At 36.0% G+C, this 71,688-nt stretch overlaps 3 protein-coding genes, 1 long non-coding RNA gene and 1 pseudogene across 4 annotated transcripts; 3 read left to right on the top strand and 2 right to left on the bottom strand.

The window, feature by feature from the left end:
• The first annotated feature begins 6,792 nt into the window (after positions 1-6,792).
• On the top strand, positions 6,793-8,576 carry LOC112092716. The gene is made up of 3 exons (XR_002902718.1): positions 6,793-6,895; positions 8,224-8,362; positions 8,519-8,576. It is a non-coding gene; the product is annotated as an uncharacterized LOC112092716 (long non-coding RNA).
• Positions 8,577-11,563: 2,987 nt separating this feature from the next.
• LOC21401017 lies at positions 11,564-42,623 on the top strand (annotated as a pseudogene).
• A 2,270-nt stretch (positions 42,624-44,893) lies between these two features.
• On the bottom strand, positions 44,894-55,968 carry LOC21401013 (protein STRUBBELIG-RECEPTOR FAMILY 2). The gene is made up of 16 exons (XM_024169590.1): positions 55,872-55,968; positions 54,409-54,538; positions 54,241-54,312; positions 54,104-54,169; positions 53,933-54,004; positions 53,768-53,839; positions 53,096-53,167; positions 52,933-52,998; positions 52,769-52,834; positions 52,337-52,662; positions 46,609-46,880; positions 46,251-46,516; positions 45,997-46,144; positions 45,653-45,792; positions 45,415-45,571; positions 44,894-45,276 (listed from the first exon to the last, which is right to left on the bottom strand). Exons 1-16 carry the CDS (start codon positions 55,966-55,968, stop codon positions 45,082-45,084), a joined length of 2,217 nt encoding a protein of 738 aa, XP_024025358.1. The 3' UTR covers positions 44,894-45,081.
• Positions 55,969-56,570: 602 nt separating this feature from the next.
• LOC21401012 (G patch domain-containing protein 11) lies at positions 56,571-58,648 on the top strand. Its single transcript, XM_024169580.1, has 4 exons — positions 56,571-56,804; positions 56,924-57,502; positions 58,053-58,115; positions 58,239-58,648. The coding sequence occupies exons 1-4, from the start codon at positions 56,676-56,678 to the stop codon at positions 58,296-58,298; spliced, it is 831 nt and encodes a 276-aa protein (XP_024025348.1). The 5' UTR covers positions 56,571-56,675; the 3' UTR covers positions 58,299-58,648.
• Positions 58,649-59,707: 1,059 nt separating this feature from the next.
• On the bottom strand, positions 59,708-63,276 carry LOC21401011 (squamosa promoter-binding-like protein 14). Its single transcript, XM_010104258.2, has 3 exons — positions 62,550-63,276; positions 60,745-60,860; positions 59,708-60,596 (listed from the first exon to the last, which is right to left on the bottom strand). The coding sequence occupies exons 1-3, from the start codon at positions 62,897-62,899 to the stop codon at positions 59,953-59,955; spliced, it is 1,110 nt and encodes a 369-aa protein (XP_010102560.1). The 5' UTR covers positions 62,900-63,276; the 3' UTR covers positions 59,708-59,952.
• Between the last annotated feature and the right edge of the window lie 8,412 nt (positions 63,277-71,688).

Below are 71,688 nucleotides of genomic sequence, written 5' to 3'. Positions count from 1 at the left end.
AAAAAAGGAAAGAAATGTAACAAATTCTAGCTTCTTCTTTGAATCTGCAATCTTTGAATATGTTGGGCATATCTTTGAATCTACAATCAGTAGAGCTTGGCGGTTGGGTGGTTACAACTAAGTAGAAAAAAAAAAGGAAAGAAATGTAACAAATTCTAGCTTCTTCTTTGAATCTGCAATCTTTGAATATGTTGGGCATATCTTTGAATCTACAATCAGTAGAGCTTGGCGGTTGGGTGGTTACAACTAAGTAGAAAAATAAAGAGTAAGAATTAGGAAAACGACAATGAATAACTAAAACAATTTTTCCAACAAAAAAAAAAAAAAAAAACCTAATCTAGATGCCGTCGACGGTCAGGAGAAACGTCGGCCATGCTCCTTCGATCTCCCTTCTCTCTATCTTCCCTCTTTCTCTCTCTCCATCTACTCCCTCTCTCTCATCAGGACAAACGGCGGCCATGCTCCCTCGCGAACGCCGATCGACGAAGCTCTGGTCTCTCGCCTCCAGTCTTCTCCAAGGCGGCGCGAGCAACAATGGCCCCCTTGAACCAAAGCTGCCTCTCAAAGGGGGCAAATCCTCTTCACCTCCACCGACAAGAGCTCATCAGCAATGGAGAACACAACATCGCCATCGGATTTTTTTTAGAAATGTTGAATCTGGCATTGAAATCTTCCGCGAGAGGTTTCGGGGTTGTTCATTATATTTTGTTGAGTCAGGTGACTTGACTTTCAAATCTTAATTTTGAGTATGGTTTAATTCTGATTTTAATTTGAGTTTGTATTTAGATATGTAAATTTTAAATTAAAAATTTATTTAAATTTATATTTAAATGAGTTAAAATTTAAATTTAAATTTTAATAATATTTTAATAAAAATTTAATAATGATGAAAAATTTTAATATGGTATATAGATGAATTTTTATTCGTCTTTTTGTTGTGAATGTATAGAAAAAAAATCATCTCAATTAGAATTAAAACGAAAAGATTATGACGTTTTTAAGAATATAAAAAATACTACTCAAGGTGTGTTTCGCTGCCCAAAAAACTCAAAAAAAGGCAATTCGAGTTCTAACTTTATTCAAGTTCATGTTCTTTTAAGTTTGAACTCGAGTTTGGGACTAAAACTCAAGTTCAAGTGTCCCCTTCAACTTGAGTTCAGAAACTCGAACTCAAATTAATGAACAGTATTTTTTCTATTCTTAAAAATGCTATAACTTTTTCGTTTTAATCTTGATTGAGATGATTTTTTTTCTATACATTCACAACAAAAAGACGAATAAAAATTCATCTATATACCATATTAAAATTTTTCATCACCATTGAGTTTTTATTAAAATACTATCTAAATACAAATTTAAGTTTTGACTCACTCAAACACAAACTCAAAAAAAGATTTTTATCTCAAACCATAACTCAAATGTACACAGCCAAACACAAACTCAAGTTATAACTTCAACTCAAGTTATAACTCAAATTCAACTCAAAAACTACACTCAAGTCATACTCCAAAAGAACAAGCTCTCAGTAACTTGAGTTTGAATTTAAGAACTTGAGTTGAAAAGGGAACTTGAACTCAGATTTTAGCCTCAAATTTAAGTTCAAACTCAAATTTTATAAAAGAACATAAACTTAAATTAAATAAAATTGTAATTCGAGTTTAAACTTTTTAAAATTTTAATGCAAATAAACAAGTCCTTCATATTAATTTGCTACACATTCACCCTCTTTTAAGGTCATCAATATTTCTACCGGTAGGAGAAAGGATATCCCCTGTCATAATCTCCTAGATATAATGAGAAAATAAAAGTCGAGAAAGCTACAATATATATATATATTTGAGAATTGAGTACTTATACATTTGAGAGGAAAATAATATGGACAAAAAGTAAGGAAAAAAAAAACTTAATGGATGAAATGAGTAAACTTTTGATAACTTTTCGTAGTTTCTGAGAGCGATGATACAGCTTTCAAAGTTACAAGTGTACTAAAGTTTTTTTTATGTAAAAAAAAATAATTCTTATCCCTATTTTTAAATAAGAAATATCTTGATTTTATGTGGTTTAATAGTTTAAACATTACATTCAATATTTTTTTTGCTCTGATTTTTGCATTCAATATATTTTTACATTCAATATTTATCCTATGCTTTTTTATATTGAGCAAATCCAAAAAGTATCTCTTAAGGTTTAGCTAAATCCAACAATTGTCCATGTGTTTTTGATAATTCAAAAAATATCTCTTAAATTTTTAAATTATCCTAAAATTATTCCTCACGTTTTTCGAGATAACCATTTAATTGATGAACATTTTATAAATACAAAAAAAAACCTTTATTTTAAACATTAATTATGTAAAACTGTTAAAACATAAGTTTTAAAAAACTTTTAAAACATAAGTTTTAAAACTAAATAAAATTAAGAAAACAAAAAATTCAACGTGTTTAAATGATTCACTGTAGAGTAATATTGAGTGTAGAGACAACCGATTTGACAAGTCCAAATCTACTAGTTGTATATCAATAATGAGGGCACGACATTTTATGTGGAGTTAGACCAATCTAATCGATTAAGTTTTAAATTTTTTTCAAAAATATAGAATTTATTTTATTGAAAATTTACCTTTTATCTTTAAGTTTAGTTTCTTAGTTACTAGTTTTTAAGATAATGTTTAATTATTGAACACTAAGGTTATTTATGTCAGTTTCAACAATTTGATTACTTAAAGGGTTATATTTTACTTCTTTTGAAAAACTTAGGGTAATAAATTTGGGATAATTTAAAAACATAAGGGATATTTTTTGGATTACCAAAAATACAAGGGTAAATGTTGAATTTAACTAAAACTGAGGGGGTACTTTTTGGATTTTCTCTTTTAAAAAAAAACTTTATATCTATAACGATTAATTTTGACCTTGAATCAAGTAAATTCTACCATTTGCAGTATATGAATAAACATGTAACTAAGGGTGCGTTTGGTAGATGGATCCAGAATCATGATTCTGAATCCTGATTGAGAATCAGTGTTCGTTTATAGTAATTCTGAATCATGATTCAGAATTATTTTATTATGTAACTAAAAGTTAATAATTTAAGTAGTAAACAAAATATTAATAAATTATGTATATACTAATTATTTTTTTAATACACTAATTAATTACTTATAATCTAATAAATATGAGTACATTACTATCATAGTAATTATTTATAATTAATTATTAATTACTATTTTTAATTATTTAACATATTAATTTATTATATATGTAATTTAATTATTAATATACTCATTAATGATAATTTATCCATTATTATTAAATGAAGGCTTTACAAAAGCCTCCAATCAAAGATCAAACAGTTAGATTCTGACTTAAAAAACATCATCATCAGGGATAAACCAAACAAAATTTCACTTTCTTATAATACTCAAATTAATCTCTTGAAAAATCACTAAACGTAATTTTAAAATCGGTTCTAAAATAATTTTTAAAATAATCTCATTTTTATTTTTGTACCGAAAATAAAATCATTTTGAAAATAATACTAAACATTAAAAAAAAAAAAATTATTGGCCTTGAATGTCTTCGACCAAAGCTCTCTATTAGAAAATTTTCAGAAAGCCTTTTTTTTTTTGTTTTTTGTTTTTTTTTGTTTTTTTTTGTTTTTTCTCTCTCTCCCGATCGAAATAGACAAATAATAACACCAGTCCCCACCTCCAACGGCTACATTTCCCCTTCTCTCTCGCTCCTGACTTCTCTCCATTTCCAATCCAAAACCCTCTCGATCCCTCTCCTCCGCCTTCTCTCTCTCTCTCTAGATTTCGCAGCCATGAAGCACTTCATGAAGCCAAGAAACGCTATCTTGAGTGAGACGACGATTAGAGTCCGGCATCGCCGAACCCTAGCATAGCCAAGGCCCGGCCGTCGCGGAAAAAGATAGGCTCCAAGGAGAACGCTCCGCCTCTTTGCCTCCGATTCCAAAGCACTCGCCGGCGTTCTCCGCCTCCAAGTTGAAGAGCCTGCTCCCGCCGTCGTCGAACCTTCTCAAGAGGAACCAGACCATGGAGACGGTTCCCGAGAACTCCATCATTGGAATCTGCGAATCCGGTGTCCAGGTATTGTTAGGTGTGGGTTCTGACTGTGGAGTTACTTCTTTTATTTAGCTGCTGAAGGAAAAGGTGAAGTTCATTTTTTATTCTGGAGAGTAAAATTAGGGCTTGATTTGGATTTCATTGAGCCTATAAGAGGGGATTTTTTCCTTTATTCAAATTGTTCGTATAACTTGATTCTTTGAGGTTTCTAATGATTGTTTTGCTTCTGTAATAGTGCTTATCGTAGTGACTTTTATAATTTACTTGATTTCTTTTCCGCAGGGTTCATGGATTCTGCCGCAGCATTTTCTGCTCAGCCGCTTCAATTTGGTTTATGATTGTATTCACCCGGCATACAAGATATCGTAAATGGTGGAAACTGAATAGAGAACCTGATTTCATTAGGAGAGACATGGCTTAAGTTATTAATTGGTTTTATGAATACGGGTTGAGGAATTTGAATAGAAGTTATTGTTAGCAAGGACTTTATATTTATGGTAGTACTTTGCCCAACCACCGTGCTCTCAAAATTTGACTGATTCTCTCAGGGAAAAACTGGTAGAGTGGGTTTTATTTCTTTGATTTTTGTATTCTTATTATTTTGAGACAGATGCTGATGATTTTTCTGCCTTTCTATTCAGCTTCTAGTTGTATACTTGGAATTGATATTGTAGTAAGAACTTCTAGGATTTTGGAAAGACACAAGTGCTAGTTTAGAGGTGGATGTCACTGAATAAGCTTTTTAATGTTGCTGAGATCCAATTGCTAGGCTTCCAATTGCATTGCTTTTTTGGTTCCTTGAGCATACAAGATATTGTAAGCAAATGCTCTTTAATTTTGGTTGTCATTTGCCTTTCATTAATAGGGTTCTAATCCACCTACTTTGTAGTAGTAATTATTAATGTGTTTTCTCTTTTTAAAGGTCAGGTAAGTAGGCAGATAAGGTATGTTGCTTTGATGGTGTGCATAACTAATAAAGAAGATGTGGTCGTGCACGTCCAGATAGTTTTCTGAGTTTTGCAGCCTTTATGTTTTATGTGGATATTTCTAGAATTCTTTTTGTCACGAAGTTGGCAAATCATGGGAACCAAACAGAACATCTAAATTCTAATGGATACGTGTGTGCCTGTGTGAACTTTCTCTAGGTGGGAGCTACTAATATGATTTGCTTCTTACAAGTCAAGTATGTGGATTGTTAAAGAATCTTGCACGATGAAGTACACAACAATGATGTCAGTCGCATGCCAATTATGAACTTTTTAGAAGAATGGAGACAACTTAAGAAGCCTTTTTAAAGTGCTTGAAATTTTTCAGCCACATGTTTTTTTCCTTAATTTTTGTTATGAATATGATATCTATCGAGTGTGATGTATAGAATATATGACAAAGGTGGAGTGTTAGAATATTTCTATTGATTGGTCATGTCATATAGGCCTGAGTCGGACATCCAATTGCTTCGAAAATTATGACAAGCTAGTAAGATTTCAGGGAAGGGTGATATCATAGGAACCATTCCCACCACTAAGTATTAAAACCCTAAGCAGTAGATGTCTCTTACAAAACCATTCGATGGTTTTTTTTTTCCCCCTCCGCTTTCCAACTTTATAAATTCTTAACATAATGTTCAGTTCACATTAGAGAAGAATGTTTATATGCATCTTAGCCATTTTTAATTTGACTAGATTCTCTATTAAGTTTCCACCATTTATAGGAATCCCGATGTTACAAGAAGGCTTTTCAAGATGTTGGAGAGGCTGAATTCTAATCTACATTTTCCGAGATCGAATAGCTAGACAATCAATTGAATGTTCTTGTTTTTGTGTCCTTGCTAGCAAAAAGTTGTCATTAATCACACATACCATGAAAATCAGTCCGAATTGACTAATTCATTTGTATTTTGGTCTTAACAGGTTCAGAGGTATGAAAGGACTGTGATAATGGTTGGTTTGATACGCAACTTCGGGATAAAGTGATGGAACTTTGTTTCTTTCGAGCTTTTTCACCTATATCTCAAATAACGGCAAGTGCTCGAGCATCAATACTTGTGGCTGAAAACACTATATTGAAGCCTCGGGAAGTTTTATTCAATATCCCTTTTTAGCCAAAAGTTTTATCTGCCTTTGTCCCATGTTTTTTCAAAGTAGTTTTGCTTGTTATATAAGGTGAACTAACTGTCGATTAATCACTTCCATGCATTTTGTCGCTCAACGATGCCCTTCAGCTAATTTTTCTTGGTTTTACTTAAAAATTTGATGTGGAAGACCAAATTGTCACACTGATTATCAAAATATGAGAGAATGTCACATTAAGCACTTATTCCGTTGATGCTTTGGGACTAAACTCCTTTTTCTGCATTATCCCGAAAAAATGAGGTTTTTTACTCTATTTTGGATATTGAAAACCGGCGAAGTCATTATGAAAGAGAGATTTTAAAGTCAGTACAGTCCTTTAGTATTGTTAACTGAAGACTTAAATACATTAATATAAATATGTTTTCATCAATAAGCATATAGGCTTGCTTTTGAAAGATTGAGATAGTTGGGGAGTTCTTTACCTGAAGAGTTGCTTGAATTGAGGATTCATATCCTCTTTTTTCTTTGCATCATTTAAGATACATGTTAGTGTATCAATTAACTAGAGTTTTTTTTTTTTAAGTTTTTTGTTTTTTAATTTGTTCATTCAATATACAGAAAAGACAGCAGTAGGATCATGAGGAGAAGGGGGGTTCAAACAAATTCATGGATGCCACGTGGACCAATAGGAGATTGTCATAGAGGTGGTGACACTGCAGCACAAAATCCTTCCAACAAAGTAACATAATTCTAATTTATATTCAATTCCTTTCCTTCTACATCTTCTCAGTAAGAGTTGTTTGTTGTTTGCTTATGCAAATGCAATCAGAACCATAAGTGTAAAATTGATTCCCGTCATAAAATATTCAGTCTCTCTCTCTCTCTCTCTCTCGCTCTCTCTCTGTGCACGTATGTGTGCATGTGTGATTCTGATTTGTTTTTGACCCGTTTCTAATCAACTAATTTTTTTTCCTTTTAATGTGATAGCACTGCTTTTTCACCGACCGTTGTTATGTTGCCACATGTTAGTGTATCAGTTAACTGGAGTTTTTAGGAAATGTGGTCTTTTTGCTAATTATTTGGTGGCTTTTTTTGCTTCTAGATTGTGGTTCAGAGGATGCCCCCAGTCAAAGTAGCCATCATGATACATATTTATGTTTACATATCTTATCATTCAGTACTACAACTTTCTAAAGGTTTCATCTTTTTTTTTTTTTTTTTTTTGCTCAGGAGTTCATATAGATAGTATGTACAGACATTTAAACGCACTTGAAGTACACTATTTTGCCAAACAAATTTTACTCTGTTTATGATCTATTCATCTTCAGCTTCTACTTAGCGTGTGTGCCACACTCAGAGGATAAAAAGATGATTTAAACACCTAAAGTTTTAGTGTTTGGCTTTTACAAGTAATGACAACCACGGCGTTTTCGAGGAATTTTTTGTGCTCCTTTATTTGAATTACAAGGCAATCAAGCTTTTTATATATGAAAAAATAAAAACTAATGAGATTTCTTCAAAATGCTTATTATGGATTTTAGCATCAATATTTCAAAAGTTTTGTTTGTTGTATTTCTTGTTTGTTTAAGGTCCACAACCAAACTCTGGAAAGAGTTGATGGTTTCGCAAAATTTTTTTCCATGGAGGTAGATTTTCAATTGGCAAAAAAGACTAAGCTTCTTTAAAAACAAATTGATTAAGTTTCTGGGAAAAATGAACAAATGATTTAGTTCTATAGTAGAATTTATAGTCTTGCCTTGTTTTTCAAGATCTGATAGGTGAATGATTATTCGTTACTTTCTGAATGTGATCCTCTAGCTATTTTTTTAACTTTTCTAAAATAACAATCCATTTAGCAGTTTATTGCCGGTCATGTCAAGTTCTACTCTTTCAAAAGAATTGCGCAAAACTTTTTTTCCCTGTGCAGAAATCCTAGTGTTGGTTACAGAGTTAATTCTACTTCGGGATTTTTTTTTCTAATTTTTTAGCAACAAGTAACTTTTAGTATATAATTTTTCTTTTTTACCATTGTTCTGCAATTGCATGATTTGGAGTTTATGTGTTCAGTTTGGAGCAGCACAGGAGAATGGACCTCTCAAACAAATGAGCCATTATTAACAAGTACTTATTAGAGATCTTATCGGCGTCATAGACTCGCATATTTTTAAGGCAACCCTTTTCTCCAACAAACTCACCCATTATTTTGGTTAGTATATGTACTTATTAATGTCTTATTAAATTCTATATGTTGTTTACTTCTTGATATTTAAATCTTAATATGTTTAATGTTTATTATTATTATTATTATTATTATTATTATTATTATTATTATTATATTTTGTTTATGTTTATACTTTTTGAGATGAGGGGTTACGAGGAGGCAAACATCATATTCACTTTAAGACGATGACAAGAGGAGGTAATACTAAAAACTGACCTCTAATTTCTTCTTTGGTTTAAATATTTATTCTCAATGTTATTGTCAATTAAAAACTATTTATTTTATTCAAATGCGTTTGAAAGGATTTGTATTTTATCAAATACCCATTGGATTCATTGTGTGCTTACTGGCGTCATATAATTTAGTATCCTATTCATGGTCACTGAGTTAGTTATCAAATTTTGTCTTCTGATTGGAACGACGTGTTCTTTGCTATACAGTTTTTTGAGTAGAGACACTTGCGATTGACACTGTAGTTCATGGAAAATGTTGATTAAGTTGATGGATGAAATTTGGTAAATGATGTAACTTAGTTTGTTTGTTTTTTTGGTAAATGATGTGAAATTTGGTAAATGATGTGACTTAATTTGGTAAATGTTGATAATGTTTATCCATTTGTATTTGACCATTTTACTTAACCTATTTGTCAATGGACATCTTACTAGCATGGAGGTTATAGTCCTCTATTATTCTGTGTTAGTTCTCACTCAACAGTTATTTTTGTTTAGTGTATGTACTTGTGACTTGTCTTTTTTAATATTATCTATTGTTTACTTCTTGATATTCAAATTTTTATTTATTTATCTTATGTTTATGTTTTTACTTTCTAAAATGAGGTGTTATGAAGAGGCAAACATATTCATTATAAGACAATGCCAAGTGGAGGTAATAATATAAAACAAAAATGACCTACTTTTTTCATCTTTGTTTTAAACATTTTTTCGTAATTTAAATGAATTCATTATTATCAATTAAAAACTATTTGTTTTCGTCAAATTCAATTATGCATTTGAGGGTGTGTATAATTTAGTATTCCTTTCTGAATTATTGGAACGTGTTCATTACTGTACAGTTTTTGAGTGAAGACCCAACTCGCTCTCTCAAATCAGATTGTAAAACCCAATCTCCCTCACCCAACTCAGATTGCCCAGACCTAGCCCCAGTCATGTCAAAACTTAAAGATCCAATCCATATTTGGTTGTAATTAGCTCTAATCTTGCTGTAAGTTCGAGGTCCAACCTAAACATCACTGGAATCAGTCTCAATCACATCAGAATCGCAAAACCCAGACCTATGGCAGTCGGAATTTCAGGACCCAACCCTTCACCGGAATCCGCCCAAATCGGGCCAAACTCGCGTGACCCAGTCCAAATTTGGTCAGAATTAGTCTCAGACACACCGGAATCGCGACACACGGTCCAAATCCGGCCGGAATCACCTTTGAACGCACCGGGATCGCGAAACCCAGCCCTATCTATGCTCGATCCCGTCGCGAATCTGTTGCCGTTCACTTTAGATCTAGTTGATCTAGCTCCGGATCGCGAAAAATCGCTCCAAACAGTTCGCATCTCCACCTGTGTCCCACGCCGGCGTGAATCGCCCATCTCAGGTCGCATCTCTGGCGTCGTTTGCCGGCGTTGGATTTGCAGACCAGTTCGCATCAGCCAAGGGTCGTCGTTCTTCTCACATCTGAACGTCTTAGCACCAGATCGAGATAAATGGCTCCAATCTTCGTCAATCTCACGCAATTCCAGATCTGGCCGTCTTCCCTCTGTCGTCACTCGCCGGCGCATTTCGTATGGTCGGCGCCTCTGGTTCTCAAAACCCCACGATTCCAAACTCTTCTCACCTGTTTTTTTGTAATTTTTTTTCCACAGTTTTTTTTTTTTCAAGAATTGATTGCTCTGATACCAAATTTTTAAGAACCTGATTCTCACATCTCAATATTCACACAGAAGAACAAGAATAGAAGGCAATCTGAGTAGTTTTATTGATCATTACCAACACTAGCTCATAGAATTTTACAACCAAACTAGGAAAAACGTAAAGAAAGCTTAGGATAGACTGGAGTATTCGAGGACTCCGGAGAACTCCTAACTTTGATGGTATTCGAGAGACCACTAGCTCTCCCTAATCTCAGTCTCCCAAAACTCTTAAAATCACAGCCCTTTATTTATAGTGCGCTACTAAGCCCTTTATTTATACTAATTCCTACTAACCCTACCAGCCCACTAACCAAACAAGTTCTCAAGTCATTAACGGATCCTAACATTACCCCCGCCTTAAAGAAACACCTTGTCCTCAAGGTGTTAAGTAATCGCAACTGTGTGACTCCACTTCCAATCTTGATGAGCTTGGATCTTGGAACGTCGAACAGAATGATTCGTACAAAACTTGCTTCAATTGTTCTTGTTAACTTTATTTTTTCAACTTCACACTTTTGTTTGGAGTTGAAATTGAGAACCACTTTAAAGGCAGCGAAACCATGAAGCTCAGCCTCAAAATCATCCTTGTAGTAATGGAAGACCTTGTTGGTCAGCTCAAACAATTCATTTATAACAAACACCTTCCTCCCACAAGCGTTATCTTGCTGCGGTGCATGTTCCACCACGCCAGAGAAAGCTGCCTTGTTGTTTGTCAGAACATTAACAATGGAAGGCAGCTGCAAATGTACACTCTCCATTCCTTTGTCAACAGCCCCAGAATTGCTGCAAACAGAATCAAATTCATCTTTTAAAATACAAGAATGGACTCCACTGTTAACTTCTTTCACTGGTGCATTAAACTCCGACTCTATAGTAACATCCTTGGAAAATTTTGATATCATTGACATCTTGTTTCCCATATCTTGAAGCCCTTCATTACTAGCACCAGATTGAAAACCAACTTCATTTTCAATGCCTTGGTCCACCTTGCCATCAAAATTCTTCATAGTCAAGTCTCCTTGAACATCCATTAGATCTGAAACATCTGTTATTTGAGCTGAAAGCAACCTGCTTGAATTGCCTACCACTTGCTCTTTATCGACTTCCAATTTTGTAATGACAACTCTCTCTAAAACCGAATTTGAAATCTCTTTCCTAGGTTTGGCAAGTACCTTAATTGTCATCTATAGTCAGCCATAATATCCTCTTGACCTTTCACCAAGAAACTCTCATGTAAGGCCTCATCGGATGACAATCTAAAATGCTTAAGCAGGTGAGTCTTCAATTAGTCTTCAATTCATTCCAAATGTAGAACGGGCAATGAGCATCCTGCCATCGATACCAAGCCAAAGCATCACCTTTCATAGCCATTTCAGCAACTTGGATTTTCTCACTGTTCGTCATTCTATAGAACAAAAAGTATCGCTCAGCTCTAAACAATGCCTTCTGCCCTAGACGATGCCGAGGATCTTCCTTCTTCTGTAATGGTTGTTTTAGCCATGTAGGTTTCAGGGCAGAAAAGAAAGTATTTCTCATTGATTATTTTTTGTACAAGCGTTACAATATTTATAGGAAAAACTCCCACGGAATAGGGAAAGTAAATTTCTTGATTGAGGGAGATCCTTATCTCAAGGAATCTCTTTAAAAATTGAAAGAATAAACTACTTTCCTAATTTATCTCTATGCCCTTATTAACCAGATCAGTACATATCCGTCCCATGACTTTAGTCTACTTTCCTAATTTCTACACTTTAGGTTATTTAATCCAAACGACAGAAACTTTCAATTGGCAATGTCTTAGTAACTTGTTGATCATGTTAATAAGCTATATCAAAGTAGCGTCTTTTTGCCAGTTAATATCTGATGGTACATGGTAGCAGAAAACTCCTTTTGTTATAGTCCATTTCTTTCACCCTTTAAGAAATCTACAGAGTTTCATTTGTGGCACCCCCAGTGTGGAACTGTCTCTTTATTTTCTTTAGTGACTGTGATCATTCTGATACTCAAGGACAAACTCATTGACTAATAAATATCTAAAATGGAACTCTTTCTACTCTTTTGACGAAGGTTTCAAATTTTTTATCAGATCACAAATAACCTTGAGCAAAGGTGTTACAAGGAATTGAGAATTTTCCATCTGCCAAAATTGTCATTTGCATTTACAGGAAATTGTTGGTCTCTTGCAAGGAGCAAATGTGAGTCAGTACTTTTTTCAATTGTAATTTCTCATTGTTTCATTTTTTGTCCCAGAAATTTGTTACATCATAAGTCACCGTTTCCATTCTTTTTTTTTTGTTTATTTTTCCTCCAGTTATTATTATTATTATTGATTTTAATAAAAGGTCAGTGGGGCAATATATGGTTATTCTAGATTTAGCCTTTTAAATATTTACGCCAGTGAGGCAAGGCGTTGGCCTCATGTTAAAACACTAACAGATTTATAGAACTAAAGATACATAGTACTTCTAGAGTCGTAAATCTAATGGTATCCTAAAATTGAAAAATACACAACAAAATAAGCACAAAGTCTAAAAGAGATCACTGGTCACTCCCAAAAGCTGGAACTGCCTAACACATAGTGGTTACAACATTATTGTTGGTATGCATATTACTGTAACTAATACTATGTATGCAATAGTCAATATCAATTAAAGATTCGTCAATTTTTGTAAAGATTTAGATTATTACGTGTGCATATTAAGTAAAGATCTTTTCTATCTAAGTATTGAGTAAAGATTCGTAAGAGAAGGGGACTTTGTAGAGTTTTCAAGGTTCCACATTTTTCACTATATATATATTGCCATTAGTATGGGAATTGCTATCCTTAAATAATCTTGTAGAAAGAAATCCGACCCTTGTGTATTTAGTTAGGAAGTTATTTATTTTTTCTTTATTTAGAATAGATTCTAGTTCCTTATTTCCCATGTTAGATATTGTAATTTATTTACTTTCCTATTTTGATGGGATTCCTAATTAAAAGGAATTCTGTTTCCTTTTCTGGTGGACTGGTACGCCAGCCACAATAGGCTATATATTAGAATGTAAATTCATTATTCAAATAATGAGAATATTCAGAATTCTTCTCATTGAATTCTTCATGGTATCAGAGCTCTCTGAACCCTAATCCTTCTCAATTCTTCTTTCTCTGGCCGTTCTCTCACCATGACCAAATACGGCATGGCCTCACAATCCTCCTCCTCGGACGTCACCTCTAGAACCGAGTCTAATTCCTCAGCCCCTTCTGTCCCGGATACCTCTTCTCATCTTGTCACAAATCATAAACTTCATGGCCATAATTTTCTTCAATGGTCACAGTCTGTTTTCATGTATATCTGTGGTAGAAGGAAGGATGGACACCTCACAGGTGAAACTTCTGCTCCAGAAACGACAGATCCTAAATACTGATCCTGGAAAACTGATGATCACCTAGTTATGTCATGGCTAATAAATTCCATGACCACGGAGGTTGGAGAAAACTTCCTGCTCTATAAGATAGCCAAGGAAATATGGGATACTGTCCGTGAAACTTATTCCAGCACAGATAATACCTCAGAATTATTTGAGGTTGAGACTAGATTGTATGATCTACGACAAGGAGACTTGAGTGTTACTCAATATTTCAACACTCTAACACGCTCTTGGTTGCAATTGGACTTGTATGAGATCCATTCTTGGAAGTGCCCCGACGACTCTACCTTGTATAAGAAGATTGTTGAGCAAAAACGGACAATCAGATTTCTTCTTGGTCTCAATAAAGACCTAGATGAGGTCAGGGGGAGAATGATGGGAATTAAACCTCTCCTTACCATCCGAGAGGCCTTTGCAGAAGTACGGAGAGAGGAGAGCAGAAAGAAACTGATGATGACGGACAATCACACCACACCTGCAATTGAGGGTTCGGCCTTGTACACGCACAATTCCTCAGAATAACAGGTCCGGCAAAGGACGTCCCTGGTGCGACCATTGTAAGAAACTTGGTCATTTAAAGTCAACATGCTGGAAATTATACGGCAAACCTGCAGATTGGAAGCCGTCCAATGGTCGATATGACAGGGAAAATCGTGCAAATGCCGCTGCCACAACAGACAACAATACATAAGTCAGTTCGTTCACCAAAGAGCAAATTGAGGCACTGCAGAAAATACTTGGTCAAGTCTCTAGTTCCGGACAAGCATTATCGTCCCTATGCTCACGTTGTCCAAAATAACACTTCAAAGCCTTGGATAGTTGACTCAGGAGCCTCGGACCACATGACTGGAGACATCAGCGTCCTCAAGAATTATCGTCCCTACACTAGTCACTCGGAAGTCCAAATTGCTGATGGCTCATTCTCACCAATAGCGGGATCTGGATCAGTTCAATTGACAAAGGATCTTCACCTTTCCTCGGTTCTTTATGTTCCTAAATTAAATTGCAATCTACTCTCCATCAGCCAACTTACACGTGACTTGAAATGTGTAACTAAATTTTATTCCAATCTTTGTGATTTTCAGGCAGTAGATTCGGGGAAGGTGATTGGCAGTGCTAAGATGCATGGTGGCCTATATTTGCTCAAAGAAAATAATCTCCTCAGTAGACAAGTTCACCCGTCAAGTTGTGGTTCTGAGTCTAGTTCAAATTCAGTCAAATTTGCTTCCAATTCTGTGTCTGTTTCCAATTCTGTTTCAGTTGAGAGTCAAGTCATGTATGGCATTATCGCCTTGGTCATCCAAACTTTGCTTATGTTGAAAAGCTATTTCCACATTTGTTCATCAATAAAAAATTCAATTTTTATCAGTGTGAGATTTGCCAACTTGCAAAGCATGCCAGACATGTATATTCTGCTCTACAATACAAGCCTTCACATCCATTTTTTGTGATTCATAGTGACATTTGGGGACCTTAACGAGTAAACAATATTAATGGGGCTCGGTGGTTTGTGACATTCATAGATGACCATACAAGAACAACTTGGACCTTTCTTATGAAGGAAAAATCAGAAACAGCCACCATATTTCAATCTTTTCATTCCATGATCTCTACTCAATTTCGAAGCAACATTCAGGTTCTTAAAACCAACAATACAAAGGATTATTTTAATTCCATACTTCGTCCTTACCTTTCCAAGCATGGTATCATTCATATAAGTTCTTGTGTTGACACTCCTCAACAAAATGGGGTGGCCGACAGAAAAAACCGACATTTACTTGAGGTAGCCCGTGCCACTATGTTTTCTAATAATGTACCTAAACATTTTTGGGGAGAAGCCATACTCACAGCAACATATCTCATCAATAGGATGCCTAGTCGAGTCCTCAAGTTCCAAACTCCTCGTCATGTCCTCATGAATGTCTATTCACATATCCGTTTGTTTTCTTCAGACCTACCACTCAAAATTTTTGGTTGCTCCTCTTTTGTTCACATCCACCAAAATCATCGCACCAAACTCGATCCCAAGTCCCTCAAATGCATCTTCCTCGGTTACTCTTCTAATAAAAAAGGATGTAAGTGTCATTCTCCAATCACTCGAAAAGTATACAACTCCATGGATGTAACCTTCTTTGAGAATCAATCTTACTTTCCCAAATCCGACATTCAGGGGGAGAATTCGAGGGAATACCAGATTTGGGATCTCCTTTAGGACACTCAGGCCATTTTCCCTCAACCAAACTCAGCCACTGAAATAGCCCCTAACTCAGCCACTGAAACAACCCCTGTTCCTGCCACTGAAACAGCAGCCCCGATGGTCTCAAATCCACCACAACTTGACACCAATAATCACGAACTTCGTGTCTATAGAAGGAGAAGACCAGCTGAGCATATAGAGGACACCATGCCGACCCAGGACTGTCAAGAACCGGAACCAAGTCCTCCTGCACCCAATAATCATAATGGTATGGATTCCTCATCTTATGACTCTCTTGTCCCTAAGGTGTTCGAGGGTGCACTGGACATCCAATCGAAAAATATGTAGCATATGGGAAGTTGCTACCTCCGTACAGGGCTTTTGTGTCAAACCTTGATAGAGTGCAGGTGCCAGATTCTATCCAAGAGGCTCTAAAGGTCCCAGCATGGAAACAAGCGGATGAGGAAGAAATTCGGGCTCTAGAAAGTAATGATACTTGGATCCTTACAGAAGTACCTCATGGAAAGAATCTTGTTGGTTGTAAGTGGATTTTCACTGTCAAGTACAAAGCAGATGGAAGTGTCGAGAGATTCAAGGCCAGAGTTGTAGCAAAGGGTTTCACACAGTCATATAGGACTGACTACCAGGAGACTTTCGCACCAGTTGCTAAACTCAACATTGTTCGAGTTCTACTCTCTCTTGCAGTGAATCAAGATTGGCCCTTATACCAACTTGATGTCAAAAATGCCTTCCTGAATGGGGACCTTGAAGAGGAAGTCTACATGACTATACTTCCAGGATTGGAAAACTGTTCAAACAATAGGCTGGTTTGCAAGTTAAAAAAGTCTTTATACGGTTTGAAGCAGTCTCCTCGTGCGTGATTTGATAGGTTTGCTAGGACTGTGATAGCTAACGGATATCATCAGTGTCAAGCTGATCATACACTGTTTGTTAAAGGTAAACCAGGAGGTAAGATTGCTATTCTCATAGTATATGTAGATGATATCATCTTGACAGGAGATGATTCAGAGGAAATTATCAATTTCAAAAAAATGCTGGCAACAGAATTTGAGATCAAGGATCTTGGGACTCTCAGGTATTTTTTAGGAATGGAGGTGGCTCGGTCTAAGGAGGGAATTGTAATTTCCCAAAGAAAGTACATTCTGGACCTGTTAAGTGAAACTGGCTTGCTTGGGTGTAACCTGCGGACACACCTATGGAGCCCAATAAAAGGCCGAGCAGAAGTGAAGAAAGCAGTCCAGTTGACAAGGAAAGATACCAAAGGCTTGTTTGTAAACTCATCTACCTATCACACACAAGACCTAACATTGCATACTCAGTCAGTGTAGTAAGTCAGCACATGAATAATCCGAGTGAAGATCATCTGGAAGCAGTAAACAGGATTTTGAGGTATCTGAAGATGACTCCAGGGCATGGTTTACTGTTTAGAAAATCTGAAAACCGTGAGGTGGAGACCTACACTGATGCTTGTTGGGCAGGAGAGTTAACTGATAGAAGGTCAACTACTGGCTACTGCTCATATGTCTGGGGCAATGTCGTCACTTGGAGAAGCAAAAAGCAGGCTGTTGTTTCACGGAGTAGTGCAGAATCAGAGTATCGTGCTCTTGCACTAGGAATATGCGAAGGGATGTGGCTTCAAAGGCTATTAAGGGAGCTTAAGGTTGAGGCACAGGACTCGGTCAAGATGTTTAGTGACAGTCAAGCAGCTATTAGCATAGCCAAAAATCCTGTGCACCACGACAGAACAAAACATATTGAGATTGATCGACACTTTTTTATCTCAGAAAAGGTTAACAACGAGATTGTTCAGCTTAGCTATGTTCCCACAAAACTCCAAATTGCTGATGTTCTCACCAAAGCGCTTCCAAGGGTCAGTTTTGATGAATTGAACTTCAAGCTTGGTTTGTACAACATATACAACCAAGGGTTAGGAAGTTATTTATTTTTTCTTTATTTAGAATAGATTTTAGTTCCTTATTTCCCGTGTTAGATATTGTAATTTATTTGCTTTCCTATTTTGATGGGATTCCTAATTAAAAGGAATTTTGTTTCCTTTTCTGGTGGACTGGTACGCCAGCCACAATAGGCTATATATTAGAATGTAAATTCATTATTCAAATAATGAGAATATTCAGAATTCTTCTCATTGAATTCTTCAAATCTCCTTATTTTTGTACATTCTCTTAGAATTCTGCCACTCGTAAGTTCATTTATATAGGAAGAAAGTGAGGGTCGAAATCTCTTAATATTTAAGAAGGGGCATAAATCTTTACACTTCGTCATGCCTGTGTAGATTTCCATAAGAAAAGAGTCCCAAAGAACCTTTTAGAAATGGCCGAACTAAGAACTTTTAAAGGGGCCCATAGGAGGAAACTTTGATGCCATGCCTCACTAGCCTTGAGGCGCATCTCAAGGCGTAAGCTTCGCACAATAATACCAGGCTAGAGGTACCTATATGGCCAAATATACTAAGATGATAGATATAGTTGATTCACATGTTGTTTAGTTTGGGCAGATAAAATAATCTGGTTATTTCTTCAGTGCTTAAAGTTTTTGTTTCTTGATTACTGTCACTTTTACTCTTTGGTATCTATAACAACCATTTCCAACCTGCATAGACGGTAGACCATATAAAATTCCTTATTGGAAATATGGTTGTACATCGTTTCATATGCTCACAAGTCAAAAAAGGCATACACTCTTCTATTTTTCAGGCCTCTCTTGGCTAGTAGCTTACTCAGTATCATGCATGCTCTGCTGGAACAAACACGGCAAGATGAAATGAGAATTATAGGTTGTCACACTTTTTGACGTTGTGAATAATCAGGTCAGTCCCTGATTGTTCTTTACAATATAATAAAATTTATTCATATTTTATACGATAACATTAATTTCAGGTTTTCAACCAAGGAAACATTCTGATGTGTTATACTGAATTTTGCAGGCAGACGGGAGTTACATGTTCAACTTAGAAGGCTTTATTCCAAAGCTCTGTCAATTAGCTCAAGAGGTGGGTGGAGATGAACGAGCAGATAATCTGCGTTCAGCTGGGCTGCAAACACTTTCTGCAATGATACTTTTCGTACATGACTGATATTAACTGCAAGATTATACCAACATGTTTTTGGTCCTTAGGAATTTAAGAAACGAATTTAGTTTTGTGAATCATATTTTCTGAATCATATATCTTTCATTGAAGGAAATAAATAAGTGAAAACTCGAGCAAATTAACCACATTAGTTTTAGAGAACTGATGAAGTCCATGCTCCCTTTAAAATGATAACAGATTTTTTTTTTTTTTTTTTTTTTTTTTTTAAATCATACGTTTGGTGTTAATAAGTGATGCATGGAAAAGAACTTGTTCAGTTATTAAATTTTTATGTGAATAATGGATGGAGATCCAACTTATAGTTGTGTATCTTAGTTTGTAATTGGGATATTGTGACACACTAGAATTCTTGACAGAAGAAAACTGCAACTTTGATATGCCCCTCCAGGAGACTGCATAATTAGCTCATATCATCTGATTTATTTGTCAATATCTTCAGTAATCGCTTGAACATCCGTTAGGTTCTTGCCTCTTATTAACATAGAAAAGAACATTTTAGTACTCTAAATATTTACCAGTCATGATTAGAATATTTATTAGTTCACCAGAACCAAATTAAAACATTCGTCTAGCTCTTGAGCATTTAAATTATTTTCTATGGGATTAAGCTTAAGTGGCCTCTTTGCTTTCGCTTTCTCTTTAAAAGCATCAAATTGAATCTAGCTTCTATTAATGAAATTCTTCCAGTTATAACAAAGAGCTTCATATCTTTTTATTTTTTATTTTTGTTCAAGATAACGTTCTTTTTTCCTTTCACTACTTTTAGTTTCCCAGAATATTTTTCATGCATTCCACATGCAATTGAATGGTCTAATATTTTTGTAGGTTTGGTTTATAGGCGAAAATTCTCATATTTTGGTGGAGTTCGATAATGTAGGTATACTCAGACCTTTTGCATTTTTTACTTTAACCACTCCTTAGTTTCCAATAACTTGCATAAAGTTATAAGATGGAAAACAAATTTCAAACCAAAGTTGCTCCTTCACTATAATGTTATTCTTTTCTTTTATGACTTCTATTCGGTAGGCAATTTTATTACATTGCTTTATGATAACCAAGTATTTCTATAATCCTTTTAGCAGGTAACAATTTTGTTTTCTTAATTCCATAACAGGTTGTTTCAGTAGTATTAGAAAATTATGGAGGTCTAAAGGAAAAGACCGAGAATTTTGAAGGTTCACAAAATCGTTGGGTGGAGGAAGTGCTAAAAAATAAGGGACATGTTTCTCCTTCATAAGGGTACCTTCTTGAAGGGCCATTTTTAACAACAAAGGCGAAGTGAATGTGACATCGTAATCTCTCTTGGATCAAAATTCTTTGAGTATTTTTGTGTGTCTGCACATTTGTTGATGTCTATGTCTGGAAACCTATGTGTACTTGGTCTTAAACCATTAGTTAATACTAACTTATTTTCCTGTTCTTCTCATAGGGAAGATGCCAGAAACCCGTACTTTTGGTCCAGGGTTTGCCTCCATAACAATTCGGCGTGTTTTGGAATCTTTGTTCCGTTACTTTGATAATGGAAATTTATGGTCTCCCAATAATGGGCTTGCCTTCCCAGTTCTCAAGGATATACAATTTTTAATGGATAGTTCTGGTAATTTATTTAGAACTTCCTATTCAGCAACTCCAACGTCCTTTCTGTTGTTTTATCCCTAGTTTGATTTGAAAATTTTTTTTTGCCAACTTTATGGTTTGCAGGGCAAAATACGCATGTTTTGCTGTCCATCTTAGTCAAGCATTTAGATCATAAAAATGTTCTTAAGCGGCCCAACATGCAGCTGGATATTGTTCAAGTTACAACCTTCCTTGCTCAACAAGCAAAGGTGGAGCCTTCTGTGGCCATAATTGGTGCAGTAAGTGACATCATGAGACACCTTAGGAAGAGCATACACTGCTCACTTGATGATGAGAATCTGGGAGAGGATGTGATTAAGTGGAATAAAAGCTTTGGAGAAGTGGTGGATAAGTGCCTTGTACAGTTATCATATAAGGTCCAAATGTTGAAATGACTTTGACACCCAGCCACTTAAGCTAGCCTCAAGTGGGGCTTTTACATCTAAAATGTGGATGAGCTTATAATACTAAGCCAAAAGTACTTTGTGCTTCTTCGGAAATTGCTTTCCTGTTTCTAGTACTTCAACAAGTCTATATAAGTTTCTAACTATGCTGCTGAAATTTTTTATAGTTATTAATATATCCACGGTTAAGTATTGATCTGCAATTGGCTGATAGGTTGGAGAAGCAGGCCCAATTCTTGAAGTTATGGCTAAAAAGAAGGAGGATATATCAACTATCACTGTCATAGCTAGAACTACTATATCTGCAGTTTACCGTACTGCTCAAATTGTTGCCTCTTTACCGAATTTATCTTATCAAAACAAGGCAAGAAGTTAACATTGACTTCAGTTATTTTTATTTTCCAGCTACTTTCAGTCTTACAATGATAATGATCACTGACATTCATATTTGACTCAGGCATTTCCTGAGACTTTGTTCCATCAGCTACTTCCAGCTATGGTCCATCCGGACCATGAAACGAGAGTTGGTGCCCACCGTATTTTTTCTGTTGTTCTCGTGCCTTGTTCAGTTTTCCTTCATTCATCCCCATCTATTCTTGAGTCAAAGAAGGGCATGGATCTGCCAAGGACATTATCCAGAACCGTCTCTGTCTTTTCATCTTCAGCTGCACTTTTTGAGAAGCTACGGAAGGAGAAATTTTTGTCACAGGAAAATGTTTTTGAAGATGCTCAAGAAAATTTTTTCAGCTTTGATGAATCGAGAGATACTAATATTATGTCTTTGAAGACACTGAACTCTTCTTACTGTCGGGCGTATATTTTGAAAAATTTGCCTGAGCCTTTGATGACAGAAGAAGAATGTACAACCATTTCAACCAAGGAACCAGTGAGTTTGAACCTCTCTCTCTCTCTCTCTCTCTCTCTCTCTATCCCCATCCCCCGTAGACAAATTTTGGCTGTGTACTTTACCATTGCAGATATCTGTATCACGATCTTTAAACCATAACCCAGTTGGATTTCCAATTTGAAAACCCATTAACTTTGTAAGTTTGACAGGTTTGACATCTTTAAGGCATGATTCTACCTTCAAGTAATAACTAAATAAAGATGTATTAATCACCACTAGTAACAATACTAAAAACTACGACTTTGGCCTCTACATTTTGTGGATTTAACTCAAATGATTTGTCAATTAATCTTCACTATTGCCATGACTTGATAGTTGTATTGTATGGTAAGTTTTTGAGCTTGGATGGAAGAAGACTCATTGCTGGCAGAATCATGCCGCCAAAAATTTAAAGATCCAAGTTTCCGACGCTAAATTTGTAGAAACTGGTTTAATTCTGCGTTATGTTCTCTCTCTCTCTCTCGCTCTCTCTCTCTTAATTTTTTTTTATGCATGTCCAATTTCAGGAGGCTAATTCCTTGAGGCTGAGCAGCCACCAGATAACTCTCTTGCTATCGTCAATTTGGGCACAGTCCATATCTCCCGCAAACATGCCCGAGAACTATGAAGCAATTGCTCATACTTATAGCCTTGTGTTGCTGTTTTCCCGAGCCAAGGTAATTGTTCTTTTTGAAGGCTACACCATAAGGTTTTTCTCATTACATAAGCTGTTGACAATGATGCTTCAATAGTAACGTAGTTCATAATTTACCTTTCTATATTAATCGAGTTATTATTTTTATTTTTGTAGTCTTTTTATCTAATCATATTATATCTGTATAACAGAATTCTAGTCATGAGGTTCTTGTGCGTAGCTTTCAGCTAGCATTTTCCTTGCGGAGTATTTCTCTTAATGATGGAGGTGAGCTTTGAAAAACTCATTTGAACAATGTTGATATTGAGGATTATATATGCTTATTCATTCATTCATTCCTTCATTATTGATGAAATTAGATGAACATTACATAATCGGTCTGTTTACTGCTAAGACACCTAATTCCTAACAAGCTTATAAGCTACACATCTTCTTGTACTTCCAGCCAAGTAAGTTAAGGCAGTTGTTGTCGAGTTAAACACACGGTAGTAAAATAATGGGCAGAAGATGAAGGGCCTATTTTTGGACTAACTATAAACTATAATGCTTAATATGCATTGACACTGTTATGAATCAGTTTGTGTCTTAAGAGAGCTGGTAGTTTTGAATTCGTAGCTAAAGTCAAACTGGAGCTAGGAACCCTTTGTGTCTTTCTATGGAAGCATTTATAGAACTATTATTAAGATGCGATTTGTTTGAGATATAGGACCAGGGTAGTGAAGAAATTCTTGTGTCAGATGCATATTATCAAAATTGGCTATTCCGTGACCAATTTGACACACACACACACACCCACACATGAGGGAAACAAGTAGACCATAGAATTGCTTCATCTTAAATAAAATGAACTTTTGATATTTAATTTTGTATGAGCAATGGTCGAAGAGACTTCATAGTCTAAAGGATAAAACTTTGTCAAAAGAATATTTAGTATAATGAAAAAGTTTCAGGCTGTCAAAGTGCAAGAATACGGGTTTAATTCAGTGGTCATATGAGGGAATGAATTTTATTCCATACATTGGAGCCAAAGAGTACACGATTATATAATGGAGAGGCTAAAAACCTTACTCCACTAATCAAGGAATACAAATGTCAAAGCTACCTAAAATACTCACATAAAATAAGGAAACTAAATAAAAATGAGATTGGATAATTTGCTACCCAAATCTCCTTATTCTAAGGAAATAAAACAGTAAACAAATCAGCTAACACATCTCTGAAAATCAGGGAAATAATCAAAGAATTTCCACACTCCCCCCTCAAGTTGGGCTGTAAATATTGATTAAGCCCAACTTGCTGTTTAGTTCTTCGAAATTGCTTCTTGGTAAGGCTTTAGTGAGAATGTTTGCTGGTTGGAGACATGTTGGTGTGTACAGCAACTTGATTATCCCTTCTTCTATTTTTTCCTTTATGAAATAACAATCTATCTCCACATGCTTTGTTCTGTCGTGGTGCACTGAGTTTTTTGCAATACTAATAGCAGAGCAGACTGGTTGTCACAGAAATCTTCATAGGCTCCTCAGTAGAGATTTTCAGTTCTCTCAACAGTCTCCTCAGCCATATTCCTTCACACATGCCATGTGCCATGGCTCTAAACTCAGCTTCAACGCTACTCCTTGAAACAACAGATTGCCTTTTGCTTTGCCATGTGACTAGATTTCCCCACACATAAGTGCAGTTCCAGAAGTTGATCGTCGATCAGTTACAGATCCAGCCCACTCAGCATCTTAAAGATTTCTATATCTTGACTTGATTGCCCGGTGCAATCTTTAGATATCTTAGAATTCTTTACACTGCCTCCATATGTGTTTCACTTGGATTATTCATGAACGGGCTTACCACACTAATAGAGAAGCCAATTTGAACTTTTAATTATGAAACATCCAATTTGAACTTTTAATTATGAACTTTTAATTATGTGAGAGATATATAAGCTTTCCAACTAGTCTTTGGTATCTTCCTTTGTCAACAAGCACACTCCATTCTTTCGTTCCTAGCTTAGTTGTTGAGTCCATTGGAGTATCTGCAAGCTTGCATCCGAGCATTCATGTTTCCTTGAGATAAGGTCTAGAATATACTTTCGCTGAGCGACTGCCATGCCTTTTCTAGACCTTGCTACTTCCATAGTGAGGAAGTATTTGAGATTTCCCAGATCTTTAATCTCAGATTCTTTGGCTAGAAGCTCTTAAGTTTGCTCACTTCCTCCTCATGATCCCCTATTAGGATGATATCATCTATTTACACAATCGAGATAGTCATTTTTCATTGAGGAGCATGCTTGACAAACAAGGTGTGATCTGTCTGGCACTGAGAATGGAAGGTCTGTGGCCAACATAAAACCATGGAGTATCTATGCTCAAATAGTTGGATAGGTATTGAAGGACTTGCACTAAATCTATGGAATTATCACACTTTAAAAGTGATCGGAGAAGCATGTGGGGGTTTGTTAGAAATAACTAATGAAACGTTGAATCAAACGTTCCTTAGATACACAGATTAAAATCCGAGGTTTTCCTCAAGGGTTTATGGAGCCTATAATAGAACTTCCATACCATGGTGAAATAATTCATTTAGGTATGTTTAATTTGGGGCACAATTCGTAGGGTGGTGGGGCTACAGGTGTCACGACTCCTCACGGACCGTCACAGTTATCTTGACTTTCAAACATTTACTTCTTAAAAAATGCGGAAAATCGTTAAACTTGAAATACTTTACTTTGAACGACTTAAAGAAAAGCCTAGATTTTTTTTTTAAACATACTATCTTTAAATTTTAAACTTCCTCAAAGAAAAATAAAACAACCTTCGGTTCAACTTAGTTATTAAAATCTATAAAGTCTAAAATATTCTTCAAATCAAAACCACCATAAACTGAAGTTTCAAAACAATAAAAGTAAAAACCGAAAACTTTGTTGAACCTTAAACACTTTCATCCCATGATCGTTTCTCCCGTTTTCCTATCATGCATAGCTCGCATCCACTCCAATATTTTTCATGGCTACATCTTACCCTTTAGATTGTCTGCAACATGAAATAACTTATATAAGCAAGGGTTTAGTAAGACACTTAATTCTCACAAATTTAAATGAACATTTTTATTCATCAACAATAAACTTCATCACGAGAATAATTATTTTTGAACATGTTTAAACTATAAAATCCATCATATATTGGGTCCGACGTTGTACCATCATAGCGCGCTAGCCACGGAAAGCATGGGGTAGCAAATCCCATACCAACCGTGGTAATAAGACCGCTCACCGGTCACATCAAGGGTGTACAACGCCATTTAAAAACATAAAAATACATATATACGTTTTTCTTCAAAACGTCATCATAAGAGGATTTATTAAAAACGTCATAATATCATCATAAACATCAAAATCATATACTTCCCAATTCTTCAATTCATGTTGCAGGTGAGAGTGTACTTACTTGAGCGCCTTACTTAGCCTTTTAAAATTTCACAACGGTGACGCGACGAATGAAGTCCTCTGGTGCTTGCCTCTAAAACCATTCATGCCATAAATCATAAATAAGATTTCTAAAAAAGAGCCTTAACATCTCATCAAATACATTAATCACGTTAAAAACAACATTTAATATACTATTCTCACCATTCATTAACATCAAGACATAAAAACCCACTTATTACACAAAACCACCAAACTTAACAAAAACTGGCAGCCTGACCTTTACTCTTTTAAAAACTCATAACAATTCACATAGAACTCCAAATGACCTGAAACCAATTTTAAATTAAAGTAGACATCTAGAGCTTTCCAACGGTATCTAATTTGCTAAAAACGGAGTTTGTTTGCTCCCTTAAACCCTGTTTTAAAATTAGTCATGAAACCTGGAGAATTTTCAGCACTCAAACTAGGACGAAAATTCACCAATAATTCTATAAAATACAAAACCATCATCCTCAACATGTATAAACAGCACTCCATTTATTCTTAACCCTATAACATGTTTCTAATACCTAAAGAAATATAAATACCTGCATCTATAAAATGATTATCAAAAGAATCACATAAGCTAATCATATAAATGATCATAAATAAATCCTTTGCATGTTTCTAGGTTGTACAAGAACCAATAATTCCATTATTAATTTAATTATCAAAATGGCCAACCTCTATAGCATGCTTTCTATGGAGTCACACAACAAAACAATCAAATAATAACTATGACTAACATAGAGTCTAATAGAAATCTACACTCAAAATCATAGAATCAATAATTGAGAATCATACCTTAACAATCTCCAAATTTTATCTCGAGTGATTGATGACTTCAAAAAGGATTAAGAGGAAATGAGTTTGGTGGCTGATAAAACAAAAGTTCTCTTGTGGTGTTCAAAAACGTGAGAAAAGAAGAAATAAGGAGAAGAAGATGAAAAAATGTCTCTAGGAATTACGGCTCTAGAGAGAAAATGATAGAGATATATGAAGGAGAGAGCATAAGCGTGAGAGGGAGAGAGAGTGAGTCAGAGAGATACTATTATTATTATTATTTTGCTTTAAGTACGCTGACTACCCTATTTTCCTTCGACCATGCATATGGTTAATACACATATATGGCAAGGTTGGTTAAACAATGAATCTGCCCATTTTCCTCACATTGTACATTTATGTAGTTGACTTCCTTTCATAAATAGGCCCAAAACGAAAATGAATGAAGCTTGCAATATATAACTCACTAAGAATATTAATTGGCTTGAATTGGGTGATATAATGTCTGTCAAGGAGGGAGAAATCGTGTGAAGCAGTTTTTTTTTTTTTTTTTAACACGATGGTTGACTTCTGTTTAGACCACATATATACGTACATATTAAGCCAACACACTAAATAGAAGATAAACAAATAAATTAATTAAAATAAACAAATTCTTCAAATCATCACATATATAATTTAAAATTTTGGCATGAACTTGTTCCTACACCCCGAGTCCTCGTCGCGATCACCTGTAAAATATAACTCAACGTGATATTAGAATTAACTAATTATAATACTATAATATTATTCAAGTTAATTCCTAACGTTTATTTCTAGGAATTCTGTCAGTTAGAAAAATGGGAGTTACAACAGGTATGATCACTAGAAGCGTAGCGGTGAAGGTTGGAGAAGACGATGATGTGGCTTTGCCTACAGTGGAGCGTCTCAAGTTGCGGAGACACGTGGCAAGCCAGCGGGTGGGACCAGAGAAGATGAAGGTTGCGTTTGGTATGAGGGTTCTAGAACCGAAGTCCATGATTCTGGTTCCAACCTTTGTTTGCAAAAAGTAAAAAATGGTTCTTAAAAGTTAGTGCTTGATTTAGATGGCTCTAGTTCAAGGTTTGGACCTTGATGTGATGTTTTAAACCAAAATCACCCCCTCTTGGTTTTAGATGATTCAAACCCATAGTTCTAATTCTAGTTCCAAAACCATGGTTTTGACCACAAGTTCAAACTAAGAATCATGATTCTGGTTCTAAAATCAAAACCACCTTGATTTGAACCCTTGTACCAAACGCAACCGAAGAGTCTGAGAGTCATAGGATTATCTCGGAACATGTAGGCAAGGGGGCGGAGGAAATAATTAATAATGGAAATCTAGCTTTTTGAAATTCTGGGAGTGGGGAAGGTGAAGACTCGGTGGTGGAATCTTGAGTTAAATGTGTTTCTAGAGAGATTGTGGAGGTGGTTGGTAAAGGTGTAACCAATAAATTTAATCCATTGAATTGGTTGGAGAGTGGCATGGAAGATTCAAAAGATGAAGACGTGGAGTCCTGTGGTAGGGTTGAAAGTGGGCCACAATCCTATCCAAGCTTAGCCCATAAAAGGGTCAACTCAGATGGGGGAAAAGCACTGTGGGCCTAAACTAAGGACCCTATTTGATAATTGCAAATTCAGGCCCAGACCACTGGAAGAATTCTCCAAAGACTGTATTTCAGGTGGCGGGTCTGACAAGGGTAAAACAAGAAGCGGTGGCCCAAGTCTCAATAAGACGTTGTATGAAGAAAGGCAAAATCGACAATCACAGGATGAGCGTACAATTGCTGTGCTGATGCATTATGTGAGAAGAAGGCTTAAGAAAACGAATGGTTACAACCCTAATGCTAGTGAGAAGGAAGATTGTGAAGTATTTGGTGAAGGTATGGATGAAGACTTGGATAATTGGAATTCTGATATTGATTTAGTTGATTCATTTGAAAATTCCTGAAGAGAGCATTCCTGAAGAGAGCATTCTTGAAGGGCAGATTATTCCTAAAGAGAGCATCTCCGCAACCAAGCGTTCAATTTCACCTTTTTGGACATGGGGGTAGCGGTAGGGACGGATGCTTGACCGTATGGCTCCCTCCTTCAGCGCGATGCGGTGGTCCGCCGCTCGATGGGGTGGCAGCCCGGTCGGAGAAGAGAACGCCTCCTTAACGGGTCAAAACTTTGACCAACTCCGGTAGAAATTACAGTTCTAGGATTTCGTCCTCCCCCGCTGCGATTGCAGTCAACTCGAGTAGTATGCCCAATTGCGTCGGACAAAATTGCCGGGACAAGGCTCGAAAACTCACCGGGGAGCAGCTCAGGGACGGGTCGCCCTTCTAACATACCCAGCCGGCCCTGTCAAGGAATTTCATAGTGTACTTAGACCAGTCGGCACGAATCTCACCCAGACGCCGAAGCCAAGTTACCCCCCAAAACCACATCGGTGCTTCTGAGCTCGAAGGGAAAAAAATCTTCCACGACACAAAAGCCTTGCACCCACAAGTGTACCCCCGTGCTGTCATGACTGAGAAATTTATCAGAATTATTGTATAGGATAATCTTTTTTAGAATTCTTTGTATCATTAATATAAATACTTTTATGATAAGTATTTGTTGATATAAGTATGAAATATCAATTTATAAGCTAATGTTCAGAAATTTCTGAACTACGATGCAATTATCGATTTTTGGACTGTATTTAAGAAAGAAGTATGGAATGTTGTGTAAAGCCCACAAGTGGGTAAACACATGAATGATAAGTTTAAGAAATGGAAAAGAATTGAAAGACATCAATTCTAGGGTTTTAGAAACAATCGGAACGAAAAACGGACGAAAAAGGGGTTCGGAAGGCTGAATCGAGAAAATTGGGGTTTCGATTGATTTGAGTTAAGTGAGTCAAAATTTGTTGACCAAGAGTCGACCAAAACGTCGCCCTCGAAAAGTTAGTCAAGCATGGTCAAGGTTGACTAAGTTGACCATCTATCCGAAAAACGCGTATAAAACACGTACCGGATAGGAATTAAACTGAACCAAAATAGGATAATTATTAAATGATCAATGGTTGAGATTAAAAGTAAAAAATTGGATGAAGGCCTGAGATTGAGCCATGTGGCATCTAAAGTGGCCGGCCAAGACTTAATGGAGAAGAAAATAAAAGATATTTTTGGGATATTTTGTGAAATTTTACAAAAAGGTCATTGGAAAAGTCAAAATTGCATTTTTGGCTTTTACTTTATGTATTGGTCGGTTCATTAAAGGCATATTATGTGATAAATGGTCATTTCTCATGCATAAGAACAGAGAGCATCAGCCAAGAGAGAGAGAGGAAAAAAAATCCAAAGTGAAGAAAAATGAGATTTAAGCGGAAATCGACAGAGTTATCAAGGAACAGCATCACCGAAGCTTGTTCTTCACTCTCTAAGGTGATATTTTAAATTTTTCCTCTCATTTCTTCACTATGATTGTACGTGAGATTTTGTAGAAAACATGAGAAAAATTTCACTTAAAAGGAAGATTAGCTTATGATGATTAAGGAACTTAAATATTGATGAATTAAGGATAGATTCTAGGTTAATTGATCTTTGTTTCTATCAATTTTTGGTATGGAGAATTTTTATAGAAATATGAGGAAACCCTAGAATTGTGATGTAATTGAAAGCGAAAGTATGTGAATGCTATTTGATGGTGGAAAACAACGGATAAAACGAGCTAAGGTTAGCTCAGGAAACATGCAGAAATAGGCGGAATTCTGCTGAAATTTAGTTTGAGTATTTTGAACTAAAAACGGATTTCAAGAGGAATAAGAGATTAAAGTGTGAAAAGAAAGGTGATTCGATAATCGGTGATGTATTGAAACCAAACACAATAAGAATTCACAGTTCTTGACCGAAACTGAAAAATTAGGCCCATGACTGAGGAACGTACACGATTTTAATGTAAATTCGTGAGATAGAAAATATTTTGGGATTAAATACCAAACATAAAGATTGTAGACCTTTCCGCATTTAATTTCAATATAATTATTGATCTTAGATTTTGAATCTAATGATCGAAAATTTATGCAATAGGATTGATTAACGATTGAAGTCGGAAAGCGTCAAGTGAGACAAAGACGCATTGTTAGCGAAACTTTGGTAAGTACAATAGTTTTTCTATGGCTATATCACGAACAAGTTTATTTTTCTATGTTGCACAAAAATTGTGCATATGGTAGAATTCTGAATGTTAGATACAATGTGAATGTTAGATATAATGTTCTGCATGTATCTACAGACTTAGTAGCCGTAGAACTTTATTCTGCGAAAAGTATGTATCGATGTTAAGTCGATGTTAAGTCGATGTTAAGTTAAGAGCAAAAGTTAAAACTTTAATAAAAAGTTAATCTCATGATAAATTGCTCAAAAATGCACAGTCATAAGATTTAACTAAAGTTACTGTTTCAATGAGAAAATTAATAAACGGTAAGAGACTAAGGGCTTGTTCTTTTGAAGTTTAACTTGAGTATAATTCTTGAGTTGAATTTGAGTTATAACTTGAGTTGAACTTATAACTTGAGTTTCTGTTTGGTTGTGTACATTTGAGTTATGGTTTGAGATAAGAATCTTTTTGAGTTTGTGTTTGAGTAAGTCAAAACTTGAATTTGTATTTAGATAGTATTTTAATAAAAACTCAATGCTAATGAAAAATTTTAATAGGGTATATGGGTCAGGTTTTATTCGTCTTTTCGTTTTCAACGCATAGAAAAAAAAATCATCTCAATCAGAATTAAAACGAAAAAGTTATAGCATTTTTAAGAATAGAAAAAATACTGTTCATTAATTTGAATTTGAGTTTCTGAACTCGAGTTGAAGGGAAAACTTGAACTCGAGTTTTAGTTCTAAACTCGAGTTTGAACTCGAGTTTAAACTTAAAAGAACATGAACTCGAATAAAGTTATAACTCGAGTTGCTATTTTTTGAGTTTTTCACTCAAAAAGACAAGCCCTAAACATCCTGTTTGTACCAGCCTTCGAAGGAAATGTTATTATGAGACTATGAAAGATATGAAACCGTGACTGAGTTGAATTGGTTAGCTACCCCACTCCTTACTGGTTATGTGCGCCAAGGTACAACAGGACAGGGCCCATAAGAAGTAAAAGACAAGAAAATGAAACACAGATTCCGTTCCATATAAAGATACGGTATCTGTAAAGAAGAATGAAAGGAATGAGAAACACAATGATAGCCGTTCAGAATGTGAAAACACAATGTGACGACTAGAATGAGACGAAAGCAGAACAAAGTATGTAATGAAAGAACATAAGCCATACATGTTTTAGTAGTACATAATGTATTAGGATATAGACATGAATGCATATATGGGTATGCATAATTATTGCATCTGTTATGACCTATTGATACTTGCTGAACGAAAGCTCATTAAGTTCGTTCGTGTTGTAGGAAGCTCGAGTAAGGCACGGCTCCCTGAAACTTGTTGCTAAGCATGCAGAGAGGATGTAGCAGCAGAGTGTGGACAAGTGGGTTGTGGATGCATCACGTGTTTTGAAAATGCTATTGAACTTTATGTGTATAAAGTAAATAATATTTTATGAATATAGATAAGCTATGTAAAGGAAGTTGAGGTTACGAGACAGTGAGGCTATGCATAGCAACCTCTAGTCACAAGGTATGACTAATGTAACAAAATGTTGTCAGAATGCTACAGCATTTTTAGAATGGCTGAAAACAGAATGCTAGCTAAATGCTACAGCATTTTACAAATAGTTGAAAATAGAATGCTAGCTAAATACTACAGCATTTCGACGTACATGAAGACAAATTGGCTTGAATTTTGAAGAGGTTATAACTAATAAGTAGTAGAGGTTAAGTATGAACATAGAATGATGATCAAAAGTTAGGGTCGTCACACGTGCACACCCCCTGTTGCCGAAAATTCATACCATTCCCCACTTGTACCCCGTAGCTCCTTTGCGGTGCAAGGCAAGGCCAGCTCTTCCACCACCTTCGTTGACAGGAAGCTATGGGATGCACCACTGTCAATGAGAACCACCACCTCTCGTGAACCTAGCCACCCAAGGACCTTCATCGTATTGGAGGAAGTGAAGCCCAACAAGGAATTGAGGGATAAATCTGCCGCCTCGTTCAGGAAGCCCAGCCAGTTGCTCCGCCTCCTCTTCCTGTGCCTCCTCCGTCTCTGACTCGTCCCCGGCCACCAAGAGGACTTGTAACTATCGGTTCTTACATCAGTACCTTGGCCCAAACTTCTCGTCACGCCGGAAACAAAGCCCCTTGGCCCGCCGAGCATTGATCTCATTATCCGTAAGCCGTCGGAACCCCGGGTCCCGCTTTGTCGCCGATGCCGAATCTAACTTTGCTCGAGGGAAAGTTCCAGAATCCCTAAAAGCACTGGATTGAAGGTGGCTCTCCGAATGGGAAGAGTTAGCCTTGGGCTAGTCGGTAAATGAGTAGCCTTAGGCCAACCCATCTAGTTTCCACTGTAATGACTAGAAAAATTTTGGTCCAATCCAGACAGTCCGGTATTTGACAGAAATTATTTTCGGAATTGTAAGTAGTGAAATTTTGACTTGATCGAAAGAATGTCGTATAGAAACTTTATGTACAGGACAAAATTTTCCAAAATGTGTAAAGTTATAATACGAATATGTCTTCAGAGGAAATTCGTAAATATTAGTTATGCATAGTGCAATATCAGTTAAAAATTAGCAATTTTAGCAGGTATATTTTAGTTCTGAAAAACTGAAAAATTTGGTATGCGACCAAATGACTTAGAAAAAAAGTAGAAATCTTAGAAGTAAAGAAAATAGCAATAGTTCCTGAAATAAGATTTTCTCGAGCCAGTTAGAGCAAGAAATAGCTCAAAAACTAGTACCGCAAGGGTAAGCGTTTTGAGCGATTTTGGATCAATTAAAATGAAAATTTCAAAAAAAAAATTAACTAAAGAGATCCCCAAAAGAATTGGGTTGAATATGAGAAGTTTGACCCGGAGTACCCTACAGTCTAGAAATAAAGTACATAATCTGTACCGGGGGGGAGATTATCAGTACCGGAAAGAGACTCGTTTCAAGAAACGAAAAGTTAGTCTCGACAAGAAAAATTTGAGGAACTTAGAACCACTCAAATTAGGTATTCAACTTAAGTAGAATTAGTATAATTAAATTATGAGAATTAAACCATTTTCTTTTGTTGGAAAGAAATAGAAAAAAAGAATTAAAGTATTTTTTTTTATTTGGAAAGTAATAGAAAAATTAATAAAAAATTAAATTGTTTCTTAAGAAGGCTTAGGAAGGAAATTAGAAGCCAAAGTGTTCTTCTTTCCTTAGAGTGGTCGAACCTAGAGAAAAAGAGAGAAACCAAAGAGAAATCAAGAGAATCAAGAGTTTTTATCAGAATTTCTTCCATTCAGTTCGGTAGAAACAAAACCTGTGGCCTTCTAGCGGGAAATCTCAACTTATAGAGGTAAGATTTCGGGTTTTTCATAGTGAAATCCTATGGTTTTTTATTTGGATGAATAGTAATCAATCTCGAAAAACTTCCGTTAAAGTAAAAACCGAAACTGAGGTTTTGTAGAGCACCGTGATAGGAGTCTAATGGTGTAGGAATTGAAACGATCAAACGAGATTTTGGTGGATTTTGACTATAAAACTATGAGCCCTAAATAAGAAGGAACTTGTGTTTTTGTTCAATTTTTGAGTTAAAATTTGTGTTGAGAATGATGAATCTTAACTCTAGGAACTGAAATTTGAATTTTGAACGAGCTATTGAAAGCTCGGGTAACAATAAAAACTAGGCGAAATTCTGCCGAAATTTCCTAAACCTAGATAGTAAGTGTTAAGTTATGGTTTCAATTTTCAAGTATGAGTAATAGTTTTAAGATCCAAAAATGAGTAAATTGAGGTTTCAAAAATCGAGACACAAATTGTGGAATTTGCCACTTAAGCTAGAAACTTCGGCTTAGAGGAAAAAGTTCAAAAATGAGTTTGAGATTGGATTTAGAAATATAAGTTTGAGGAATTTTGATGTTGAGAATAGGAAGTTGATACCGATTTCCATGACACAGGTTTTCACACGAAAACCGAAGCAAGAAGGAGGAATTCTCAACAAGCGGGAATACTAGCAAATTATTGGTAAGTGTAGAAATATATGTTTGTTTGTGCTCGAGTAAGCAGTAGGATGAACTTAGAATTACGAAATTGCTTATATTTCTAAGTATTGTGATATGAAGTGTTTGAGGGCTTAATGCTCTAGATTGCAAAAGGGCAACATACGGTCACCCTAATGCTCAGTTTAAGGTATGCTTGAAGCATTATGCATCTCATGTTATGTGCACGTAGAGAAAGCGTTGCATGGCATTCAGTAAAGTTTAAAATACTTTGAAATGTAAATCCAAGGTTCGGTAAAGTTAAAAGACTGACAGGTCGTCGGCCTCCCAAGGGAGGAAATCTCAAAGAGTAAGAGATCCCGGCTAGACCAGGCAGTTAAGCAGGGGCCTAGGCCCACAGTAACAAAAACAGAAAGACAGAAAGTAGTTATTAACGCACGTCTGCAAAGGGAACATATGCATACGTGCATTCCTACATTATGACACATTTTACAGTTTTACTAAGTTGCAACATGTTTGCATGTCTTTACTTGCTGGGCATTCGCTCATCAGCTCATCAGTTTACTCGTGTTGCAGGTAACACAGGTAAACGGCCAGCTATATAGTAGTTCTGTTTAATGAACTGGCGGACGCAAGGTGGTGGATATGTCATGGGTTCACAGAAGTGGTGTCTACTTCGCCCGCGTAGAAAAAATTCCGCTGCAGAAATATTGTAATGTAGAACAAAAGTTTATGTATTAAGTATTAAGAAAGAGATGGTACGGTGATAGTAAAGAGCATCGGACTATAATAAGTTAAGTTTCGGGGATTATTTCCGTATCCGAAATTACAAAGTATTAGCTAGATGTGTAACATTAATATAACAAAACAACATGCTAAGGAACATGTTGAGAACTCGGAGGTAAAAAGAAAAAAAAAATTCACTTGTGTATGTACGCAATACAACGCGGTGATAGTTAAGTAACGAATAGTGGATTAGACAATATTTCGGCCTACTAGTAGTAGTATAAGGTTGGTGACCCACCGCTAGGGCGGGAGGCGTCACATCCACCCCCGGCCCATTTTCAATTCCCTGAACTTATCTCGGGCCTCATTCCTATCTTCTACTTGCTAGGTCAAATCCATTACCTCTTGTAGGTTTATGGGCCTGTGCAATTTTACCTCGGCCCGTATGTCTTCCCTCAACCCATTGAGGAAGGCTCCCCTGAAAATCGGCTCCGGCACTCCTCTCAACACTACCGCCAGCGTCTCAAAAGAATCACGATACTCCGCCACCGTTCCCCCTTGCTTCAGCGACATCAGCCTCTCGGTTGGGTCCCCTTCTCGAGCTCGGCTAAAGTGATGCAGCAAGGCGGCCCGAAAGTCCCTCCAGCCAGCAAACGGTTCCTGAGTCTCCGCCCACTGGAACCACCTCAGGGCTCGCCCTTCTAAGCAAACGGACGCCGCCATAACCTTCTCATCCTCTTCTACATCATTGATCAAAAAATACCTCTCAGCTCTGAACAGCCAACCATACGGGTCCTCGCCATGGAAGATCGAGAGCTCCAGCTTCTTTCCCCGATGTTCTGCTCGGCGCCGCCGAACCGGCGACGCCGGCTGAATCTCCAGCCCTCGGTCTCTTTCACTTGTCGCTCGCCGGGATTCAAGGCTGCGCTCTTCCCCCAAGTCCTGTCCGAGGAGCGCCTCCATGTGTTGGGCAGCGTCCTGAACTCGGCCCACCCGATCTGTGAGGATCGTCATATCTTCCTGTAATCTCGGCACTGGATTAACCATCGCTCCAAGGAAGCGCACCGTCTCGTTGAGGTGCTCCAAGCATCACTCCACAATATTCTCACGATTCTCAGGTTGAGGTTCAATCGGTCGGTTCGCCATGGATCGTCCACTCTGATACCAAACTGGTAGGAACCTGAAATAAGTACCACAATCTAGCACTAAATGCAAGAATTATAGACTGAATAACTAGAAAAATGGGTTATGGCTCCTTTTATTAATGAATCTCTCTCATACAACCATTACAGAGAAAACTCTCTTTCTAGCTTAGGACAGACGTAAGAAAGAAAAGGAAAAGAATGTGGGATTTTGAGAACCCTCTACCTCCCAGACTGACCCAAGGTTCCAGCAAATTCCACACGCCTTTACCCCACCCCACATATTCTCTCCCTAACCAACTTCTCTAACATATTTTCCTAACATAATTCGCCCCCTCAGCACTGCCCTCCCTTGCCTTGATCCCATCACCTGCAATGCCCTTTTTACCCTTTCTAGAGTAGGTAAACTTAATAGGAGGCCTAGGCGGGATCCTATCAGCAACACTCTCTCTGGGCTAAAGTTATTAGAAGCAAATACGGGTTGCAACCTAACAACTGGGACTCTAATGGTGTTTCTAGAGGCACTCATAGGAACCCTTGGAAATTCTTTTCTCAGGGATTGGATTCTTTCATCAAGAGAGTCAAATGGAGACTAGGTGACGGTTCCGCATTAGGTTTTGGGAGGATGTATGGGTAAGTGATGTGCCTTTAGCTGTCACCTTTCCTAGGTTATATAATCTTGTGGGAGCTAGGGATGTCAAAATTAAGGAGGTTGCCGTAGTGGATGATATTTCTTCTCTTAATTGGAACTATAATTTCCGCATAAATTTAAATGACCATGAGTGCGAGCATTTAGCTTCCTTACTCTCAATTTTAGAAATGTTTCCTTGTAATCCACTGCAGATCATCGGGGTTGGTTGTGCGATCCACTAGGGTTCTCATGTAATTCATATTTTCATTCTTTAATCAAAATTTTAAATAGCCCTTCTTTTGAGCCTTTCAATTTCATTTGGAAATCTTGTGCTCCTTATAGGGTGAAGGTTTTTATTTGGTTATTTTACCATAGAAAATTGAATACTTTTGATTTGGTGCAAAGAAAACATCCCAATTTTGCATTATCTCCTAGCTGGTGTGTTTTATGTAAGGCAGATGAAAAAACAATGGATCACTTATTCCTTCATTATGACGTTGCTCGTTCTTTATGGTGCAAACTATTGAGAGCTGCTGGTTTAAGTTGCATCTTTCCTGCTCAAAGCAATACTATCTGTGCGGAACAATCTTTCGATTTTGGAAGTGGAAAGAAAGCTAAAGTGATTTGGAAGGCTGCTAAAATAGCTGTCATTTGGGTATTGTGGTTAGAACGTAATCAACAGATCTTTGAGGATAAGGAGTTGAGTTGTGAAGATCTTTTTGAAAAAGTTAGATTCTTGCCTTCTCTATGGGCATCTACTGACCATGCTTTTAAAGATTTTTCACTTTCTCTGACATTGCTAAGTTGGGAGGATGTCTTGGTTTAAATGTTTTGAGTTTTGTACCTGAGTGTTATTTTGGTTCTGTAAGTTTCTTATTTATAAAAAAAAAAAAAAAAAAAAAAAAAAAAAAAAAGAAGAAGAAGAAGCAACAGAAAGAGAAGTTTTATGACACTGACTTTTTTATGCGACACAATCTATCATGTGAGTTTGTCCTTTAGGAGAGTCATTGACTTGGAGGAAATAAAGCCCTAAGCACATCTCAGCATTGCCAATTGTCTTCCCTGAATCCAAGTTTTGAAATTCACAAGAGTTTTGAGAGAATTTAGTAACACAATTGAGTTCCCGTGTGAGTTTGCTAATAGATGGCAGATTGCAGTCTAAGTTTGGGACTAATAGGACTAAATTGAGAGTAGATTCTTCAAGATTATAACATAATCTGTACCAGTCACTTTTGAAAGTGATCCATCTGCTACCCTTGAAATTCTCATGATATGGACTATATGAATTAAAAATTTTAGCATCTCCTGTCATACGATCCGATGCTCCCGAGTCCACAATCCATGAACTTGGTTTCTCTCTTTTTACATTCACTTAGAAAATTACCTTTTTGTGCCAAGGATCCGGTTCCAATCACTATGGTGGCAGGGACTTGTTCAGATGTGCTAAACCTCTTTTGAAGGAACAATTCGTCTTTGCTGAAGAGACTGGTTTCAAATGGTCGTGCTGGGTTCTCACCAATTGAGACTAAATTTCCTCGACTTTTTAGGTCGTTAGATGGACGCGAAGGTTTCCAATCTGTTGGTCTTCTGCAATGATTGCACCAAGGTTGTCCTGTAATAGGAAGTTTGCCATCTGATCCTCCATTGTTGCCTGTAGCAGCAGCTTCTTGATTGGAGTTGACCTCGGTGGTCATTCCGTACTTTGTCATTTTAGGATTTAGGTTTCAAAGGAGGCTCTATACCATGTGGTTGTATGAAGGAATGAATTTTATTCTATACATTGAAGCCAAAGAGTACACGATTATATAATGAAGAGGCTGAAAACCTTACTCCACTAATCGGGGAACACAAATGTCAAACCTACCTAAAATACTCGCATTAAATGAGGAAACTAAATAAAAATGAGATTGGGTAATTTGCTACCCAAATCTCCTTATTCTAAGAAAATAAAACAGTAAACAAATCAGCTAACACATCTCTGAAAATCTGGGAAATAATCAAAGAATTTCCACAAATTCCAAAAGCACGTGAAGAGAAGGAAACTAAATATGCAGATCTCAAGTGCTTGCTAGGTTTCCGAACATTTACTTGTAGCCACGAGATGGTTAATTTTCTCAAGTGCTTGCTAGGTTTCAATTCAACTCGTGATGTAACATAAAAATATTGTGTAATAAGTCATGATGGTGGCTATGCTAGCTACTAGATAATTAGGGCGTTGATACTTTACTGTATAAATTGACAGCACATACTTGGCTTCTATTTTTCATGTGTTTTCTTTGTTATTTCTATAATTGTGACGTCAAAATATGTATTTAAGACATTTGTTTTCTTTCTATTGCAGGGTCGATTCCTCCATCACGTCGCAGGTCTCTCTTTATCTTGGCAACTTCAATGATTCTCTTTTCACTAAAAGCATACAATATAGTTTCCCTTGTTCATGTTGCCAAAGCAGCAATTAGAGATAAAATGGTATGTTATTTATTGCCTGTAACAGTTACGCTTGCATGGTTTTCATGGTTTACCTTGGAAGTCATTTTTTTTATAAGAAACTGGAAATTTATTAAATAAACAGAAAAAAAATACAAAAGGAAGATGGATGAGCTATCCACCCAAAAGAGAAAAGAACTAGAAGTACAAGACACAACAAGAAAACTGAACACCCTACAATAACTAACAAACACCAAATTACATCAAAATATCCTCCCAATAATGAAATCAAGGAATGAGGAAAATCCTTAAAGGAAGAATCTGTCGATGCCCACAAAGAAGCCAAAAAGTTTGCCTTCTCAAACAAATCTTCTTTAGACATCTTCTCTTCAAAAATTCTCTGGTTTCTTTCCAATCAGAGCTCCTAGGAGATAGCAGTGCTCATCGCCTTCCAAACCACTCGAGCTTTCCTTCCCCTTCTAAAACCAGCAGGTTTCTCCACCATAACGTCACTACACCGAGCAGGGGCCGCCCAAATAAGATCAGCAGCTCTAAACAATTTGCGCGCGCCTGAGGTATTGAGAAATAAATCGTCTGTAGTCTCATTATTTTCCTTGCACAAAATTCAATTAGGAGAAAGTGCGAGATGACGATGCCTTGGAAGTCATTTAATAAGCTCAAAAGTTTTTGCATGAGAAAGAGCTACTCTATTGCTTATGACGCAACTGATTGGCTAAATTAATTAACACTGCACTTGAGAGACAATATTTTGTTTGGAATTGGGGCAGCAGTGCTTTCATTTCCTGTAACTTGTAGTAATTAAACATCCCCAGTGCCATCTCAATTATGTTCTTAGTACTATTTGTGTTCTTTTATCAGGTTGATCCATTCTTACATTTAGTCGAAGATCGCGAGTTGCAGGCTGTCAACTGTGGATCTAAGGCAAATGCTTATGGATCTAAAGAAGATGATGGCTTGGCCAGGAAGTCGCTTTCAGAAATACAAATTACTGAAGATCAAACAAGGGAATTCTTTGCTTCTGAAATAGTAAAGAGCGTAGAAGACTTGTCAGATGTAAAGTTTCTACATGATAGTTTCCCGCCTTTCTGACTCCTTTAATAGTCAATTAATAAGCTCTTTGGAAATTTGAAATCTCAAGCAGAAAACAGTCTTACTTTTGAGTATTGTTGATTCTGTATTTGTTAACATTCAGTGGTCTCCTTTTGCAGTCCGAGTCATCGACTACAAGACAGAAACTTCTCATTGACTTCATTCCTGATGATGTTTGTCCCCTTGGGTCCCAGTTCTTGGATACTCCCGAAAAATTATATCAGGTTGATTTGAAAAGTAGTACATCTAAGGAGGTAATTCCTTCTCAACACTCAATAGTTTCTAATTCCTCCATTAATGCTTGGGAGAAAACTAAAAATCTTTTGTCAATATGCAGGCTGCTCCACTTTTTTCAATAGATAAGGATTCTTTTGCATATTCGTTTGATAGTCACAAAAATCATTCAGAATTTGCCATGGAAACTCCCAGTCTTTTGAGTGTGAACCAACTTTTGGAATCAGTATGTTAGCCAGCACCATCTCTTAGTTTAAATTGCGTTTGTAATACAAAGGATTTTAATTGTTTAATCATCAAGCTTGTTCCAGGGCGAGAATGCTCTTTGTTGCAACATTGTGATAACAGGCTTTTGTGTCTGCAGGTTTCTGAAACTACGCATTAAGTTGGAAGGGTTTCAGTCTCGACTGGACCTGACGTGCCTTACAAGGAAATGGCCCTGCACTGTGAAGCACTCCTTATGGGAAAGCAAAAGAAGATGTCTGGTTTAATAAGTGGCCATCAAAGACAAGAATGTTTGACGGACTTCTCATATCATAATCAAAATGATGAATCGAAAGCAATAATCTCCGCTTCCTATGTTGATGTTGGTTACCTTGAGGTACTACCCGCTCACACTTATATTCGTTCATGCGCATATCCACACATATGATTGTTATGTCCCTTAGAGTAGCATCATTGATGTCCTTTCAGCAGGCAGATATGATACAATTGATCTTAAAAACTCGCAATTTTTGGCTGTTGTGGTTATTGAAATCTTGCTTGATTTATATTATCTATGGGCTCTTGTAAAACTTTTGTGAACTTAAATGCAAATGCAGGTTAATAACTTCACCACCAATGCATGCAAACCTTCGGTTGGTCCTGCTCTTATGTTGTGCGCAACAGAATACCAGCATCATCCTCAGTTCTTCAAACTACCGGCATCAAGTCCGTATGATAACTTCCTAAAAGCAGCTGGTTGCTAAAAGAGTCCTTACTAGTGTGAAAATATGTATCTTGATTGATAGGAACTAGGCAGGAATCTGTCGGTAATCTAGCCACCCGTGGATTCTTCCAGCCTCAAAGACTCGCCAGATTTGTCGTAGAAACTATTCACATTTTTACTCATCTCCTTAGCTCCGCGTAAGAGACCGTCGCAGATCAAAGATCAGCTGAGTTTTTTGCTTTCCCTTTCTCTGGCTCCAATTCTTTCCATTCCCCCCCTTTTTTAAACACTATGAAAAGGAGTGCAAAGGAGTTGTTTCTACCATGTCTCCTTCTCACTCATCTTTAGGTTCTGTTGTGCTTCGGAGCTTCCATTGTCATTCGATCCGTTGATTATATAAAATTGTATTTATTTGTAGTTCCAGTGTTGTTGTGATGGTGAATGTAAAACATGAGAGTTGAATTGATCACACAATCAATGAATCTCTTGATTCTTCTATATAGCAGAGATGACTCTTCTTTATCACTAAAGAGCAATATCTCTAATGTTGCGTAATCGATTTATTATTGTTATTTTCCATTTTTAAGGGAAACGTCCCATTGTTGCTTTTATCAAATTGGGAACTTTTTCTTGTGGGATAAAACACTGCGATTTATTTGTCCATTAGTTGGGAAAAAAAAAAAAGAGAAAAATAGTTGGACTTTTCTGATGGAATTGGTTGTGAGTCATGTTTCCCATGGTAGAAATTTGTACGTAGATTGATGTTTTTGATGCCTTTTCATACTTTGAAATATATTTTCCCATAGGAAAAAGAAAATGATTCATTTCCCTTGTGAAGCAAAATGATTCATGCCTCTTGTGAAGCATCGGCCACAATTGTGTGGGTACATGAGGGAATATTTGCACAATCTCTTGGAGTTGCTGGAAATAAATTAGTCTAACCAATAAAACATAAATATTAGAGTATCTCTAATACAATACCCTAATGTGAAAATGACAAATAACATTTTATATGTAATGTTAGAACATCTACGATGTAATGCCAAATGAGTGTGTCAATGTCAAATTTCAGTATTTGAGTAGGAAACATTGTTCAATGTGATGTCATTCTTAGTGACAAATTTGACATACTTGGTAAGGAATTTAACACGAGATATAACACTTGCCAAATTTTGACATTTGAGTTTTATTGGTTTTATATATTTATCTTTTCGTTTAATAATAACAGTATAGATATTTTTAAATTATTTAAAATTTAAAAATTAAAAATTTTATCGCATTGGCGCAAATAGAAAAATAACATACTGAGTATGCTATTTTCACACATAGGTGTTGGAGATGGTCTTATTTTCAGTAATAAATTTGACATGCTATACTTAATATCAAAATTATCACCAAGTATAGTATATGTCAAATCTTAGCATTTAATTATTATTGGCCTTTTCATTTTATCATTACAATATTGTTATTTTTAAATTATTTAAAAATTATAAACTTACTTTTATAAATTACAAAGCTTCATAATTAATAGTTATACAAAAAAAAAAGCGCTAAACTTCTCACGTTACGATTTTAACAAAAAAAATAACACATTATTTATACGTGGTACATAATTTAGAAGTATTTTAGTAACCCCATTATCTTTAAATCAAATTTAAATTTAAGAGTATGTTTCACTACTCAAGTCTTAACTTGAGTTGTGTATATGAGAGAAAAATACTATAGTAAAAAAATTGAATTTAAATTTTTATGAGAGAAGATGTGAAGTAATAGAACTTGAGTTGTAAAATGAACATGACCTAAAAGTTTATTTAATTTAAGAATCTAAATGCTAAGGAACATTAAATAGACTAAAAAATCAAAAATAAAAAAAATCTTTCGCTCATCAAAGGAAAGGCCTTGGCGACGACTCCTTCGCGATCTTCTCTCTTAAGGTAATCTAGAGTTTCTGATTTCCTTCTCATTGCAATTTTCTTTTCAATCACTATATTTTGAGTTTAATCATTCAGAGGATGTTTGGTTTATATACTATTCAGAATCATGATTCATAACTATTCTCGTTTTACGTGTATTTTTTATGAGAGAAAAACACTGTAGAGAACCATAAATCATGATTCAGAATCAGGGACGAATATAGGAAACAAACGTCCCCTGAATAAAAGTGTCGATTGTGATCTTGGGTTTCTGTGGGGCTGATTGATTTGAAAGCTCTTAGGGTGCGTTTGGTAGATGGATCCAGAATCATGATTCTGGATCCTGGTTGAGAATCAGTGTTCGTTTATAGTAATTCTAAATCATGATTCAGAATCAGTGTTTGGTTTGGATGATTCTAAATCATAATTCAGAATTTGATGTGATGTTTTAAACTAGCTCAAATCATGATTCTAAAACCACCCCCTCTTGATTCAAGGTGATTCAAACTCATGATTTTAGAATCATGATTTGAACCCAAAATCATAAATTATGGTTCTAATTCTATAATCATGATCAAAATCACCCTAATTTAAAACCTTATACCAAACGAATCATAAATGGTCTATTTACAAGGACTGAAATACATTTGTGTAGTTACATTATTATAATGTGATTTTTTGCTACTTGTGAAATATTATAATGGTGTGTTACTGAATAATTTTTTTTAAAAAAATCACTTTCTATCAATGACGGACCGTGGATTTATTTATTAATAATGAACTCGATAAAATTGATTTTCAGTCCATCATTGGTCAACAATTTGTACACAAACCGTCTCCTTGGCAATCTTACTAAGCAAGTAAGATAGTTAAGCTGGCAAAACGATGTTTCTTGATCTACTGGGAAAACTAAGCTACAAACCAAGTCAAAAAGGTCACTTTTGCTGATTATAGAGAGCACCTTCGCAGTCAAGACTGTAGTATTAGATTTCCAGGTTATGTAGCTGTCAGTTAGCGGCTTCATCAACTGAAAAATTGCTCGGTGCAGGCGAGCCGACAAAGCGGGTGTTGGTCGAAAGGAAAGACTTCTCATCAAACTCAGCAACATCTGCTCCATTGCCTCTCTCCATATTTAGCTTTTGTATTAAACATTTAATTGATTCCACAACTTCAGACATTGGTGGTCTGAACTCCTTCACAGGCTGTTCAAGTTTCAGTAACACAGAGCGGTTAACGTTCGCTTATGGATGTTGTGTTCATTGTAACCAAAAACAACTTCCAAAATACTTAGAATAACCACAATAAAGATGAGAATCCGGTTGATGCTAAAACTGTTCTACCTGTATGCAGAGGGAAATAATGTCAGTGAAACGGGAGAGAATCCTGACAGAAAATGTCCTTCTAATGCCTGGATCGACCATCTGTTCCAAACTCTCGCTGTCGTGAAGCCGAGATGAAGCCCATTTAACCAGACATTGCTCTTCCCTTGCTCTTAAACTGTGTCAAAACATAGTGACAGTGAAGATAACAACTTAAGGATTTTGCTGAGAACTAAAAGACAATAGGCCAGAAGCGTACTTGTCGAAAGGTTTTCTTCCTGTTAATAGCTCCAAAAGCAACACTCCAAAGGCGTAGATGTCGCTCTTTCGATTATCAACTCCCGATTGACCATGTTCTGGCGCGATGTAGCCTGTGTCTCCAATAGCGATTTCGGATGCCTGTTTGTATCAGCAATCAACTATAATTAATTCTTACTCCATTTTGTCTATGACCAACGAGCATCATCTTGTCCGATTTTAGGAAAATTTAACCTAAAATCATAAACTATACATAAACTGTATAATCTGTGACAATAAAGGAAATCTAAGAAAACAAGGTCTATAATTTAGTTACAGACTGGATATTACTGTCAAAGTGTGTACCTTGATTTTGACTGTATTGCTAGTAAGTGGCTTCAAAATAGCAAGCCCACAGTCGCATACACGAGGCCTGAGTTCTTCATCAAGTAAGATATTAGCAGCTTTCAGGTTGCAGTGAGCAAGAGGAGGCGAGAACGTGGAGTGCAAATAGCTGATGTCATAGTTTTCGAAACAATAAAACAATCAAAAAACACTAAGGTGAATAAATAGACAATAGCAAAAACTAACAATTTTTCATTCAATGAGAACATGCTTACTCCAAAGCCTGAGCAACACCAAGTGCTATCTGGAGCCGGAGGCCCCAGGACAGAGACTTGTATTCGCTGCTGTGCAAAGCGACATCAAGAGACAAACTTCTGACATACTCGTATACCAGGAGATGTTGTCCATGCTCTACACAATAGCCAATAAGCTGTACAATATTTGGGTGCTTCAAACGTGAAACAGTCCAAACAACGTCCAAAAACTGCTCTTCCTCTTTGAAAGACAGCGTAACGGTGTTGATGTTCTTCACTGCCAAAACCTGAACAACATAGGAGAATTCTTATGACCTTTATCAGATTTTCTAATCATTCGTGGAAATAATATATGTATGAGAAAGGTCCAGTTTTATACTTGGCCATCTGGAAACTCAGCTTTGTAAACGGAGCCTAGAGATCCTTCACCAATAAGATTTGGTTCACTAAAGCTGCTTGTAGCAGATTGAAGATCTGCTATAGTGTAGACTTTTGCTTTCATTGGGAACCCGTACTTCCTGGCGAAACTTGTTCTTCTGGACGTCTTCTCAACTCTGCTATGGTAAATGGGAGGCATCCTCTTTGGACCGAGAATGGGTGACCTGAAAGTCAAGACTTTCGGGCTTCGTTCTGTTGTGGTAGGAGAACTACCTAGAGATACAATCAAGAAATATTGAAACGACACATGATAATGAAGAGGTGGAAAAAGAAACTATTCTTAAATAAAACATGCGTGATTAAGGCCCATTTTCTTGTCCCGTCATCAAGTTTATCTTAAAACTAAGAAGGCTTGGCTGATGCGAAGAAGAGACTGTAGACAAGAAAGTTCATCTATTTCTAATAACCAGACACTCGGGACATTATACTATCATGGTGTAAAAGACGTTAATGTTCTTTGGATGCAGGGGACTATTAACAGTCTTCAGCTATAATTTGGAGAAGGTTAGTTCTTAAAAATAATAGTCTTGTAGGAAATCAGAAGATTTTATCTTTTCAGTTTTTGAATTAAAGAGCCAAAACTAAGAATCAGAAGATTTTATCTTTTCAGTTTTTGAATTAAAGAGCCAAATCCCTTACTTTGGGATTAGGATCCTAGGAGATAGGGAATTCCGGTTTTTCTAGATAAACACCGGATCTAGATAGATTTAGATAAGATAAGAGCTTATTTGAATTTCTATGAGTTGTCAAGGGTACTTGGTATCCTATAAATTAGGTTTACGTTACACTAATAATAATAAGAGAAAAAAGGAAGTTTTTCCCTTCAAAACCTACATGGTATCAGAGCCTTAGGGTTCTAATCTTAGGGCAGACTGGCAAAAACAGCCATGACAGGCGAACACAGAGCCCAAACCTCATCTGAGGTAACCTCTGAAAACAGCCTAGATAGCTCCCCTGTTACCGGTGTTGACAGTATAACAACCGGTACATCCCTACAGATTTCCATTCCAAAATTTAATGGAAAAAACTACCTTGAGTGGTCCCAATCGGTGAAGCTTGTGCTTGATGGCAGAGGAAAATTAGGGTTTCTTACCTGGGAAGAAAAACAACCCCAGGAGAAAGATTCTGGCTTTAAAAGATGGAGGTCAGAAAATTCTTTGGTGACAGCATGGTTACTAAACACCATGGAAACATCAATTGCAAAACCCAACATGTTCCTACCAACCGCCAAGGCTGTGTGGGACTCAATTCGGCAGACCTACTCTGATTTGGAAAATTCTTCACAGATCTTTGAATTGAAATCAAAACTGTGGAAATCCAAACAAGGAGACCGTGAGATCACAGTATACTACAATGAGATGGTAGCCCTTTGGCAGGAATTGGATCGATGCTATGATGATGAATGGGAGAATCCGAATGATTGTGCAAGGTATATGAAGAATGAAGAGAATAATCGTGTCTACGTGTTTCTTGCTGGAGTTAATCGAAGTCTAGATGAGGTAAAGGGAAGGATTCTTGGTCGAAAACCCCTGCCCTCTATCCGAGAAGTTTTTTCAGAAATACGACAAGAAGAAAATAGGAGAAGAATCATGTTGAACAGCACAGCACCAACTCCAGAACCTGAGAATTCCGCTCTAGTCTCCCGCAACTCAGGAGGATCCGACATAGAAGGTGAACGGAAAAAAACGCCCGTGGTGTGATCATTGTCGGAAACCATGGCACACTAAGGAGACATGCTGAAAACTTCATGGAAAACCAGCAAATCTCAAGAAAAAACCAGAGGGGAATGGCAGGGCGTTCAAGACTACTACGGAAGACTCTCAAGAGCAGTCCACTGACTCGGAAGTGTTACCTTTCACTAAGGAACAATTAGAACATCTATATAAACTCTTTAAATCTCCACAATTTACTGTCAATCCTTCATGCTCACTTGCAACCCAAGGTAATTCGTATGTCACAGCCCTTTCTAGTCTAGGTTCTTTCTCTTCTAGTCCATGGATTATAGACTCTGGAGCAACAGATCATATGACAAACTGCTCACATCTCTTCTCGTCCTATAGTCCTTGTGCAGGAAACAGGAAAATTAAAATTGCTGATGGATCTTTTTCGGCAATAGCCGGGATTGGTTCAATCAAAGTTTCCTCTCTCGTAACTCTTAATAATGTGCTTCATGTCCCAAAATTGTATGTAACCTCTTATCTATTAGTAAGATAGCACAAGATCTTAAGTGTCAAGCTAATTTTTATCCAACTCATTGTGAGTTTCAGGAACTAGCCTCGGGGAGGATGATTGGCAATGCTAGGGAAAATGGAGGACTCTACTTTTTTGAAGAAGGACCCACTCCGAGTAAACCAGTCCAAAGTTCATGTTTTGAAGCTATGTCTCTTTCTAGGAATCATGAAATTATGTTATGGCATTATAGACTTGGTCATCCAAGCTTTTATTATTTAAAACGTTTGTTTCCATCTTTATTTCTCAATAAGAATCCTTCTTCATTTCAGTGTGAAATTTGTATTTTTGCAAAACAACATCGATCTACTTACTCTCCACAACCATACAAACCCACTAAACCTTTTTCCCTAATCCATAGTGATGTTTGGGGCCCCTCATGAACTTCTACTCTTTTCGGGAAAAGATGGTTTGTCACATTTATAGATGACCACACTAGAGTAAGTTGGGTTTATTTGTTGAAAGAAAAAACAGAAGTTGAAGGAGTTTTCAAAAACTTTTACACTATGGTACAAACTCAATTTAATGGAAATATTCAAGTCTTTAGAAGTGATAATGGAAAGGAGTTTTTTAATAGTGTTTTGGGGAATTTTTTTTACTGAAAAGGGGATTATTCACCAAAGTTCATGTAATGACACCCCTCAACAAAATGGAGTAGCTAAGAGAAAAAATAAACACCTTCTAGAAGTTGCAAGAGCCTTACTTTTCACACATAATGTTCCAAAATATCTTTGGGGTGATGCCATTCTCACAGCTACCTATCTCATAATCGGATGCCCTCAAAAATTCTAGATTTTCAAACTCCTTTGCAAATCTTCTCAAAAACCTTTCCATTCTCTAGGGTCTTATCAGACTTGCCTATTAAACACTTTGGATGCATTGTTTTTGTTCACAACACTGATCAAAACCGAAGTAAACTAGATCCTAGAGCCAAAAAATGTGTCTTTGTAGGCTATGCTCCAACAAAAAAGGGATATAAATGCTATGACCCTATTTCGAAAAAATTGTTTGTCTCTATGGATGTCACTTTCTTTGAAACACAACCGTTTTTCAAGTCTCCTCTTCAGGGGGAGAAAAATAGTGAAGATCCAACTTGGGATAAAATAGAACACTTGGTGACTGAAGTTCCTTTCCAGCCTGAACAGAATTTGATTTCAGAATCTGGTTCTAAACAGTCACCAACAAACTCGGTTTTAACTCAAAACCAGGAAGACCAAAGTCTCATTCCAGCAGAAAATAATGGTCCTTTAGAAGGAGATGCAAATAAAAGGAAATTTGGACTGGTTTACTCCCAAAAGAACTTGACTCATGGAAGGGAGTCTGAAATTTTCCAGCAAAGCTGAAACTCCAACCCGAGGCAGGACCAAAATCTTGTGAATGCCTCTTCTCCCATCCAAGATTATCCAGGTATCTCTCCTCCCTCAAACTCCATTCCCGGAGAAACAACTCTCAATAACCTCCCAATTGCTGTCCGAAAAGGGGTTAGATCATGTACTAAGTATCCAATGTCCAAATTTGTGTCCTATGAAAAATTGTCCCCAATGTTTTCTTCCTTCACTACTCAACTCTCACTTGTGGAAATTCCAAAGAATGTTCAAGATGCTTTACAGGTCCCTGAGTGGAAGGAGGCAGTTCTAGAGGAAATGAGGGCTCTCAAGAAGAACAATACTTGGAGGATGGTTGACCTACCGAAGGATAAGAAGACTGTGAGCTGCAAATTGGTGTTCACAGTAAAATACAAGTCAGATGGATCTCTGGAAAGATATAAGGCTCGTTTGGTTGCAAAGGGCTTCACTCAAACATATGGAATCGACTACATGGAAACTTTTGCTCCAGTAGCAAAACTTAATACTGTTAGAGTACTTCTCTCATTGGCAGCAAACCTGGATTGGCCACTACAGCAACTAGATGTCAAGAATGCTTTTTTGAATGGTGATTTGGAAGAAGAGGTGTACATGGATGCCCCACCAGGTTTTGACAGAGAGTTTGGCTCTAAGGTGTGCAGATTGATGAAGTCACTATATGGTTTGAAGCAGTCACCGAGGGTGTGGTTTGAGAAATTTACTTGCTCAGTAAAAAGGCAGGGTTATACACAGGCTCAAACGGATCACACAATGTTCTTCAAGCACTCACCAAGCAGAAGAATTACCATCCTAATTGTCTATGTTGATGACATTATCTTGACAGGGGATGACCCGGTAGAGATGCACAGCTTAAAAAAGAATTTAGCTACAGAATTTGAGATCAAAGACTTGGGCTCCCTCAAATATTTCCTTGGGATGGAGGTGGCAAGGTCAAAGAAAGGAATTGTTATAAGTCAACGGAAGTATGTGTTAGACCTACTGAATGAGACAAGTATGAGTGGATGTAAACCGGTAGATACACCGGTGGACCCCAATGTTAAGCTCAACAACAGTGGGGAAGGAGATCCAGTGGACACAACAAGATATCAAAAGTTAGTAGGTAAACTAATCTACTTATCTCATACGAGACCAGACATAGCATTCTAAAATACTTGAAGAATTCTCCTGGGAGAGGTCTAATTTTTAGAAAGAACACTCAACGAGGGATTGAAATCTACACTGATGCAGACTGGGCTGGATCCTCCACAGATAGGAGATCAACAACAGGATATTGTTCCTATGTATGGGGTAATTTAGTTACTTGGAGGAGTAAGAAGCAAAGTGTAGTAGCAAGGAGCAGTGCCAAGGCAGAGTATAGAGCAATGGCTAATGGTGTGTGTGAACTACTGTGGTTACAACGGGTGTTGAATGAATTAAAGTTGCTGATAGAAGCTCCTATGAAGTTATACTGTGACAACAAAGCTGCAATCAGCATTGCCAACAACCCTGTGCAACATGATAGAACCAAACATGTTGAAGTTGATCGGCATTTCATCAAGGAAAAGCTCGAAGGAGGTTTGATCTGCATGCCATTCGTTCCAACAGTACAACAAACAGCAGATATCTTCACGAAGGGATTGTTCAAGTCGACTTTTGATTTTTTTGTTAGCAAGTTAGGTTTGCATGATATCTATGCACCAACTTGAGGGGGAGTGTAGGAAATCAGAAGATTTTATCTTTTCAGTTTTTGAATTAAAGAGCCAAATCCCTTAGTTTGGGATTAGGATCCTAGGAGATAGGGAATTCCGGTTTTTCTAGATAAACACCGGATCTAGATAGATTTAGATAAGATAAGAGCTTATTTGAATTTCTATGAGTTGTCAAGGGTACTTGGTATCCTATAACTTAGGTTTACGTTACACTAATAATAATAAGAAAAAAAAGGAAGTTTTTCCATTCAAAACCTACAAGTCTATATAAGATCTTCAGAAAAATCCTGTGAACTTCAATTCAAGGAGGATGTACACTTTGCTTAAACATCAACCTTTAGCCTAATACAGATGTAATTGCCCAGTGCAAAATCAGAAAAGAGATTACCTCTGGCTGTACTGATTGGAAGAGACTGCATTGGGATGTTGTTGCAACCCAAGTTTTGAAGCTTTCGTGTGCGGTAGTGATGGAGACGAACGGAAATATAGATTGCAACACATGAAACCAGTAGAGTTCCTCCACCAACTGTAAAAGCTATTCCTCCAGGACCCATTTTTTTCTTCTTGGAGTCATATCTTTCAATAACAGGATTGCTCTCAATCGCACTTGACTGTGTTCTTGGGGGGCTTCTGATATTCTGTTCAATGGGCACTGTTTCTAGAGGGAAATCCCAGGGTGGCGAATTACCTGCATGAAACTTGTTCCCTCCAATCCTAATAATAGTAGAAGAGGAAAAGTAGTCAATCTAAGGAGTCTTGAATTTTGATTGTGTAATTCATTTAAGCAAAGAAGAGATAGCAAGAAGAGATTTCTCCTTACCATAGGTTTGGAATGGACTGAAAATGTTTAGGAATGATGCCACTGAAATAATTGTTCTGGATGTTCCGGACAACATATATACATATATATATATATATATATTATCAAGCAATCAAAGGACGGATAAAAAAGATGCCACAAAAGAAGCTAAGGAGAACCCTTACAAGTCAATTAGTGGAAGCTCAGATAGATATGTGACTGATCCAGTGAAATTGTTATTCTGCAAATATCTGCACAGGACATTCGCATTCACATAACACGTGATCATGATTCCAGGAAGATAGATATATGACAAAAGAGACACATAAGCAGGTAGGTAAAACTCACAATCCAGTAAGATTTTTCAGGGATCCAAACGAACTCGGTAAATCTCCAGCAAAATTGTTATAGGACAAGTCCCTGGAGTAAAAAAAAAAAAATGCCATGACACTTGATACTGCAGTTCCAATACTATCACTCTTACAAATTATAGTCTGAGATTGAATCAGTATAAATGCAGTGTTGCCAAGAAGCTGCAATTCACTTAAGTGGAGTAAATCTAACCAAAATTCTTCAGAGGAGTGATTGTAGTTTTGCTTGGTATGGCTCTCCATTAGCTCGTGTTTGTTTTAACTGACAAACCTAAATCTAAAGAGTCTAGGCATACTTAACAACTTAGAAATTATCTTTTGATATTTCAAAATTAGCACAAACACTGAAAAGATGTTCTGATCCATATAAGACGAATACAAATTATCATCATAATGATTAAGAAATCAGTAAACTTGTCGTGTTTCTAAACGATCTAAATAAAGTTCTTTCATCACTGGAAATGCGGGTTGCGGTGGACTTAACTTACATGTATCTTGAGTCTGGTATTTAAGAGGGTAGCCTACTAAAAAAGACTAGAAAGTTTTGTCAACTATTGGCTTGTTTATACTTTATGGCACTTATAATTTTGTCCTCTTCAAAGTGCAAATGAAAAATATAAAAACTAGGTGAAACAAGGAAAGAACATACATCTCTCTAAGATTCCCCATGCCAGTAAACAGATTGCCAATATATCCCGATAAAGAATTGTGGCTTAAGTTCCTGTATGAGAACAATTATAAGTTACAAGACTGTTAAACACAGAGAGAGAGAGAGAGAGAGAGAGAGTAATAGGTTGCTATTAGAGAAACTCACAAATGTCGGAGATGTTTCATGTTAGACAAAGAGTCGGGAATACTATGAGTCAAGTTATTGCACGCCAAGTTTCTACATCATGAAAAGGAAAAGATTTTAGTTAGAACTAGAGAATGTATTTGGATGACAATAGTGTATAATACAGAGTTAAAGCATGTTATTAAACTTTACATATGAGTGGCATTGGGGGGTAATCCATCTGGAATTGGACCCCAAATGTTGTTGAAGCTAAGGTCCCTGCAAAAAGGAATCCAAGTCATATAATAAATATTACAAAACAAGATTGAGCAAATAGCAGATTCACTTACATCTGCTTCAAGTTATGGAGATTTGAGAGGTGGTGTCCGAGATTTCCGGTCAGGTTCAATCCACGAAGTCTACTGCAGGAAAAAAAAAAATTTGAAGAGATATATTTTGGCACACAAGTTATATTTCCGAGGCCCCAAAAAAAAAGGGTAAAGAGATATGTTGGTTACAGGTATATAACAGATGAGCCAAAACATGACACTCCCATCCATGATTCCTCACAAGGATCTCCACTCTCCATTCTCCACCCCTTTAAGGGTGGAAAATTTAGGTTCCAATATAGATCCTGAAGAGCTATGACTGCATAGTCAAATAAACAAGCTTAGTGGGAAGCTGTAACATTCATAAAGAAAACACTTAGGCCTCATTCATTTTGCTCGTTGAGTTGAGAATTTGAGTTAAAAAGTGAATTTATGTGAGAGAAAATACTATAGCAGAAAAGGCTGAATTTGAATTTTTTTGTGAGAGATAGCAATTTGAGTTGTGATTCGAAACGAAGCCTTAATCATACTGAAATGGTGATTTCTGATTACATAAAAACATTGGTTATGAATCTTGTTTAACATTCTTAATCAAGTTAGGTTGATCCTTGGTGCTAGTAGATATTACTGGCAAAGCAAAGCCCCCACTATCTAAAACGAAAGTCCTCCCTGAAACTATAAGGAAAACGACATTTATGTACAAAAAAAAAAAACGACTTTAAATTGAAAACGGCATAATTGAAGAAACCACATTAATTTGAAAAAAAAAAAAATCGCATGAAAGTGAAAATAATTTCAATTCAGAAGCGACATCCATCTTCAAGACAAACATAGGTTCCCAAAACGGCGTTAAAGTGGAAACAACATTAAAGTGAAACAACATAAATTTGAAATACATACATCATAAATTTGAAAGATGGCATTAACATCATTCAACTGAGAAGACATTAAAAAGTTAAAACACATCATGTGTTTAAAAAACGATATAAATCCTAAGAACAACTCTTGTTACAAACGTAGTAAGAACACGTTAAATTAGAAAACGAAAGTTTCCAATATCAGATATGACGTTGGGACGACACTGGTTTATAAATACGACACTGATCCTAAAAACGATATTGAATTGGTTTATAACAATAATCTTGAAAACCACATAACTTGGAAAATCACATTAGTTTTATAAACGATTCAACTTGAAAAACCAAATCAAATCTAAAAAACATTAGTCGTAAGAACAATCCTCATAGAACTCCTATTAATAAAAAAATAAAATAAATAAATAAAAACCACTCTAAAAAAAGATAGTTGAAAATCTTGATACTTACCTCCAAAAGATTATTATTTAAAATAAAAATAAAAATAAAAAAGAAAGAAAGAAATAGACGACCAAATATGTGGCAGCGTTTTCAGAGGAAATAATTAGTGCGGAAAAAAAAAAAAAAAAGGTTCCGTCCTTTTCTGTTTGGTGACTGAGAAAAACTGATTACACATTATTCAAAACTTAAAGGTTCATCAGACTTTTCGTTCAAAACATTGCAAATATTTTTCTCTCTCGTTCTCTTGCACCTTCTCAGCAACCAAACAGAGTATAACGCGGCAAACACACGGAAGAGTTCAAGAAACAAGAAAGAAATCAAATCTATCGGAGTTACCGTCTTGTACATCGGTAAACGCCCAAGTTTGCGAAGCCGGAATTGCCAAGAAGATCATAACACTCAACCATGCACAAATCCCGATCCGTTTTCCCATTTTCTCGAGAATCAAACAGCTTATTCAGCTCCTTATTCTCTCTGCGAAAGACCGAGAAACACGTTAGACAATCAGTCTTGCGCTCACTTCCCGAGGAAAGAAAAAAATGCGAGAGAACGAACAAGAGAAAAGAAAGAAGAAAAGTTTAGCAAGATCCTACTATATATTTTCTCTCACTTTCCTGCCTTTTCTCGGAAAACAAACAAAAGAAAAGCTTTAATTCATCGAAAGTGCGTCATTAATAACGAGATTAAATGCTTAAAAGAGCAAAATTAGGATCTAAATCGTACATGGAATGAAGTAATTCTCTAGAGAGAGAGAGAGAGAGAGAGATTGCAGTGAAGAGAGGGTTTGGAATGTGTGCTTTGGACGTCTTTCAGAGAATACCGGCGAGAGAGAGAGAGATGGCGGTGCCGATATTACAAGTACAAGAAAATTCGTTGCTGACGTGGACTCCACGTCAGCAAAAACCGTTAGTAGTTAAGAGCGGGAGATTGGTAGCTCCCAATCGAGTGCTCTTAGGTACACGGTATACCGTTTTAGATTATGATGTGTCCGAATATCATTGGTTGTGGCGAAACCAACGGGCTTAAATGGGCCGTTTGTAAGGAAGCTCAAAGCCCAATCTTGGCCCATTGAACATTCCTTCTTCCTCCTTTGCATCTCTGCGTTGCTTGCTTCCTTCCTCTGTTCTGAAGCTCTCAGCTATGGCGGAATTTGCTGAAAAGCAGACCACCACCAATGGAGAACAAGTCGAAGATGAAGATTACATGGGAGACCTCTCTCAGTTTCTTCCTCCAGAATCCGAAAATCCTCCGAAATCTCTATCCAAAAAGGTAAATCAATCAACTTGTTCGGTTCCATAGAAAATGCCTAGAAAATTACTTAATTTTCCGCCGAGTTTTCCGATTTTCTCTTTGAATATTCGCAAACCGGAAGTAATTCGACTTTACAGACTTCAAGAAACGAAACCCTAGCGGCTCAACCATCGAAGAAGAGTAAGAAAGCAAATGCGTTAAACTGGCAAGAACACCGAAAGCTAGAGAGAGCGCGAAAGCAGGTCGACGAGGACGAGCAAACCCTAGCGAAAACAGAGGCTCCGATTCCGCAATCGAACATAGGGTTCAAGCTGCTGAAGCAAATGGGATACACGCCGGGGTCGGCCCTGGGGAGGGAGGGCTCGGGGAGGGCGGAGCCGCTGGGGCTGGAGATCCGGCGGTCTAGGGCGGGGATAGGGCGGGAGGATCCGGAGAAGGAGAAGAGGAAGATAGAAGCGGCGAAGGCCGAGATGAAGAGGAAGAGAGACGAGGTGGAGGCGGAGATAAGGAGGGGGAATGAGAAAGCTTTAATGGAGGATTTCGGGAGTCGGCAGAAATCGCAGTGGAGGAGTCGGAGAGTGGTGGTTAATTTTGAGAAGGCGAGGGCGGCTTTGGATCAGTTGGAGAATAGGGAAGTTGTGGTTCCGAAGAAGAGTGAGGATGATGAAGGAGAGGGTGAAGACGAAGAAGATGAAGAGGAGGAGATTACCGAAGAGGTATGAATATGATAATACTTGTTCATGAAAATTCGATTAATGTTTTAATTGCACAAATTTAACTAAACTTTATGAAAATCCGATAATTTGAGAGGAGGTGTAACGAAATTTTGATAGTGTTAGAATTATGGGAATTTAACGAATTGATGAAAATCCAACAATTTGAGAGTAGGTATAACAAAATTTAATGAAAATCCGACGATTTCAGAGTAGGTGTGAAGAAATTTCATAAAAATTAATACGAGGGACTGAGGGTTAGTACACTTGTGCCGTTTGGTTAGGAGATTCGAATCATGATTTGAATCATAGTTCATAGTTCGTTATAGTATTTTTTTCTTACAAAAAATACACATAAATTAAGAATAATTCTGAATTCATGAACCAAACCTACTCAGATTTTGGTGGCAAAATGGGTTTAAATTAAACATCTTTTCCAACCTTTTGAACTGATTAATGAATTAGCATGGTTTAAAAAGGTTGGTAGAAGTGATCTATTGTTGATGTTTAATTGCTTTTATATCATTAATAATTGCTTTTATGGTTGATGCAGGATTTGCAAAATATTTTGATGAAACTGAGAGAACGTAGATACTGTCTCTTCTGTGGGTGCCAGGTGAAATGATTGAAATGATTACAAAGATCTCAATGCACGTCAGAAAAGATATATCACTTTCAAAAAATTGCTTGTTTTGCCAGGTTGTACTGATTTTTGTATATCTTCTGATGTTTGTTTCAGTATGAATCAATGGAGGCCCTCTTAGCAAACTGTCCTGGAACTGATGAAGATGACCACTAATAAAACTTGACATTCTGATTTGGATAAATCCAAAATTTCACCTTCGTTCCACAATGGCGATTTTTGAATTTGAAGTAATGCACCTCAGATTTGGAGTTTCACTTCGTAATTGAAGATTTTGCAATATGCGACTCGCAAGCAAGTGATCGCCCATGATTTGTTATGCGAGGCCAAAAAAATGACACAAAAGGTGATGAGTCATTGAACTGTTCAAGAAGCAAATCTTGATCAAAAAAAGAGGTAGGGAAAAACTCTTGATTGAGAGTTGGAACTAGATTGGCACAGCCTATACGCCTGAGTTGGTGAATTTGTAGAACTTTCCTAAACATGTGTTGTACATTCAATTCCGCAAATCAAAGATTTTTACATCGATTTGTTAGATTTTACTTTTGTCAAAAGTGATTTTTTGTGTTCGTGATCAATATTATTTACCACCAAGTTGAGCATCAAGATTTGATTCACTAGATTTCACACTAATATGACAAGATGAACAAGAACCAGTGATAATTGCTAGGTACATTATTGATTTGTCTCTTACTATTTCGAATCCTTTTGTCTGAGGACAAGGATTGATATGATAAAAAATTTGGTGTCCTTGAAAAGACAACTAGGCCGAGACAGTCAGGATCCTCATCAAGTTGATGGTAATATAGACCTAATCCCTATAAAATGGGGGACAAAAATACTGCCTTGGAATGGTATGGGTCCAAAATAGCTCATTTCTTCTTTTGAACAAACCAGTTGGTCAATCACATGTCAGCACACAGCACATGGAATAAAATGGAGGTAAGAAATAAAACTCCCTGAAAATTCCAAGAGAAGTGAAAGAGACAAAGATCTCATTTATTTTACCGATTTGAGTTTAAAATTTAAACTTTGTTATAATGAAAAACTTTCTGAAATAATCACATTTAATTTTTTTATTACAGTTAAAAATTATTATATAAAATTACATCAAATTTTCAATTAGCGTTGAGAGAAAGAGACAAATATCTCGTTTAGTTGGCAGATTTAAATTTTCAATTAGTGCTAAGATATAATTTTATGTGAACTTTTTATTGTAATAAAAAAAAATAAATGACTTTTATTATAATTTTTAACTGTAACAAAACTAAAATTAAAAATTTAAATTTATAAAATTAAGGAGACCAAAAGCATCTCAATTGCCTTACAATCTAACCACATGCCAGAGTACATTTTAGGTTGAAATAGATTTAGTAATATGCTTCTTAAGGATAAGAAAAAGGAATGTAAAATCAGTGATTCATAGAATCTTAATCTATTATCTAATCCAATAAACCAATCTTTATGATAGCAAAAATGGGTTGGTAAACCTAATCACAAATCATCTTGACATAACGAGTATTTGACAATTTGTCATCAAAACGATCGCTAATTTGCTAGAGATTAACAAAAAACAGCATCAATTATCACAGAGCTCGGCCGATTAGATAAGTAAAAAGCAAGGCTAACACCATGAGTATCAGTGTTTTTCACACACATGAATGATTAACATAGAACCAAAAGTCAGTCTAAGGTCATGCCCCACAAGAGGGCAAAGCAAAAGAAAGTTTTTGCAGAAAGTTCCCAACTTACACCTCAAAAGTGATCGAAATAGTTCATTAGAACTGCAGATATGTTAAAGAGACTTATTCTAGAGTGACCAGTGCATGTGCTGACCGGAGGAGTCGAAATCCCTGGAGTGTCCAGGTTCCATAAAAGGCCTCCTACTCTGTTGGGACAGCTCGAGCTCACCCGAGAACTGACTAGTAAGAGGCTGCGAGATTTGACCGAGGCCAAGGTCGGGAAGGATCTGGTGTGAACTGCTACCAGCCATATCACTCTTTACGCCCCAAGAAGTGGTTGGAAAGTGATTGACAGGTCCACCATGAGGAGCTGCTGTTGGTTCAGCCACAGGTGCCCCTTGAGCATTCATCAAGGAATGGAGCTCGAGACCTGACGATGGTCGGTTTCTGGAGCTCCATGGTTGGTTTGACAGAAGAGAGAGAGCACAGCTTGAGTCTGCAACTACTGAAATGCATTCTCCCGAAGGCAGTGGAGGAATTCCATAACTAGCTGGGATGCTCGTCCCACATGCTGAAGCCTGCAGGAAAAGGTCGGATGGAGGATTCTCAGAGCTGCTCTGCCATGGATAAGGAAGAAACTTTCCTGTTGGAATGGTGGCGTGGTTTCCAGGCACCCGCTCAGAGACTCTAGCAGTTGCCCACGCATTCCTCCCAGCAAGCCTAGGGTACGCTGAGAAGTCCATCAGAAAGCTGCCAACTCTGCTGCTGCTTTCTGCCATCTCAAGAAAAACATAAAGTCAGCTTCAAGTAAATAAGGGCAAGCAAAACCAAAATCCATATGGATGTACAATCTGGGGACCCCAAATCATAATAAATTGATAATTCGATTAACTCCATGAAGACATATAAAGAGAATTGACCATAGCGCGTAGACAGTAACGATCCAGGTGGTGGCTTCCTCCGACGCTCATTATGACCAGCAAGGCGCCGACGGCAACTGCGTTTCCCTTGATCAAACTCCGGAAGCTGATGAAACCTGGGCAACAAGAAAGAAGAGAACTGTTTTTAGTTTCATAAGGACTCCTAATGAAATTATTTTGTCATAACCCTCTTACCTCTTATTATGGAAAGGGTTGGCCATGCATTTAGTAGAAATACTAACATTTGTTTTTGAGTTTGATCATACAACCACCAAGAAATGCCTCAAACTAGATAATCATTACAATTTATGAGTTATTTATGTAGGCCGCCGACGATTTTGCTTTATATTTAACAAGAAATTGTGAAATGTATTCAACGATTAAGTACGAAGATAACAAACACAGAAGAAATCTGCAGTGTCAACTGTCAAAAAACAGAAACATCCATTGCATTTTCAGATATTGGCTGTCGGTTCAACCCAAGAAGCTGGTTTAGTCACTAAAATGCCAAATTGACAAAAGTAATTGAAACCCATCATTTCTAATATGCAGGATTGGCATAGTCTTTAATTCCACAGGAGCTTCCACAGAAAATGGTTTAGAAAGGTCAAAACCTAACACCTAATGGCTAATGCATTTGATCTAAGACAGAAATTAACACGACTCAAAGTCAAATGTACAGGGCAATTTAGATTCCGGATTTTACTCTTTTCTCAAATGAGAACAAATTTCATTGGATTTAAGACATAAAAATTGGAATAACGTGTCCCAAAGGCTCAAAGGCTCAAAAGGCTCAAAACAATCCAACAAAGATGATTCATAACATAGATAATCTCTTAAAAGATTTCAGCGGCAAGTTTATGCCTAAACAGTGTCAAATGCCAAGTTATGAGCCTCCAAAGAAACAAAATTCAAGTTTGTTTTTTAAAGCCAGATAATTTGCTTTCAGCATTAATGTGAAGTGAACAGAAAATTTTAGCATCTTCCAATAGAGAACAGAATTATGCATTAGCGTAGAAGGGGAAAAAAGGAGGAAAAAGAAAAAGAAAAAGGGTACTACCAGATTTTATGTTGCCCAGTGTGATACAAGAAATTAGTGATAAGGTATAACACAGTACAACAAAGCAAGAAAAAAACCCAAATGTCTCATAAATCATACCCAATCAATCCCATGGCACTATCACAATATTAAATTAACAACTATGAAGACAAAAAAAAATTCTAAAAATAAAACACGACCATTAAATAAAAGAATTATCCCACCAAAAAACAAACTACTACTCCATTCAATGGAAAAACAATAATAACAACACCCAAATCTTTTTTCACCCCACAACACTAAACCAAACCCCAATGTCTCAAAAATCAAGCAAGCCTTTTCCTCTCAAAAAAAAAGAAAAAAAATGGAAGAAGTCTCATAAATCATACCCAATCAATCCCGTGGCACCATCAAGAATTATCCCACCAAATTAAAAGACAAAAGAAAAACTACCACTCCATTCAATGGAGAAAAAAAAATCAATTTTCACCCACAATACCAAACCAACCCAAAAAATTCCCTAAAAAAAAAAAAACCCCCCCACCAACAAATTTGACCATTGTTGAAGCAAGAGCCATTCGCATTCCTTATTCCACCACCCAAAATTATAAAATTTAAAAAAAAAATCACTACTCTATCCAATGGAAAAACAATAAAAACACCCAAAATCCTTATTCACCCCACAACACCAAACCGAAAAAAAAATAACAAAAAAAAAATTACCAAGAAATTTTGACAATTGTAGAAGCAATTTTTTTGGGTTTACCTGCTACACTGCTGGCAAAACCTCTGTTCAAGACCGGCGACAATGACTTTGGGTGATTTTGAGTGCATACCGCAAACTTTGTGCCTCGAATAATACGCCTTGGCGTCGCTCAGATCTACCTTACACCCTTCCACCTGGCACCTCGGAGGCTGGCCGGTCTGGACCGGCCCGGCCCGGACCTTCTTCGGCGGCGTGGCGGCGGAGGACGATGACGACGACCCAGAACCGGATTTGGGAGGGGCGCCGGTGGGACCCACGTCCTCGAAGTAGATTTTCTTGCCGAACTTCAGGCCGTTGAGGGACTCGCTGGAGGAGGACCCGCCCGATGAGGTCGAACCCATGATTTCCATGACCGCCGGCGATGTTGGTTTGCTGTTGCAGTTAGTAGTAGTGGTGGTAGTAGTAGTAGTAGTAGTTATTAGTACGAGGAGAGAGAAAGAGAGGCCATTTTCTGTTCATGAAAGTGTTTTTGGGGAGAAGAGAGAAACGGTGAGTGTTGTGGAGGAGGAGGAGGGGGTGGAGGAGGAGGAGCAGGGGTGGTGAAAAGCAGACACCTGACACTGGCCCATGCCAGCTTAGAGAGAGAAAGAGAGGAGAGAGAGAGAGAGTGTGTGTGTTGTGTTGTATTGTGTTTTGTGTATGAAAAATAATGTAGGAAAAAGAAGCAGAGAGGGAGACAGATGTACTTCTACGGAGCTTACAGACTTCAGAGGCAGGCTTTTACGAAGACTACTTTCTCTCTCTCTATAATCAGTCATTGGGGGTCTCCTTTTATTCTCTCACCACACACTATAAACCGTCGTTTTTGCCAAAAGAAAAAATTTGAGTTTTCTTTTTTCTTTTTCTTTTTCTTTTTTTTTTTTTTTTTTTTTTTTTTTTTTTGGGGGGGGTAAAGGTGATTTTCCCTTTTGCCAGATGTGTATGGGTGCCCATATGGCTTGTTTGTTTGATGCATGGGACGCATTATTTGGATTTTGCTTTTCTCAAATGTCCAAAATAGCCTTCCTTATGTTCTTTTTTATTAAAATGAACTCTCCATGAATTTCTGTTTCTAACAATAAGATCTATATCAGAAAATCTTTCTTCTGCGTAATTTTATAGTTTAATATGATTTTCTGTTTTTAATAATAATAACTATATCAAACCATGTTTTCTTTTACATATTTTTATATTTTAATATAATTTTAACCTAATTCAATGTTCATATTATAACCTTTAGAGTGATTTTTTCTTTTAGTTGGGGGAATTTTTTGTATTTATCATGTTCTCCAAAAGTATATCATTCATTTTGTATTGCATCAAATAAATATCATTATATTTTAAGTGTGTACTAAAATTCATGCCTTTTGCAAATAGTGGCGAAGCCTGAATTTTTTTTTAAGGGGCGTAATACAAATTAAAAATTTTAAATATACTATAACACTATATAGTCTTTTTATCTTTAAGTATCTATTCGTACTTTTAATTTTTTTTTTAACTGAATTAAACTTGTAGTGGAGTTTAATATTGATTTTTATTTAGTTTAATATTTTGATTTTTAATGTTTGCAAAGACCAAAACATCCTTAAAGGGGAAAACGGAAGGAACAAAAGAAAAGCAAAAAATAAAAAATAAAAGAATAACCAAAGTCAACAAATGAAAACATAAAACAAAACAAGAACCTTAAAATTAGGAGTGTTCATCACATCTAATCAATTGATCAAATCGACGACTGGTCTAATATAATCCAATTCATTTTTAGTGGATAATCAACCTTAATTAGATTGAATTGAATGTAAATTAAAAGAAAAGGACTTAGATTGCATTGGATATTACTTCTATTTTCAAAACATTCAATCTAAACTGAACCAACCTTTATATATTATATAAAAATGTAATTTACATTATTGATCCAAAATTTAAATTCTATTTTCTCGAACTTTTTATGTATATCAGTTTGTAACTTGGAGTTGTTTGTTATTAGTTGTATATCACCTAATTCTAAGTTGTTTGTTAGATGTTTAATTGTTTATATACTTTTTTGGATTTATGGACGTTAATTGTTGCTTCATTTTTTCAATTGTAGTGTATAAATTTTATCAAAGAGATTTTGTTTATATACTTTTTTGGATTTATGGACGTTAATTGTTGCTTCATTTTTTCAAGTGTAGTGTATAAATTTTATCAAAAAGATTTAACAAATAGGTTGAACAGAAATAAAAAAAAATAAAAAATGTACAAAAAAACTCAATTAAAAAATCGACTAGTCCAATCTAATCCAAACCGACTTAATCAGATTGAATTGGATTGGATAATACACTAGTAATTAAATTGGACATAATTTTTAAAAATTGATCTTTGAATAGATTGGTTGTTATATGACTAAAATAGGTTGGATTAAATTGGATGAATACCCTTACTCAAAACACATTCCGTCAATTTTTTTTTAAAACAAATTTTCGGTTATTTAATTCTTTTATTCTTTTCCTTCGAGTTATTTTTGTAATTAAATTAGTTAAATTTGAGCATTGAACGTAGATGTTTGATGAGGTCTAAAATAAACGGTGTATTATGTGAATTAACACAAAATAGATGGTATATTTATACAAATTTTTCTTTAAAAAATAAATGGGAGCAAAAAATTCAAACCCAAAATCTTATTTTTTTAAATAGATTTGAAATTTTTTGATAATAAATAGATATGAAATTACTGTTAAAGTAAGCTTGCAATAGTGTTATTCAATTGTGCCTGAGAGAAGCATTTCTAAATCTTAGGCTCCGTTTGGTTAAACGTTCAAATTAGGGTGATTCTGGATTTAGTTTTAGAACCAAAACCATGATTTATGATTTTGGGTCTAATCATGATTCTGAAATCAGAACTAAAATCAAGAGTTTGAACCACCTAAAACTAAAGGAAGAGATAGTTTTAAAATCAGGTGTTATTCTGGTTTAAATATTGAATCAAAATCATTCAAATCAAACACTGATTTTAAACCTTGAAGCAGAACCATTTTTTACTTTTTACAAACAAACAAAGATTTGAACTAGAATCATGATTCTGGTTCTAAAATCCTCAAACCAAACGCTGCCTTAATCTTACTCTTATATATTATAAAAGAAAGGAAGAAGCTAAGGGCCTGTTTGTTTCCGGTCTCGTTTTCATTTTTCATAGTTTTCGAGAAAAAAAACTGAAAACGCGTACAGAAACGCATTTGGTGTAAAATTTTTTAAAATTAAAACTGAAAACACCCGTTTTCATTTTTCCTTTTTTTCTCATCTTTCTGAAAATGAATTTTTTCCGTTTTCATTTTTCTTGTTTTCATTTCCAAACTTCTGAGACTGCGTGCCACCCCCACCCTAGGAGAAAGAGAGAAGGAGAAAGAGACGAGTGAAGTAGAGAGGGAGCTGGGGAGAGTGACGAGAGATAGAGGGAGAGGGTGATCTGTGAGGGAGAGAAGGAAAGGAAAAAGTAAAAGAAATAAATTTATTTAATATATTATTATTTAATATATTTAATATTATTATTTATTTAATATATTATTAATTTAAATATTATTATATGTTTTTAAAAATTAAACCACTAAACACTATTTCAGTTTTTTTTAAAACTGAAAACAATCTCAGAATAAAACTACAAAAAGCATTTTCAAAAATAATTACAAAATAAAAATAAAAACGTTTTTATTTTTATTTTCATAAAAAAAAAAACGTTTTTCTAAACGCACCTTAAGTTGATAGCCCTTTTTTTTTTTTAACCGGCTGTGATTGTTTATTTCCATTATTTAGTGGCTGAATATAGGACGCAGGATGTGTCCTAAATTTTCAGGATGTACCGGATATAGTTTTCTTCCAGGTCCTCTAAACTATCCCTGCACTCACAAACATTACTTGTACTCGTTATTTTATAGTAATTCTGGAAATTAAGATATACATATAATATGACTCTAAGAATAATTTATAATGCATAATTTTATCATCAATGATTTGATTTTTTTCCCCGAAATCAAAAATTGGTGCGAGAATTTGTAATTAGTTGGAGATCAATGAAGAAGCACTTATAATAGCATAATAATAAATTATGAATAGCAATTTTATATGAGGGTAGCAATTCAACCGTGGCTTTCAGATGTGGAATGTCCAACAAGATTATCATTACGTTGCGTCGTAGTAAGTTACTAATAATCATTTTTAACAAAACTATGTTGCTTATTATACGACAAACATTTTAACTGTCCCATTGTTACCTCTCTTTTTTCCCACCCTGAAACAACGTTACCTCACTCTTTTTTATTCCTCGCTCTTCATCGTTGGCAATAAAGCATTGTAAACTTTTTTTTAAAATTGAGAAATTTTATTTAATAATTAAGTCAATACATACTATAAATATAGTCGTAAATAACCATTAAATATAAGAGTATTTGACCACAGACAGAAACTGAATTTACCAGTAAAGACAAATTAATGAGGTAAGGAAACGAATACAAGTGCTGAGTCTGAATGGAGAAAGTCTCACTCAGCACATTAACAATCGAGCACAACAAAAGCTCGTTTAACAAAACTACTACAATCGATGGATAAAATCACTCGACCGAGACCCAAAGACCTAGAGCACTAGGGTCACTCATAGCACTGCTTAGGATCAAACCTAACGAGATAAACTTACCACTACCATGGAAAGGTGAGACGACAATTTTCGTTATTACATGACAAAAACATAAAAACTGAAACACATAATCAATATCGCCTTTATTACTTCAAAATATAAATTAAAAACAAGACAAAATTCTCCAACCGCACAGACAAAATCTTCGGCAATAAATTGGCCATCAAGATCATAAAAGATAAATCGACGACGACCCACACGACTCCACCACCAACGTTGAGTGCTCATCCACGCACAACTACCCCTTTCATGACCACTGTGATGAGAAGAGCGAGATTATGAGATTGTAGATGTACAAGAGATTTGACATGCACAATATGATTGGCAAAAAAACCGTTACATCATATCCTTCGTCTCCGTCTACGAAGTCACCACCACCACCATAATCATTGCCATGAGACCTAGAACCCAGTTTGTAGTGCTAGGGATCCGAGACCAGCCAAGAGGAGATGTTAGATTCCGGCCCTAAAAGAGAAAAGCGAGCAAGAAATCCTAGAGATAAAAAAGGGAGAAAAAGAAAGAGGGAACGGCCACTCGTCATAAAGCATTGTTACCTCATTCCTAACCTTTTTGATGTTTTTTAAAATGGGTGTTTCATGTTGTTTATATATTAAAATCTATCCAGCAACTCGTGTAAAAAGCTATTTAGTATTGGTGGTGATGAACATATATTTTTCCCATATTAGAGTATGCTTGCACTTGTATGGTTTTTCTTTTATTTTTTATTGGTGCTGATGAACATATATTTTTCTCATATTAGAATATGCTTGTACTTGTATGTGTTTTCTTTTATTTTTTATTTTTCAATCTATTCGGATAGTAACTATTATTGTATCCTCAACATTTATGACTCATGGTTTGGCTAGTTCAAAGATGTGCTTACCTTTAAAGAAATAAATAATGCGAGGGAAACCACACGCGCGCGCACACCTATTAGTGGACTAAAAAGTTGTTTAATTACAATAATTAACGAGTATATTCCTTCTAAAACTATTAAAAGAAAGATAATCTCTGCAGAAATATTTGGTTAATTTAAGATAATGAAATAATAATATCCACTTTCTTGACTATGCGTACTTCTCTTTTAATTTTTTAATAAAAGAATTCATTCTTCTAGGAGTTTTCAACAAATTAATAAATTAAGAAACAGAGAATATGGATTTAGGTTTTTTTTTTTTTTTTTTTTTTTTTTTTTTTTTTTTTTTTTTTTTTTGCTAAAGGGGCTTGGCATATTTTGATATGCTATATGGATTTGTACATGGTGGGTCATGAGACAAGCTCTCAACTCTTTTTTTATCATCTTAGCCAATAAAAAGAGAAAGGAAAAGGAAAGAAAGTGTTCTCTTCAAACTTGAAGGAATGGGCTAGCTTTCTTCTTGAAGCTTGTAATTATTGGGGGTATTAGAAACCACAGTAAATTAAATCATAAAAGTCCAAAGAAAAAAGGGTGGAAACTGTCTCTAATCCTCTAACAATTTGCTAAAATTTCTTCATTCAGTCCTCCCTCTTTCGAGTTTCGAGATAACATCACTATTTTTGTTATTTTTTTGTCACTACATGCATTTATTATTTAACATGTGAACTCTACTAACATAATTTTATATTTAAATAATAATATAACATGTTACTGGAGTCTATGTGTTAAACTGTAGAATGTATAGAATGATAAAAATAGTGACAAAAAGAGTGGCCCTAACATTTCTCTTTGGGTTTCAAAGAAATGTTGTTAAACTTAAGCATTTGTTAGATTAATTTCATAAATGTTTTCTGAAAATTATACTTTGTTTAACATGTCTTTCAATTTTGAAAAGGTTCATTTCGTCCCTTGAATTACGTATCCTAGTTCAAAATGTCTCATATATTTATACAACTAATAAAATGATGATGTGGCATTATTTATACTTTTATAAATGCTTTCAAACTATTGGTTTTAAGCAAATTTAGTTTCTGATTTATTACTTTTGTGTCAACTTGCTCCTTAATAGTTAAGAGACTGAAGGGCAAATTGATTAAAAAAATCAATCGTTCATGTAATATTTATGAAAAAACGGAGGTATTTATCATCTATAAACAATTCAGGATGCAGTTTTGAACGAATTTTCATACTTTAAAGAGAGAGGACATGTTAAAATATAGTACAAAGTTCATGGGGGCATTGATGAAACTTATCCATCTTTAAAACAAAAAAATAGGGGTCCAATTCCAAATAATTAGCTCTTGGCATCTTGCCCTAATGCTCTATTTACCAAAATTCACCAATTTTAAGGTCATGAATTTCACATTTAATTCTCATAAAAAAAGAATAAGGTTTTTGAGACGTACAACATTCAAAGAACAATAAAGCTATAAGTTTAAGCCAAGTTAAAATAGGCCGGTACGACGCCCGCCACTATTGACTCGTCCCGAGTGTTTGAGCCTGAAAGTATATTCAGGTTGTGTCGAGCCGAACTTTTTTCTTTTTTTTTGTTTGAAAAATTATACAAAAATACCTAATAAAGTTCTAAGTCAACCTAGGCTCGTCGTGCTTTATAGCCTGCCTGGACTGACTCTCCCTTTTTTAGGGCTAACTCGGCTAGAAATTTCCATTCGGGCCGGGCCGGCCGGTCTAGATCTTAATCTTTAGAACCAAATATAATGGTAAGAGGAACAATGTTGTAAGTGTTATAATTTGAGAAGAATTTTTAAGGTAAATAAAAAAATGAGAATTTTACAAATAGAATCTATCTATTACCTACCACTAAAGGAGAATGCCTCCTTCTACTATGCTTGAGCTTTCTCATGCTGTCACGTGACAGCTCTTCCCTCCTCCGTCTTTTTTTTTTTTTTTTCTCTTTTTACTTTTTTTAACTTTATTTTTAAAAATTTTAAAATGTTTTTTTTGGAAGTTTCTCTTTTAGGGCCTTCTACTAGTTGGGTTAGTTTTCGTACCGTTCATATGGTCAAAATCATATTAGATTAAAAAAATATATAAAAAATAATAATTTATAATATATATCTGATGGTTGAGAGTAGGAAACTAGCGGCGGTTTGTTTTTCTAAGACCTTCTAGAAAAACTCCTTTTTTTATTTTGTGAATTGTTTTTTGCAGTTTAATTTTTTACATTTTTTAATCTCTTACCTACAAACTAAAGGAGAATCCGTTTTTCGGATTCTCCTCCTCCGCTAATGAAACGTTTTGTTAGTATTTTTTTTTATTTCTCACTTTTTCTTTTAACTTTTCACGCCTACTCCACATCTTTTTATGTTTTACTTCATTTTTCCCTCTTTCCTTTTTTTATGTCACTATTTTATCATTTTTATCTTTTTTGCCCTGTTATAAATGTTTTTTTTTTCTTTCTTCAAATTAACTATCATAAATTTATTTTTCTCTCTAATTCTCCGCTAAAATAATTACTTCTTATACATATCCCATTTAGTTTTTTTAAAACCCTCTTCCCTACTGATGAATGCTCTGTCCTAAGCTTTTTTTTTGGTTTTTTGTTTTTCTTGTCTTTTCTTCTGCCTTATTCACCTCTTACCGTCTTCTCTTTTATTTTCTCTTACTTTTTTGTTTTGTTTTTTTGTTGCTTCCCTTAATTTTTACTACATAACTAAGGGAGACTAAATTTCTCCTTTGATATTGGAGAAATGTTTCGTACAAGAGAGGCATATGCGAAACATTTCAAAAGGATTTCTTTCCCGTCATCAAGCGAAACTTTCCTTTTAAAAAACTTTTTTGGGCTCTTTTTTTATTTAATACTTTTTAGGCCTTTTTTTTTATACCTTTTGCTTTAGATCGTTTCCCCCCTCTAGTTCTTTTTCTTCTTCTCCCTATTGTTCTTTAATAATTTTGTATAGCCGTTGTTTTAAATAAGTTAGCGCGCAATATATACTATTCGCTAAAGGAGAATGGATTGTGTGTGCGCGCGCGTGCATGCGTGGGAGGGGAGTGGAGGGGCAGAGGGCATGCGAAACGTTTCACACATTTCTCCCTCACATCAACCAGAAAAAGGTTTTTTTTTTCTTCCTTTCTCCCTCACATCAAAGCTACTGCCACATGGCATTACAGAATACAAAGAGATATTGCAGATTCTAAGGTCCCGTTCATTTCACTAATTCAAATTTTACTATAATAAAAGTTCTTAGAAACATTTATATTTAACTTTTTTACTACAGTAAAAAATTTTCACATAAAGTCATATCTCAATTCAAATTAAAAATTCAAATCAGCGAACTAAACGGATCTAAAAATGATATACATGCAAAAAGGGAAATAACTAAATGCTTTTAGAAGAGAATATAAGTGGCTAATTACACAAAGGAATTCTAATTACAATTTGAAGCTAATCAGCTCTCCTTAACATCCCTCTACAATACATTCTTTTTTTCTTTTTTTAAATGTGACTCTCATAAATATTTTTCATCTAATTATCCTATTGAAATAATTTCTTCTCATATATATCTTAATCAAAACTATTTTGTACGAAGTGACCATTTCAAATACTTTTTTGGTATTAT

This window comes from Morus notabilis, unplaced genomic scaffold, assembly GCF_000414095.1.
Source record: "Morus notabilis unplaced genomic scaffold, ASM41409v2 Scaffold989, whole genome shotgun sequence".
Lineage (NCBI taxonomy): Eukaryota > Viridiplantae > Streptophyta > Magnoliopsida > Rosales > Moraceae > Morus > Morus notabilis.
The sequence above is the reverse complement of the archived record's forward strand: the minus strand, read 5'-3'. Positions and strand labels throughout refer to the sequence as shown.

Excerpts from the sequence above, each read along its gene's own strand:
- LOC21401013 (XM_024169590.1), bottom strand. The coding sequence starts at position 55,968 with ATGGGAAAACGGATCGGGATTTGTGCATGGTTGAGTGTTATGATCTTC. Across the intron at positions 46,517-46,608 it reads CTGAGTTTCCAGATGGCCAA|GTTTTGGCAGTGAAGAACAT; the intron begins GTATAAAACTGG and ends TATGTTGTTCAG. Across the intron at positions 45,277-45,414 it reads TTATTTCCCTCTGCATACAG|CCTGTGAAGGAGTTCAGACC; the intron begins GTAGAACAGTTT and ends AAACTTGAACAG.
- LOC21401012 (XM_024169580.1), top strand. The coding sequence starts at position 56,676 with ATGGCGGAATTTGCTGAAAAGCAGACCACCACCAATGGAGAACAAGTC. Across the intron at positions 56,805-56,923 it reads CGAAATCTCTATCCAAAAAG|ACTTCAAGAAACGAAACCCT; the intron begins GTAAATCAATCA and ends TCGACTTTACAG. Across the intron at positions 58,116-58,238 it reads GTCTCTTCTGTGGGTGCCAG|TATGAATCAATGGAGGCCCT; the intron begins GTGAAATGATTG and ends TGTTTGTTTCAG.
- LOC21401011 (XM_010104258.2), bottom strand. The coding sequence starts at position 62,899 with ATGGAAATCATGGGTTCGACCTCATCGGGCGGGTCCTCCTCCAGCGAG. Across the intron at positions 60,861-62,549 it reads TTTTGCCAGCAGTGTAGCAG|GTTTCATCAGCTTCCGGAGT; the intron begins GTAAACCCAAAA and ends CTTGTTGCCCAG. Across the intron at positions 60,597-60,744 it reads GTTACTGTCTACGCGCTATG|AAAGCAGCAGCAGAGTTGGC; the intron begins GTCAATTCTCTT and ends TTGAGATGGCAG.